The sequence below is a fragment of the Panthera onca genome, chromosome E3, assembly GCF_046562875.1.
Source record: "Panthera onca isolate mPanOnc1 chromosome E3, mPanOnc1 haplotype 2, whole genome shotgun sequence".
Lineage (NCBI taxonomy): Eukaryota > Metazoa > Chordata > Mammalia > Carnivora > Felidae > Panthera > Panthera onca.
Genome location: NC_138354.1, coordinates 19369283 through 19436986, shown reverse-complemented (window position 1 = coordinate 19436986; position 67704 = coordinate 19369283). Strand labels below are relative to the sequence as shown.

Below are 67704 nucleotides of genomic sequence, written 5' to 3'. Positions count from 1 at the left end.
CCCAACATACTTGACCCCAAGGTCCCCCCGCTGGCCTGAACAACCCGCAAGGATTCCATGAAAAAAGCAACAGCCTTCAAGATGACGCCAGGCTTTCCCACCCTCCCCACTGTCGCCTGAAGCACCACTACTTTTCTTACTTCTTAAGGAATCTTGAGGCCAGCACGGTCTGTTTTCCTTCTTCCTCTTCTGAGTCTGAATCAGAAGATGTGGAACCCGTGTCCCAATCTTCATCATCCTCTGAATCTTCCGAGTCCTCATCTTCATCCTTACAGAAACAGGAGAATTGGCAGGAAGAAGATGAGGAGGCCGACTGGCCAACCCGCTCTGCCAGCTAACACACGTTCCAGAGTCTCTCAGGAGCAGAACACGAGTGGTCATTTGTGAATCGGCATATTAGGAGCTGGACTGGACCGCCAAGGCCCAGAGCGAAGGGCTGGCTTGCTCCAGGGACACACAGCTCCCCAGGGGCAGAGCTGGGCCCCGAATCTATTCTGTTCTCTCTGTCCCAGGTTGCTCAGCGCTCTAATCCAAGGGGAAGCCTGTTCTCAAACCAGACTCTACTAACCCCACCCCTCCCAGCCCTAGGGTTCTGGGAGTCTTCTCCCCAAAAACCCAAGAACGGTCCACAGGAGGCAAATCACCCTTCGTAGTCTCACCCTGGCTCTTACCTCCATTTTTTTGAGGAACTTGCGACTGTCTCCAGAAGGGGCTTCTGGTTTCTTCTTCAGGAAAGCTGCAGCGCTGACTCCATCCTCATCCTCATCCTCATCCGAAGAGGCTGGTGGCAGAGGAGCGAGGAGAGAGCCAGATGGTCAAGAGCAAAGCTGAAGGCAGCGAAGAAGCCAGGCCGAGGGAAGCCCCAGCTCTGGGCCTCTAACCGCCTGCAGTAAGGGGGTCCCCTCTCACCTTCTGAATCCTCCTCATTCTTCTCAGCATCTTCATCTGCAGACTGTTCAGGGTTCTTGACAAAGGGAAACGAGAGAATAATTCACGAGGCCTGCCAAGCACCACCCCGGCCTACCCCCTCACCCCAGACAGTCGTGACCTGATTCCTTCTCTAGTCACATCTTCCGTTTGCAAATGCTTTTGTCTCACTCGTGGAGTCACCGTCCCCACAGGGCAGAAGGTCTGCCTCCAGCATCCCTACCTGCTTATAATTTGTAATATGGGACTCAAAATCTCGGTTGTATTTTCGGATCTTCTGACGCAGGGTGCTCAGGGCCTTGGCGTTGTTCTTGTTCATCTTCTTTTTCCCTTCCTTATCTTCCCACAGCTAAAGGAAAAAAGAGGGCAGAAAGGGGGAAGAGGAGGCTGTGACTAAGTGGTATCTTCTTAAACTCCAGGCTTCAGCACACCACTATGAGTTTTGCTATCTGTACACCGTCTGCACTACTTACCAACCATATTTGTTATTTTTTAAAAACAGATCCTTTGTGTATTACCACCAAAAGAAAAGAAACCACAGATAAACAACATAAAAACAAATATGATTAAGATGCTTGGCCGAAAAAGGTCCCTCTCTTCGCTTCATCCCCCCGTTTCTTATGTTCTAGGAAGTACCGTACACACAGCAAACAACCAAGAGGCGACAGGATCCCTGGAAGTGGGTTAGGCGCAGGACCTAGGACCACGATCCCCTCTGGATCCACCCTTACCCATAGGAATCACACCTCATTAAGATAGTCCTCCAGGTCAGCCAGGATGCGGATGTAGAACCGGGGGACACCTTCCTTGTCCACGATGCTCTTAGCCTTCCCATATGCTTTCCCCAGGAGCTCAAACTCTTCCAGGCACTTGGTAACATCCCGGATCTTCATGGCATTACGGATGGTTCGGATGAGGTTGGTCAGCTCCTCAAACCTAGATCGGGAGCCCAAAATCACACTGGACATGCCCACCGACACCAGAAAAGCCACCACTGCTGCAGAGACTCCCCGGCACCCGGCCTCACCTTTTGTCCTTGGCACTTCGGACAACTCTCTTGGTATCTTCTTCATCCTCACTGAGCAACAACGGCCTGTTTGAAACAACAGAGATCACTAACTTCCCTTCCTGGCTCCAGTCTTTTCAAGTGATCTCTAGTGCCCTTCTCAGACGGGACAGAAAAAATGGAAATATTCAAGCCATCATACCACACTCATCCTTGAGTCTTCCTCTTCAAAACTTCATCATCTATAACCCCGTTATTGAAGCCTGCTTCAAGAATGCCCTTTTGTCACTGTTGCACCTACAAAAATGACCATCCCCATCCTCTCAAAAATAAAGGTGCTTATTCACAGCGTCAGAAAACTTATTACATGAAGACACAACTAACTAAGTACACACACACACACACACACACAAAAGGTACCACAACTAGAATGAAAGGAAATGGCTTTAAGAAGCTGGTATTTGAATTAGATCACAGAAAGCAATGGTTCCCAGAGTGTGAGAGGCCAACGGCAAGGTTAAAGTCCTAATGGCTTTACATCTCCATTACTAGCGCTTTTCTTTAATAAGACCACAGACAGCATTCAGCTGGCAACACACTTCCATTCTTTTCCTTCCATTTTATTAATCTTTCCAATCATTTTCTATGTTAGAAGTCATATTGGTTTTCCGATTGTGGCAATAATATAAAATCGCATGCAGGTAGGTACACATGGGTACATATGTGTGTTTTCAAACCGCACAGGGATATAAAAATCGTGAAGGTGGGGCGCCTGGGTGGCTCAGTCGGTTGGGCGGCCAACTTCGGCTCAGGTCATGATCTCGCGGTCTGTGAGTTCGAGCCCCGCGTCGGGCTCTGGGCTGACAGCTCAGAGCCTGGAGCCTGTTTCAGATTCTGTGTCTCCCTCTCACTGACCCTCCCCTGTTCATGCTCTGTCTCTCTCTGTCTCAAAAATAAATAAAACGTTAAAAAAATAAATAAATAAAAATAAAAAAAAATAAAAATCGTGAAGGTGACACGTGTGGGAAGGAAGTTGGAGAAACAACGTTCCACTGATGCAAAGAATTTTAATTCGCAGAGATAGGGAAAGGGTATTTAAGAGAACACCCCCCCCCCCCGAAAAAAAAGGAAAATAATAGATGTTTAAATAGATGTTTGTGAACCAGCCCACAACGCCAGGTGGCTGGGCTTCAGAGCCACATCAAGCAGCTCTGAAATACCAAACGAGCATTCTGGATTTCTTTTTGCGAGCAGCGTTTTTTAGCGGTCAGAATAACCACGACTTTTGTTGGAGTCCCATGCCGAGCAGAGGAGAGGTGGCACAGAAGCTGTGGACATATAAGCCAGTTAGGAAGCTGATGCAACAGACCCAGCCAGTGGGAAACCTCTGGCTGTATCCTTTGTACCCGGCGGGTGGTACACAATTCACAGCACCCCGAAGCAGGAAGGCTGTCCCGCCAACACTACTGCTCTGGTTCCTCGAACTCTCGAGAACTCGCTCTCGCTCTCGCCCCCACCTCCCCTCCCCACCTCTCCCACATACGCGGCCGCGCGGAGCCTGCCGAACGCCGCACGCCCCGACTGGTCACCCCGCGCAGTCCCCCCACTCACTGTTTGCCGTAGTTGCCCCCGACGGGTTTGGTGACGAGCTCCTCCCCTGACAGGGAGGACTCGGACTCGCTGTCCGAACCGGTGGTGAAAAACCGCGACATGGCGACGGGCTGAGAGGCTGCGGCGGGCGCAGCGGGACCTGTGGGGAAAGCCGGAGTCACAGGCCACAAGAAAGGACTGGGGTCGTCACCTCTCGACCCCCACCTCTCACTGTCCCCGCAAGTACCCCGACCTGCGACCCCTCCTCAAAGAACAAGGCCCAAGAAAAACACACCGTCGCAACTCGGGAGTCACACTGCGTAGCCGGCACAGCGGAAACGGAAAGAGAGGGAAGGCGGGACGCTACGTCACTTCCGGGAGATGCTGCTGAACTACACCGGCGACTACAATTCCCAGTGGTCTTCGCGCCACTCAGGGGCGGAGACCGGCCTGACGTCACCTTGGCAGGCAAGGCGGTTCCTCAAGAGTCTCACAGCGTACTGCGCGATGTTGTCACGTTTTGTTACTCAGGTACATCCTCAGCCACCTCCTGCGGAATCAGAATTTCAGGGCCGGGAGTTTACTTTTTTAAAGTGCTCACGTAATACTGATGAGCTGCTAGGTTTTGGAGCTAGGCTTAGAGCAAACTTCGAATCAGACTTTGGATTCAAATCCTAGCTCCACCGTTTTGTGTGAATTTAGGCAAATTTCCTGATCTGTGTTTCATTCTCCCCAAACTGTAAAATGACAATGATAGCACCTACTTCATGGGGTTGCATGAGAGTTAAATGGCTTCGTATATGTGAAGCATTTAGGACAGTGCCTTGTACAAAATAAGCATGTAATAATTAGCTAGTATTCACTCATTATAACACAAATACGTATTTATCAAGCATTTATCATGAGCCAGCAGTGTTCTAGGCACTGGATACAGCAGTGAACAAGACAGAAATGGTCCCTAACTTCCCAAGGAACTCAGTCTAGTGGAGTGGCTTAAAGTAACAAGTAAACATAATTTCAGATAGTAATAAGCACCATAAAGATATTAAAGTAGCTGGTTAGGTGGGAAAGTTGTTTTGGATAGGAAGGTCAGGGCCTCTTTGAAGAGGTGACATTTGAGTTGAGATCCAAATGACAAAAAGAAGGAAGCCATGCAGAAGGTCTTTCAGGGAAAGAGCATTTCTAACTCTTCTTCTAGGAAAGAGAAACAACAAGTGCAAACGTCTTGAGGCCAGGTTCTGGGAGTAAAGGGAATGCCAGTGTGCTATCAGCAAAGTGATCAGGCATTAATAGTTTAGATGTAGACAATACCAGATCATTCAGGTCCTTCTAGTCCTGTGGATTTAAATCCGGGTGGGTTGAAGAAACCATCAGCAGGGGTTTTACCACCACAGGGACTGTCTTACATTTTTAAAGGTAGTTTCATTCATTCAGTATTTGCTGCACGTCTGGGCCCGTGTTTAGCATTGAAAGCACAATGCTCCTCTGAAAAAAGTAGGAATTAGCAGCAGACTGAAGGGAAAGAAGGAGGCCACTTTGGGTAGGGAAAAGAGTATGAAAATCCCAGAAACAGGAAAGCTCTGGGACATTTAGTGACTGGTATACTGGGATTAGAATGTGGCAGGGCCTCTCTGCACATCTTGGCCAGTCATCTCTGTTCTTCCCATCTCCCTCTCTCTGTCTGTCTCTCTCTCTCTTCCTCTCTCCTTCCCTCTCTCCCCACAGGTCCATTTGATTCCGACATCAACTTCATCACCTCCCAGAACAGAAAAAGAATGCATTGAAATTGCCAAGGGAGCCCAAGGTAAAGGGTGAAGGAGGTTGGGTGAGATAAAGATCAACGTCAGTGAGGATGAAGAAATGCAAATTAACACTAAAGGAAAGCTACTGATTTTAGCGTGGCTTCCTGTTACTCCCCAGACCCTGATAATTTGCAAAAAAATCATCTCATACTGAATTTTTTTAAACCAATCTTTTACTAAGTGATTATGAAAAATTTCAATTTAACAGGAAAGGGTTTTTTTAGTAAACTTTTTTTTGAAGTGTAACATAGGTTCAGATGAGTGACAGATACAGCTTGATGAATTTTCGTAGTGAGCAGACTTATAGAGCCAGCACTCACATCAAAACCAGAACATGACCAGAGCCCCCCCACCCCACCTCTAAATTCTGTTCTTCCATTCGCCTCCAGTTACTACCTAGCAGGGTAGTAGATTTTATTAAATTTTATTAATAAAATTTATTTTTTTATTTTTTATTTTTAAATAAAAAAATTTTTTTTAATGTTTTTGTTTAATTTTGAGACAGAGAAAGACAGAGCATGAGCAGGGGAGGGGCAGAGAGAGAGGGAGACACAGAATCTGAAGCAGGCTCCAGGCTCTGAGCTGTCAGTGCAGAGCCCAACGCAGGGCTCGAACCCATGGACTGCAAGATCATGACCTGAACCGAAGTCGGACGCTTAACCCACTGAGCCACCCAGGCGCCCCAATAAAATTTATTTTATTAATTTATTTTATTGAATTTATTTATTCACCATTTATTTTATTATTTATTATTAATAAATTACTAATATGATCCATTATTTATTAATCATTTATTTTATGAAATTTTATTTTTTATTATAAAATATTTCAAACATAGAAACAAGAATAAAGAGTACTCTAGTGAACATCTATGGACCCACAACCCATCCAGGGTTGTCACAACTTAATATGCCACATTGGATGAAGCTTTTGTTATTTTTTTTTTTAAATAAAAACACACTCAGGAACTCCTAGGTAAATAGAGGTCTTAATGAACAAGATTCACATCCACAAATATCTTTAAGGCGCTTAGTGTGTGTCAAACCCTTTCACATGGACGGTCTTTCTCTTAATAATATGTGTGCATGATTACAGAATGTAATCACGTTAATTAATTCACACAACGTAAATGATACAGGGGCGCCTGGGTGGCTCGGTGGGTTAAGCATCCGACTCTGATCTCAGCCCAGGTCTTGATCTCACGGTTGGTTGTGAGTTCAAGCCCCATGTTGGACTCGGTGCAGATATATGTGTGTATGGGTATGTATATGGGTTATATCAATAAGGATGTGTAGATAGCGAGGTTTCTGATAGATCTTATCGATATAATCCTTATAATATGCATACACACATATATCTGTATCTTTTTATGTACCAATATTTATACAGAGAGGTATATCAATAGAGAGGTGGAAGAGATATATCCCCTCCTTTTTTCTTACACAAATCATTAGCACATTTTTGTGCTTTTCTGTATCTTATTTCATTATTCATATATTTTGCAGCTCTTTGTAAAATTTTTTCCATGTTACTGGACAGTGTGATGCTAAGTGAAATGAGCCATGCAGAGAAAGATACCATATGTGTTCACTCTTATGTGGATCCTGAGAAACTTAACAGGAACCCATGGGGGAGGGGAAGGGAAAAAAAAAAAAAAAAGGTTAGAGTGGGAGAGAGCCAAAGCATAAGAGACTCTTAAAAACTGAGAACAAACTGAGGGTTGATGGGGGGTGGGAGGGGGGGAGGGTAGGTGATGGGCATTGAAGAGGGCATCGTTTGGGATGAGCACTGGGTGTTGTATGGAAACCAATTTGACAATAAATTTCATATATTAAAAAAAATTTTAAAAATAAATAAAAATAAATAAATAAATAAATAAATAAATTTTTTTCCATGTTTATTTATTTTTGAGAGAGAGAGAGAGAGAGAGACAGAGAGCGAGTAGGGGAGGGGCAGAGAGAGAGAGAGACACAGAATCTGAAGTAGGCTCCAGTCTCTGAGCTGTCAGCATGGAGCCCGACGCGGGGCTCGAACTCACAGACTGTGAGATCATGACCTGAGCAGAAGTCAGACGCTCAACCGACTGAACCACCCAGGTGCCCCCACAACAACCCTTTAGAGAAGAGGATGGTGTCGCCTAGGCAGGAGGTCAAGTGACCTGCCCAAGAGCACACGGCTAGCCCGTATTCCAACCCAAATATTCCTTCACAGCCTTCAGAACTGTTGAGAGCTTTTCTGTTTTAGAGCAAGATCCTAACAATTTGTGAGTTAAAAAAAAAAAACAAACAAAACTTGGTCTTCTCAATAGGATGGGTGGGAATGAGGTCAGCAGAGTAAAGAAAAGCTGAGAATTTCTTCCTTTAAGGGCAGAACGAGGCCTCGTAACTGGAGCCAAGCGTAACATGGGCGTTTTTAATAGGTGAATTTTGTCAATGCCTAGATTTTGATGGGCTCCTTGATGGTGGCAGAACAGGAAGCACACCCTGGCAGAGCTTTGATCAGTCTGGTGCATACAGTTCATGTGGGCGTCACACACCCCTCGGCAGATTGCTTCTCTCTGAAGGCCTGTAATAATGCAACCCGCAAGCCGAAAGGTGTTAGTCATCACTGGCATTTGAACAGCAATTTCAAACGCACAAAGGCATTTGAAACTCGTGACAAACTTGTAGGTAGGCAGGAAAAGCAGTCACTACTAACCTCATTCTACAGATGAGAAAACCAAGACTCTGAAAATGCAGGTGATGGCTCAGCTAGTGACAGATCCTCTAATTTGGAGGCCACAGAAGACTCTTCTGGATACATTGTTTTACTTTGTAATGTTGAGCAAAGCGGGATACATTATTTTCTTTTTAATTTTATTTTTTCAAATTTACATCCAAGTTAGTTAGCATCTAGTGCAGCAATGATTTCAGGAGTAGATTCCTTAATGCCCCTTACCCATTTAGGCCATCCCCCCCGTCCCACAACCCCTCCGGGAACCCTCAGTTTGTTCCCCATATTTGTGAGTCTCTTCTGTTTTGTCCTCCTCCCTGTTTTTATATGATTTTTGCTTCCCTTCCCTTATGTTCATCTGTTCTGTGTCTTAAAGTCCTCATATGAGTGAAGTCATATGGTATTTGTCTTTCTCTGACTAGCTAATTTCACTTAGCATAATACCCTTTAATTCCATTCCACATAGTTGCAAATGGCAAGATTTCATTCTTTTGGATTGCCGAGAAATACTCCATTGTATATATATATACCACATCTTCTTCATCCATTCATCCATCAACAGACATTTGGGCTCTTTCCATACTTGGGCTATTATTGATAGTGCTGCGATAAACATGGGGGTGCATGTGTCCCTTTGAAACAGCACACCTGTATCCCTTGGATAAATGCCTAGTAGTGCAATTGCTGAGTGGTGGGGTAGTTCTATTTAATTTTTTGAGGAGCCTCCATACTGTTTTCCAGAGTGGCTGCACCAGTTTGCATTCCCACCAGCAATGCAAAAGAGATCCTCTGTCTCCGCATCCTCGCCAACATCTGTTGTTGCCTGAGTTGTTCATGTTAGCCATTCTGACAGATGTGAGGTGGTATCTCATTGTGGTTTTGATTTGTGTTTCCCTGATGATGAGTGATGGTGAGCATTTTTTCACGTGTCGGTTGGTCATCTGGATGTCTTCTCTGGAGAAGTGTCTATTCATGTCTTTGGCCCGTTTCTTCACCAGATTATTTGTTTTTGGGTGTTGAGTTTGATAAGTTCTTTATAGATTTTGGATACTAACCCTTTTTCTGATACGTCATTTGCAAATATCGTCTCCCATTCTGTCGGTTGCCTTTTAGTTTTGCTGATTGTTCCCTTCGCTGTGCAGAAGCTTTTTATTTTGATGAGGTCCCAGTAGTTCATTTTTGCCTTTGTTTCCTTTGCCTCCGGAGACGTGTTGAGTGAGAAGTTGCTGTGGCCAACGTCAAAGAGGTTTTTGCCTGCTTTCTCCTCGAGGATTTGGATGGCTTCCTGTCTTACATTTAGGTCTTTCATCTGTTTTGAGTTTATTTTTGTGTCTGGTGTAAGAAAGGGGTCCAGGTTCATTCTTCCGCATGTCGCCGTCCAGTTTTCCCAGCACCGCTTGCTGAAGAGACTGTCTTTATTCCATTGGATGTTCTTTCCTGCTTTGTCAAAGATTAGTTGGCCATACATTTGTGGGTCCATTTCTGGGTTCTCTATACTGTTCCATTGAACTGAGTGTCCGTTCTTGTGCCTGTACCATACTGTCTTGATGATTACAGCTTTGTAATACAGCTTGAAGGCCGGGATTGTGATGCCTCCTGCTTTGGTTTTCTTTTTCAAGATTGCTTTGGCTATTCAGGGTCTTTTCTAGTTCCTTACAAATTTTAGGATTGTTTTTTCTGGATCTGTGAAGAATGCTGGTGATATTTTGATAGCAATTGCATTGAATCTGTAGATTGCTTTGGGTAGTATTGACATTTTAACAATTTTTATTCTTCCTATCCAGGAGCTTGGAACATTTTTCCATTTTTTTGTGTCTTCTTCAATTTCTTTCTATATCTTTTAGTGTATAGATTTTTCACCTCTTTTGTTAGATTTATTCCTAGGTATTTTATGGTGTTTGGTGCAATTGTAAATGGGATCGATTCCTTGATTTCTCTTTCTGTTGCTTCATTGTTGGTAAAGTGAGATACATTATAATTGTAAGAGGGGAGCAGACTGAGAGGAGACAGGACTGAGCATGGCGGTGGGGGGGGGGGAGGGTTGCCTTAAGACTGCTCTCTGGGACTGAACCCTAGGTACCACGCTCTCTCTCACTCCCTCCAGCCGTGGAGGCCTCAGTTCTGGTGGATCCGGTGCCCCATTTTTAAAACAAATATCTTAAAAAAATTTTTTTTGGTAATGTTTTATTTATTTTTGAGAGAGATAGATAGACACGGAGCACACATGGGGGAGGGTCAGAAAGAGAGGGAGGGAGACACAGAATCTGAAGCAGGCTCCAGGCTCTGAGCTGTCAGCACAGAACCCTACGTGGGCTTGAATCCACAGACAGTTAAGACCGTGACCTGGGCTGAAGTCAGACACTTAGCCGACTGACCCATCCAGGTGCCCCTTAAAACAATTATCTTGAGACACTTTATGAAATTCATAGACACTATAACCTTCTGACACATACAATTTTTTTTTTTTTTTACTTTGTGTGTGTTTTATTTTCCCAAATAGCTCCTGAACTCCTTGAAGACAGGAATAATATCTTTTTCAAAAAAAATTTTTAACATTTATTTATTACTGAGAGACAGACAGAGAGAGACACAGAGCATGAGCATGGCAGAGGCAGAGACACAGAATCCGAAGCAGGCTCCAGGCTCTGAGCTGTCAGCACAGAACCTGACACGGGGCTTGAACTCACAAACCGCGAGATCATGACCTGAGTCGAAGTTGGACGCTTAACTGACTGAGGCACCCGGGCGTCCCTTTTTTTTTTTTTTTTTTTTTTTTAATTGAGACAGAGGGCTCAAGTGAGCAAGGGTGGAGAGAGACTCCCACAAGGGGCAGGGGACAGAGAGAAAGACAGAGAGAGAGGGAAGAGTGGCGCACCCAAAGCGGGGCTCACGTTCACCAGAAGCAGGGCTCGTGCTTACCCAATGCGAGACTTGATGTGAGACTCCCTGCGAGACTCAAACTCACAAACGGCGAGATCATGACCTGAGCCAAAGTCAGATACTTAACTGACTGAGCCACCCAGGCACCCAGGGCTATAGTATCTTTAATACATTTTAGTATCTCTTTCAATGCATTTCTTTTTTCTTGTTTCTCATTTTTAAAAATATTTATTTACTTTTGAGAGAGAGAGAGCGCGTGCACAAGTCAGGGAGGGGCAGAGAGAGAGGGAGACACGGAACCCAAAGCAGGCTCTAGGCTCCAAGCTGTCAGCACAGAGCCCGATGCGGGCTCGAACCCATGAACCATGAGATCATGATCTGAGCCAAAGTCGGATGCTTAGCCCACTGAGTCACCCAGGTGCTCCTCCCTCAATGCATTTCATGTAGTATGTGTTCAATAATGTGTCCTTCTTACGATTACTATTGAAAGGCAAGGCAACATACATACAAGTTGTTAGTTTCACTTCTACCATCATGTTAGTTTTTCCTGTCCTTGAGCCTCATACACATAGAATTATAATGTATGTCCTTTTTTGTGTCTGGCCTCTTTCAGAAGTGAGTGAATCTGTGAGATTCATCCATGTTGTTACATACTGGTCGTTGCTCTCCAATTGTGTAACTAGGCCATAACGTATTAATTCTCCTGTTGGTTTGGGTTGTTCCCACTCTGGGGCTATTATGAGCAAAGCTTTTATCAACATTTTTATACAACTCTTTTTGTGGACATTAATACATACCTTCTTTGGTGAGAGAGCCCATAGCTGAACCATAGAGTAAATGTATATTCAGCTTGAGTAAATACTGCTATACTTGAACTGTATTTATAAAGGAGAAAAAGACAAATAAACTCTATTTGAAATATGTGCTTAAGGGGTACCTGGGTGGCTCAGTTGGCTCAGGTCATGATCTCTCGGTTCGTGGGTTTGAGGCCCGTGTCAGGCTCTGTGGCGACAGCTCAGAGCCTGGAGCCTGCTTCGGATTCTGTGTCTCCCTCTCTCTCATTCATGCTCTGTCTCTCTCTTTCTCAAAATAAATAAACATTTAAAAAAGTTTAAATATGTACTTAAGGGGTGCCCGGGTGGTTCGGTCAGTAAAGCGTCCAATCTCTGATTTTGGCTCAGGTCATGATCTCGTGGTTCATGGGTTCAAGCCCCAAAAGAGCTCTGTACTGACAGCTTGGAGCCTGCTTGGGATTCTCTGTCTCCCTCTTTCTCTGCCCCTCCCCCGCTCACACACCCCTTCTCTTTCTCTCTCATTCAAAAATAAATAAATAAACATTAAAAGAAAAGGAAAGAAGTACTTAAATATGCAAAGGTTAAGGTGTGATTTCCCTAGAAGATATAAGGAAAGAGTCAGAGATTTACATCTACTTGAAATGACATAGTTTGGATTTATGAGAAGACAATTATAATATGAACAAATGTTGAACTTGTTTCTTTATATTTGATAATTTGAAAGAGGTATGTGTATATATACTCAGCTTTTTGACGTATATTTAGAATCACAGTGAACGAGGCAGCTACGGTACAGCCTTATAGGTTTTACTATAAGGGATGCCTTCAGTGAGGGGTATTTTCCAAACATAGTGAGCAGCTCTTGGGAGAGATCCAAAGAAAACAAAACACAGTCTTCCTGCAATGTAAATAATAGTTGAATTCCTGGAAAATTTGGTGCAGATTAACAGCAAGCAAGATATATCTTAAAAAAATTTTTTTAATGTTTACTTATCTTTGACAGAGAGAGAGAGAGACAGAGAGAGAGAGAGAGCATGAGCGGGGGAGGGACGGTGAGAGAGGGAGACACAGAATCGGAAGCAGGCTCCAGGCTCCAAGCTGTCAGCACAGAGCCCAACGCAGGGCTTGAACTCATGGACAGTGAGATCGTGACCTGAGCCGAAGTCAGATGCTCAACTGACTGAGCCACCCAGGCGCCCCATCAAGCAAGATATATCTTGAGTTTACATGTAAAATGAAGTTAGATTTTTGGCACGTATTGTTAGATGTCTAGCAGGGACACCGACAGGCCACTTGGGTATAGGAAAATTATTCTTCATGCAGGACAATATTACACATAGCAGGATGGCTTGGCCCTCACCCTGTAAGGGCCCTGCCTTCACTCACAGTGAGATTCGAAACCCCCACATACTTCCAAAATGACGACAGGGGGCAGTATTACCCCATTGAGAACCACTGTCCAAGCAAGACCTCTTTTGTCCAATATGGTCAACAATAGCCATCTGTGGTTTGTTATATATTAAATGAAATTAGAAGTCCAGTTTTTCAGTCATACTAGCTACATTTCAAGTGCTTAAAAACACACGTAGCAAAAACTTCCCACAGAGAAAAGCCCAGATCCATATGGTTTCACTGGTTAATTCTGCAACTACTTAAAGAATTGATAGTAGTTCTTCGCAAACTCTTCCAAAAAATAGAAAAAAGAATACTTCCCAACTCATTAAATGAGGTCAGCGTCATCCTGATACCAAAAACTAGAAAAAAATGACATAAGAAAATTACAGACTAATATGTCTTATAAATAGAGACACAAAATCCTCAACAAAACACTAGAAAATCTGATATACAAACTGTGACCGAGCGAGATTTATTAGGAATACGAAGTTTTAAGGGGGTGCCTGGGTGGCTCAGTCAGTTAAACATCTGACTCTTGATTTTGGCTCAGGTCACGATCTCACAATTCTTAGGTTCAAGCCCCTCATCGGGCTCTGCGCTGAAAGTATGGAGCATGCTTGTGACTCTGTCTCTCTGCTCCTCCCCTACTCTCTCTCTCTCAAAATAAATAAATACACATTAAAGAAAAAATGAATCAATGTAATACACCATATCAATAAAAGACAAAAACCACACGATCATCTCAATAGATGTGAAAAAAAGAGCATTTGACAAGATGCAAAACATCTTCATGATAGAAACACTTTGCAAAGTAGGAACAGAAGGGAACTTCCTCAATATGATATATAGGACATCTACAAAAAATCCACAGCTAACATCATACTTAATGATGAAAGATTGAAAGCTTTCCCCCTAAAATCAGGAATAAGACAAGGAAGTCTACTCTTACCACTTCTCTTCCACGTTGTACTAGAGGTTCTAGCCAAGGCAATTAGGCAAAAAATTACATAAAGGACAGATTAGATAGGTTTGCAGACCTCGTATGTAGAAAATCCTAAGGAATTCATCAAAAACTGTTGGAAGTAATATTGAGTTCAGCAAGGTTGGAGGGTAAAAGAGCAAAAGACAAAAAGCAATTGTATTTTTATACGTTTGTAGAGGCCAATCCCCAAAGGAAACAAGGAAAACAATTTCACTCACAAATCACCGAGAAAGAAGAAAATACTTAGAAATAAATTTAACAAAAGAAGTGCAAAACGTATACTTTGAAATTAGAAAGCATTGTTGAAAGAAAATAAAGTTCTAAGTAAGAGGAAATGCATCCCATGTTCATGGATCCAAAGAGTTAATATTGTTAAGTTGGCAATACTTCCCAAACTGATCAACAGGTTCAGTGCAATCCCTATCAAAATCGCAAGTTGGTTTCTATGCGGAGATTCATAAAACGTTTTTGAAAAAGAAGAACAACGTTAGGGGATTCACACCTCCCTATTTCAAAAACTCTCTACAAAACCACAGTAATCAAGACAGTGTTGTAATAGCATAAGAATAAGCATGTAGATCGATAGGATTGAATTGAGAGTCCAGAAATAAATCCCCAAATTTACAGTCAACTGATTTATAACAACTGATTTTCCAAAACAAATCAATAGGGAATGTTTTTTTTCTTTAACAACATTTTTTTAAATGTTTACTTATTTTTGAGACAGGGAGAGATAGGGCGTGAGTGGGGGAGGAGCAAAGAGAGAAGGGAGACACAGAATCCGAAGCAGGCTCCAGGCTCTGAGCTGTCAGCACAGAGCCCGACATGGAGCTCGAACCCACAAACTGTGAGATCATGACCTGAACCTAAGTCAGACGCTTAACTGACTGAGCCACCCATGTGCCCTGGGAATCTTTTCAATAAATGGCGTTGGGACACCTGGATATCCACATGCAAAAGGATGAAGTTGGGCCCCGTGTTAGGGGTCCCCAAGACCATCCTCAAGTTCAATGATTCACTAGGAAGACTCATAGGACTCAGCATATAGTCATACTCACGGCTGAAAGGAAACAAGCCAAAAATCAGCAAAGGGAAAAGAAAGACACATGGAATGAAGTCCAGGGCAACCAGATACAAGATTCCGAGTCTTGTCCTGGTGAAAACACATATTTAAATCTCCCAGCAATGAATTGTGACAACACCTATGAAATGTTGCCATCTAGGGAAATTCCAAACTTCTAGAAGGAAATCAAGTGTTCAGCAGAACCCATAGTGTTTGTACAAGCCTTTTAAGAAGTGTGTGCCCCTGGTAGCAATTAATGATGGGAATCCTCCTGAAACCTAAGTTCTCAAACTCCAACCACAGGCCAACCTTGCAAGCAGCCTTTTTACAGGGTTAGTCGTTTGGGCCTGCTACGTTAACTCTTTTCTGGGCATACCCTTACCTCACATGACATGCAAATAAGAACTCAAAATGGACGAAAGACTTAAATGTAAGAGCCAAAACGATACAACTTTTAAAAAGAAATAGGGAGGGGTGCCTGGATGGCTCAGTCAGTTAAGCATCTGACTCTTGATTTGGCTCAGGTCATGATCTCACGGTTTGTGAGTTCAAGCCCCAAGTTGAGCTCCACGCTGACAGTGCAGAGCCTGTTTGGGATTCTCTCTCTCTCTCTCTCTCTCTCTCTCCCTCTCCCTCTGACCCTCCCCCCATCTTAAAAATAAATAAATAAACTTAAAAAAAAAAGAAACACAGGGATAATTCTTCTTGACTATAGCTTTGGCAATGCTTTCTTAACTATTTCACCAAGAGCTCAAGCAGCCAAAGGAAAAATAGATAAATTTGGCTTCATCAAAATTCAAAACTGTTGTGCACCGAAGACATCATCAAAAAGGTAAAAAAAAAGTAACACACGGAGGAGGAGAAAACATTTGAAAATCCTGCCTCTGATAAAGAATTTGTATCTAAGATACATAAAGAACTTTAAAAAAATTTTTTTTAACATTTATTTATTTTTTGAGACAGAGAGAGACAGAGCATGAACGGGGGAGGGTCAGAGAGAGGGAGACACAGAATCCGAAACAGGCTCCAGGCTCTGAGGCGTCAGCACAATGCCTGACGCGGGGCTCGAACTCACGGACCGCGAGATCATGACCCGAGCCGAAGTCGGCCGCTTAACCGACTGAGCCACCCAGGCGCCCCAATACATAAAGAACTTTTACAACTCAAACATTTTTTTAAATGGGCAAAGGACTTTTTTCTCCAAAGAACATATACAAATGACCAATAAGTACATTAAAAGACGCTCAAAATCCTTAGCCATCAGGGAAATGCACATCAAAACCTCAATGAGATACCATTTCACACCCACTAGGAGGCTATAATAAAACAAAGAACAAAAAACCAAACAAAACAGGAAAAGAGTAAATATTGGTGAGGATGTGGAGAATCAGAACCCTCACGCGTGACTGGTGGAACGTAAAATGGTATAGTCACTTTGGGTAACAGGCTGGCAGTTCCGTCATGAATTAAACAGAGTTACCAAACGACCTACAGTGTTATAGGCCCTGTTACTCAAAAGAAATGAAAACATATGTGTGCTCAAAAACTTGACCCAATGGGGCACCTGGGTGGCTCAGTCGGTTGGGCGTCTGACATCGGCTCAGGTCATGATCTCGTGGTCTGTGAGTTCGAGCCCCACGTCGGGCTCTGTGCTGACAGCTCAGAGCCTGGAGCCTGCTTCGGATTCTGTGTCTCCCACTCTCTCTCTCTCTTTCAAAAATAAACACACACACACAAACTTGACACAAATACTTAGAGCAGCATTGTTCATAGTAGCAAAAAATTAAAATTAAAAAAAGGAAACGCGCTGGATTTCCATCAATGGACACGTGGATAAACAAAGCATTGTATGTCCACACAATGAAATAATATTATTCGGCCATAAAAAGGAATAAGATACTGGTCCATGTTACAACATGGGTGACCCTTAAGAATATTATGCTAAGCGAAAGAAGCCAGTCACCGGGGCCACATGTTATATGATTCCATTCACACAAAATGCCCAGAATAGGGAAATCTATAGACAGGAAGTAGACTGGAAGTTTCTTAGGGCTGGTGGGGGTAGGGTGGGGATGGAAGGGTAGGGAGTGACAGCTACAGAGTACAGGATTCCTTTATGGGGTGATAAAGGTGTTCTAGAGTTGACTGTAATACGGGGCATACTTATCTTTGATTATACAGAAAACCGATTACTGTATACGGTTACGTGAAGCAATGTATATCTCAGTAAAGCTGTTAGAAACGTTTAGATAATCCAGATTGGATACGTTTCCACTCACTTAGCAAATGATCAAAAATGTTTATACCCAGTGCTGAGGAGGGTGCTGTGAAGCACACACACTTGACAGGTGCCCTAAACTGGTGAAACAAAACACCTTTCAGAAAATTATGTGGTGACGTATCAGCCCTCAAAGAACGCGCATCCTTCAAGTTTCACTTTTGAGAATCTACCCCAGAGAAATACTGTTATATACAGAAAAATCTAATGTAAAAGGGTTATGTTTAATAATAATAATAACAATAAATGGATACAAGACAAATGGCCAGCATTAATAGAACGATTAAATAAGCTGTAAAGGGCCACAGTGATGGAATACTGTGTACCCGTCAAAATGAAACATATTTTTCTATCTAAAAAGTTCCTGGCCTTTCGAAGGACAAACTCATAAATTTGTTGAACCGAAAAGGAGGCTGAGGGAAGTCCTATTTAAAAAAAATGTTTTGGGGGGCGCCTGGGTGGCGCAGTCGGTTAAGCGTCCGACTTCAGCCAGGTCACGATCTCACGGTCCGTGAGTTCGAGCCCCGCGTCAGGCTCTGGGCTGATGGCTCAGAGCCTGGAGCCTGTTTCCGATTCTGTGTCTCCCTCTCTCTCTGTCCCTCCCCCGTTCATGCTCTGTCTCTCTCTGTCCCAAAAATAAATAAACGTTGAAAAAAAAAAATTAAAAAAAAAAAATGTTTTGGGGCGCCTGGGTGGCTCAGTCGGTTAAGCGTCCGACTTCAGCCAGGTCACGATCTCACGGTCCGTGAGTTCGAGCCCCGCGTCAGGCTCTGGGCTGATGGCTCAGAGCCTGGAGCCTGTTTCAGATTCTGTGTCTCCCTCTCTCTCTGACCCTCCCCCGTTCATGCTCTGTCTCTCTCTGTCTCAAAAATAAATAAATGTTTAAAAAAATAAATAAATAAAAATAAAATGTTTTAAAGGGGCACCTGGATGGCTCAGTGGGTTAAGCGTCTGACTTCAACTCAGGTCATGATCTCATGGTGAGTTCGAGCCCCGCATCAGGCTGTCTGCTGTTGGCACAAAGCCTCCCTTCAGATGCCCTGTTCCCCTCCCTCTGGGCCCCTCCCCTGCTCTCTCTCTCTCTCTCTCAAATAAACTTAAAAAAAAAAAAGTGTGGTCCCAAGAACAACAGCATCAGCATCGTACCTACACGTACGATAGAAATGCATATTCTTGGTCCCCACCCCACACTTCCTCAATCAGAGCCCTGGGGGTGGGCCCAGCAATCCGTATTTCACTAGCCCTTTGGAGCACACTAAAGTGTGAGAACCACTGGCATAACGCAGTGTAACAGGAGAGGCAGGATTCCAACTGTAGCAGGATCAAAGCTAACATGTACTGAGTGCTGACTCTGCCTTCCCACGAGGTCATGTCGTTTCCACAACCATATTACGAGGGGTTGGAACTTCGGTTATTCCCACTGGACAAATCAGTGAACGGAAGTGCAGAGATGAAGGTAATTGCCCGAGATCGTGAGTTAGCGAATGGTAGAGCTGGGGCCCGCAGACCGGGCTTCTCTGCCTGCAAAGCCCACGCTATTAACCATCATGCCCACGTTTCGCTGAGCGTGGGCCCCAAACATCACAAGTAGTGATGGGATGGATGGTCTCAGAGCGTACTTGGATGTTCACTTTGAACTCCGAGAGTTATGTACCGGTAGGTCTTCCTCGACTGAGGACGGGGTTCTGTTGTGATGAACCCATTAAGTTGAAACTATTTTAATTTGAAAATGCATGTGATACACCCAACCTACTGAACATCATGGCTTAGCCGAGCCTACCTGAAATGTGTTCAGAACACTTAGCCCAGCCTGCAGTGGGGCAAAGTCATCGAACGCAACATCTATTTTACAATAGAGTGTGGAATACCTCATGTGATTGATTGAATACCGTACTGAAAGTGACAAAATGGTTGTACGGGAACACAAGGGTTGTAGGTGAGTCTGTCGTTGACCCCGGCGATTGCGTGGCTGACTGGGAGCTGCGGATCGCCGCCACTGCCCCGCGTCACGAGAGGATAGCACCACGTATCACCAGCCCGGGAAAAGATCAAAATTCCAAATTCCAAGTAGAGCTTCTACTGACTGGCTCTCACGTTCACACCATTGTAAAGTCGGAAAATTGTAAGTGAAACCCTCATGAGTCAGGGACTGTCTGCGTTTATTTTAATGAGGTGAAGAAGAAAACATGTAACTAGCATTTCACACTCATGATTCCAAGAGTAGCATTAAGCTTCCTTTTAAAAATTTGTATGGTCACTTAATTAAAAGAAATACTAAGTGAATAAAAGCACTCGATGGGGACACCTGGATGGCTCAGTCGGTTAAGCATCCGACTTCAGCTCAGGTCATGATCTCACGTGTGTGTGGGAGTTGGAGCCCACGCTGACAGTGCACAGCCTGCTTGGGATTCTCTCTCCCTCTCTTTGCCCCTCCCTTGCTTGCTATCTCTCTCTCTCAAAATAAATAAGCATTAAAAAATTTTTAATGAGGTGGGGGGAGGGGCAGAGAGAGAGAGAGAGCGAATCTGAAGCAGGCTACCTGCTGTTAACGCAGAGCCTGATGTGGGGCTTGAACCCACAAACTGTGAGATCATGACCTGAGCCGAAGTCAGGTGTTCAACCTACTGAGCCACCCAGAAGCCCCTAAAATTTTTTAAAAAATATGTGATTTATGCAGGGGCACCTGGGTGGCTCAGTCGATGAAGTGTCCAACTTCGGCTCAGGTCATGATCTCAAGTCTCGTGAGTTCAAGCCTCCGTCCGGCTCTGTGCTGACAGCTCAGCTCTGATTTGGATTCTGTGTCTCCCTCTCTCTCTCTGACCCTCCCCCATTCATGCTTTGTCTCTGTTTCAAAAATAAGTAAACATTAAAAAAAAGATACGATTTATGCATTTTAGTGTATAAAAATTATACCTAAAAAAAGGACTGTACAAAAATACTAGATTCTAGCTAATGCACATGCTGGAGCGTTTAATGTTTATTTATTTATTTTGAGTGAGAGAGAGAGAGCAGGGGAGGGGCAGAGAAAGAGGGAGAGAGAAGATCCCAAGCAGCCTCCATGCTGTCAGCATGGAGCCCGACATGGGGGCTGATCCCACAAACTGTGAGATTAGACCTGAGCCAAAATCAAGGGTTAGATGCTTAACTGACAGAGCCACCCGGGCGCACCTGCATGCTGATGTGTTTAGAGGGAAGTGTATTGGGGGCGCCTGGCTGGCTCAGTCCGCAAAGAATGCAACTCTCGATCTCAGGGTTGTGGGTTCGAACGCCGCGTTGGCTATAGAGATCACTTTAAAATAAAATCTTGGGACGCCTGGATGGCTCAGTTGGTTAAATGTTCGACTCTTGATTTTGGCTCTGGCCGTGATCTCCCGGTTCATGAGATTGAACCCTGTGTCAGGCCCTGTGCTGGTGGAGCCTGCTTGCGAGTCTCTCTCTCTGCCCTTCCCCCACTCTTCCTCTTTCTTAAAATAAATAAACTTTAAAAAATAAAATAAAATCTTAGAAACATAGGAGAAATATATGAAAGTCAGCCTCCTACTTTGAAATATGTCACAAAAATAAGATAGGCTGATTTGCATGGAGTGTTACATATGGGATAAAGTAATTCTAGCAAAAGGTTTACTGTGGAACCATGCCTACATGAATACGAATTCTCTCAACCTCCCTGTAGGCTTGAAAACTTACATGTTGGGGGGAAATGTATATATATATGGCCCCGTACAGTGAATGAATGAATGAATGAATAAGGCCTCAAAGATGAAGTAGAAATCTGCTGAAATGCTTTCTTTATGCTCTCCTGCCTACATTCCAAAGTGGGTTTGTATTACTTCTGTAATAAAAGAAACATTTTTTTTCAACCAGAAAAAAATGGCACAGGAATCAATTGACAAAATAGGCATTTATTCCAAGGACATAATGCCGTGAAGAAACCCCCCAAGGCCAGCCTGGGAGTGGGAGAAAACGGCTCCCCCCAGCTCAAGGGGGAACGGAACCTCGGTGCTTCTCTGCACCCCAGCCGTGCAGGGAAGCCTGGGGCGGAGCTCTGGGAATGAGCTCTGGGCTGTGGGCCCGCGGCCTGACTTGCCCGCCTGTCAGCGCAGGCCCAGATTAGTGTGACCAGTGCTCCAAGAAGCCAGAGTGTCAAGACAGATGACAAAGGAAGTCGTGCAGAGGCAGGGCCAGGAGCCCTGACAGGGAGATGCCCAAGGTGTCGGAGATACAGGCGGCCGCCATGGCAAATTCCCGGTGCTCATCACTCGTCTGGAGAGGGCAGAAAGCAGGGGTGAGGCTTCAGTCCTAGACACCCCTGCCCTGGCCTTCCCCAGCGAGGCTACCCACAACCCTCAGCCAGCTGGTGCTGACCTCCAGCGCAATGTTGTGGAAGGTGTTCACATAGGCAGCACCGCCCAGGAGTCCCTCATACAGAATGATCAGGAAGACGAGGTAGATGCTGGGCAGGAAGCTCAACCACACGTCCACCAGCAGGAAGGCCAGGTTGAAGCACTATGGATGCAGGAGGAGGGGAGGGCTGAGCCTGGGACCGGCGGCGGCCAGGGAGGCCGCGATCCCATCCAGTGGCCCCCGGTTCCGAGAGATGCTGAGAGGGCTGACGGGCCTGGATCACATCCCAGCACCCAGCTGGCCTACCAGACCCTGAGATCCGGGGTAAGCCTGCTCCCTGTCCCGTCCCAGCACCCGAGACCTCGTAGGTCTCGCCCCACCTCACCTTTGGTCCTGTTACGCCTGCTGCCTGGAGCGCTATTCTGCCTTCCCCTCACTTGGGATCTCCTAGCCACCACTGTTCATGGCTCAGCTTGGATCAGGACCCCTCCCACCCCAGTGCCCTCCTCCCAAGGGCACGCTCCCCCCCCCCCCCCCATTTTGGGCTACACATGCACCAGCAGTTCTCAACCGGGTGTGATTTTGCCACCCAGGGGACACTGGGCAACATGTAAAGATGTTCTTGGCTGTCACGAGTGGGGACGGAGTAGGCAGAGGCCCAGCCCCCTGCCGGGCACGAACGGCCCCACGACAAAGGATGGTCCAGCCCCAAAAGTCAACAGTGCCGAGGTTGAGAAACTCTGGCTACAGTGTTCTCAGTTCTCTTACGAAGCTTCTCCGACCCCACCCAAGGGGGTAGGTCCCTCCTGTGTGCTCCAGTCCTTCAGAGGATCCCCAGTGCCCCAGGTCTGAGCACACAAGGTTGCCTCCCCAGTGGGTAGGCCACCGTGGCAGCTCACGAGGTTGATGTACATACACCTGGGGGTGTGGTGACCCACATAGACCTTGCCCTCAGAGGTTCTCATTCATGAAGTCTGAGGTAAGCTCAGAGACCTGCATGGAAAAGAACACGCCCAGTAGGGGCGCCTGGGTGGCTCTGTTGGTTGAGCGTCCGACTTCAGCTCAGGTCATGATCTCACAGTTCATGGGTTCGAACCCTATATCGGGCTCTGTGCTGACCGCTCAGAGCCCGGAGCCTGCTTCCGATTCTGTGTCTCCCTCTCTCTCTGCCCCTCCCCTGCTCACTGGCGCGTGCACACTCGCTCTCTCTCAAAATAAGTAAATAAATAAACTTTAAAAAAAAAAAAAAAAGGACAGCTAAAATCGCAAGCCACCCATTTCAGTGGCATCTACTGAGTTCAGAATTGTTGACGCAGTGCTTTGGCACTTTGGGGGTACATAGCCCTGGGTTCGCAGTACTGCTCAGACCAACAGAGAAGCTGGAGGCCATTCACATGGCGTCGTCATAACCCGGAAGTGCAAAATCTTCACTTGCCCTATATCTCGTTATCCGAGGCGTGAGCTCAGCTTATTAAAAAGGACTTTCCTGTACTAACCAAAGATGTAGTTTGAGAGTTACCTTCAGGGGCTGTAGACACATGACCTTGAAAATGAGTTACCTCCAGAAGCTGTAGACACATGACCTTGAAACAGCGAAGGCTGGTTATGTGAAGCTACTTGGGTTAGACCGTTGGGAGTGGATGGTGTTTGTGCACTTAACGCTGTAATACTTTTGCTGTGGGAAGTCACAATTTGCTCGCCAGCCTTGAGGTCAATAGCCTGTTGACTACGACATCACCGATTCTATCACAATGAACCATCCAGAATAAAAGAATGGTACATTTTTTTTTTATCCTTAGAAACGTTATTTGAAACCCTGTGTCTCTGCGCGAGGCTTGTGGAAATAACCATTAAGTGAGTGCTTCTAATGGGTTAAAACAGAATACAAAATCTCATTTTCTTCTTCTTCCTCTCACCTCTATTTCCTACGACTGCCCTGACAAGTAGGTGTTGGCCACACCCGATTTATAGAGGAGACGCTCTAGGCTCAGGCTGGTGTAGAGACCGGCCCTAAGTCACCCAGGTACAGAGTACACAAGCTGGGATTTGCACCCAGGTTTGCCAGGCTGCTGATGTCACGCGTTTTACGCAGAGCCGGAGCCCTGCTGGCCTTCTGTCCCCCGGGCCCAGAACCTGATGGTGAGCAATAAATAATTCCTGCTGAGGGAGGGAAGCCTGGGGTCTGGGAAGCCGGGAGCTACGGTGGGAACAGAGGGAGGGCTGGGCTCAGTACCTGCAGCAGGGCCAAGACCCACGTGAAGCGGATTCGACAGCAGCGGAGAGAAGAGCGGGACACAAAGACGCCGGCCTGGTAGAGCATCTGGTACCTTCGGTGGAGGCAGGGAGTAGGAGGAAGCCCTTCCGGGTGCCGCCCCCAGCCCCCTGCCCGTCCTGCTGCCACACCCTCGCCCTTCTTACCAGCGGTACTGCTGAGCGTGAGTCAGGGACGTGTTCCGGAAGAACAGGAGCTCAAACTGCAGCAGAGAGCAGGCAGGGCAGACGGTCAGAGACACGTGGGGCCCCGCCTCCGTTGCTACTCCCCCCCCCACCCAGCAGCCCTCACTCACAAGCCCCTGATTGATGAAATACTCCGCAAAGTAGACCAGGACCAAGGGGACGATGTACCACAGCAGGCCCTGGAAGGGTCAGAAGCTGTAAGTGGCAGGCTGGCAGGCGGGCACTGGCCACGGGGGACCCGCCACCATCCATACCTTGAACACGGTCCACCTTTCCTGAAGGGAGAGGTTCGAGCTGGAGTCTGCAGGGGAACAGGGAGAGAAGGGCAGGTGAGGCTGGCACGTTGACTCGGCAGAGGGTGCTGGTGTGCAAGAAACCAAGCACGCTCACGCTCACTGAGCGTGCTTAAATGCCACCGGACTGGGACTGTACAATTCAAAATGGTCAAATTGAGGGGCGCCTGGGGGGGGCTCAGTTGGTGAAGCGTCTGACTTCCGGCTCAGGTCATGATCTAATGGTTTGCAAGTTCAAGCCCCGCGTCGGGCTCTGCGCGGACAGCTCGGAGCCTGGGGCCTGCTTCCGATTCTGTGTCTCTTCCTCTCTCTGCCCCTCCCCTGCTCGTGCTCTGTCTCCCTCTCCCCCTCTCAAAAATAAACATAAAAAAATGGTGAAATCGGTAAACTTCACGTTAGCTCTGTTTTACCACTGCTTAGAAAGAAAGAAAGAAAGAAAGAAAGAAAGAAAGAAAGAAAGAAAGAAAAAGAAGGAAAGAAGCCGGTGAGACGTCTTCACGGCTCATGTATACAGCTCAAAAAGGCTACACACTCCATCCCAGCCAAGCTGGCCCCTCCTTTCCGTTTCTTGAACATCCAAGCTCATTCCCACCACAGGGTTTTAGAATTTGCTGCTCCCTCTGCCTGCAACCTGTTCACCCCGACATCCATAAGGCTGACACCTGGTCATTGAAATTTCAGCCCAAGGACACTGCCTCAAAAAGGCCTTCCGAACCACCTTCTCTACGCAGGACCCTTCTCTGTTTCCCCCCGGTTCCCAGCAGCAAAACCGCTTTATGTCCGGCCAGCACTTACCAATGCTTGAAAACAACACGTTTCCGATTCAGCTGCTTCTTCACGAATCTCCCCCCTTTCCTATGTCAGTCACATGGTACCCCCAGCAAGTGCTCAATGAGAGCACTTCTTGAATAGATGAACGCAAATGATTCTTACTGTAACCAGCACATCCACTCCCCCCCCTTCCCGACCGGGTCCACCGTAGACAGCAAAGGCTAAAACCCAGCGAGAGAGACAGTGACGGCTCTGCGTCTCTTACCTGACTTCGCCTCGGGGGCCTCGCTGTTTATCAGGGGCTGCCGGGCTGATGTCTCTGCCTCTTCCTCCCCTCCAGGGTCCTGGGGCTCGGGAGATGTGAGCAAAAAGAAATAGCTAGGAGCGGGTGGGATGAAGGTAAGACCAGAGAGGCCGCTCCCTCCCAGGGCACCACCCCCTCCACCCATCATTGCCACAGCCCCCCATCCCGTGCCAGAGATGATCGCTCTAGCTACCGTGTGTTACGCATTCATTCAACTTTTCAAATTTCCGTCACTTCTAATTTGCCGTATCTACGCTCCTCCTATATATAATTTTTTTTTTTTTGCTTGTTATTTTCCTTTAAATTGATTCCCTTTTTCTACGTGGCCTGGTTCTAAGCATTAATATGTGGATAACAGATTGGATTGGCTAGTTTAAATTTTTTTCCTAACGCACTCAAAATTAATCAAGTAAGGGTCCCCCCCACCCCGCCCCCCGCAAATCATCTTGGGATCCACACTGTATCAGAGGCTTCACACACATCACCTCATGAGGACACAAGGAGAACTACCGCCATTTAAGATATGGGGAAACTGGGGCGCCTGGATGACTCAGTTGGTTAAGCATCTGACTTGGGCTCACATCACGATCTCAAGGCTCGTGAGTTCGAGCCCCGCCTCGGGCTCTGTGCTGACAGCTCGGAGCCTGGAGCCTGCTTCTGATTCTGTGTCTCCCTCTTTCTCTGCCCCTCCCCTCCTTGCGCTCTGTCTCTCTCTCTCTTTGTCTCTCTCTCAAAAAACAAGTAAACATTTAAAAAATTTTAAAAAAATGATACAGGGAAACTGAGGGCCAGAGAGGTAAAACACCTTGCCCCACACTACATCGCTAGCAAGTGGCGGCTCCAGAACTCAAACCAGGCCCATCAGAGTCCAGAATCCACATCCCCTCTTTACAAGGAGGCCAGGATCGGAAGACTGGGAGCAGGGTCTAGTTCTCTCCCCTGACCCATCACCCTCCCAGCCCAGGCAGCCTACCTGGCCAGCAGCAGGGCGGGGATACCCAGCATGGACAGCAGGGTGTGCTGGGGGGAGAGGCCAGCCTGGGTGAGGCCCAGGTAGGACAACGCTCCCAGCAGCCCTGCTCCCCCGGTTCCTGAGGACCACCAGGAGATCACGGCCCTGAGAGGAACACAAGGGTTGAGGAAGGACCAAAGCCAGCACCGGGAGGTCCTCTCCCCGACTCCCTGCTCTGCCTGCTTACCTGGGGTAGAAGGCGGTGAGCGAGAGGAAGGTGACCTCCCCCAGACCTGACGAGATGCTAGCCAAGACCACACCTGGGGGGGAGGAGGGGGGACAAGCATGGCAGTGACCACACCCAGCCTCCCTGATATCTCTGGTCCCCTGAGGTGTCTGGCCAGGGCCTCCTCTGCATCAGCTCAGCGGAGCTAAAAACAGATCCCTTGGGCAGGCGGGCTTCAGACCTGGAGTAGAACCAACCCGCTCCCCCCGCACATCCGCTCACAGGGAATGGTACCTCCATCCGCCCAGTTATCAACTCCGGAGCAAGAACTCATCTCTGATGCCTCGGCCGTCATGGAGTCTTGGTGACTGCTCGTCTTGAGCTCCCGGTGTTCCATCCATTCCCTCCTATCTCCCCACCCCCCAACCCCTCCAAAATGACCCCATCCCCCCTCTCCTGCCTGTGACAGTCCTGGCAGGCTTCTGAGGGTTACACAAACAATCCCTTTCCTCGGGGAAGCTGGGGAGACTACCCCACAATGCTCAGTTTCGGTTCCTCTGGGTTCCCCACCTGACACGAAACCTCACACTCACCACACAGGCTGGTCCCCACTGAATGAGAAAAGGCAACCAGGATGAAGCTTCCCGCAGAACAAATCCCGCTGACGAGCACCCGGGGGCTGAGGGGGAGAGGTATAGCGAGAGAAGAAGAGGGTCAGCTTCCGCCCGCAACTCCCCAGCCCTCCGGCCGCCTCAGCCCTCCTGGCCTCCCCACTCTCAGATCCCACCTGCCCTTCCTCCCACCACCCCCACCCGGACCTGTAGGGCAACAGATGAAGACCAAGAGGGGCCAGCAATTTGATGACGAGGGTGGGGAGGATGTCGGCCAGGAGCACCGCCTGGAACGGGAGAACACGTTGAGACCCCAGATGGTCCCAGGCACAAACCTCCCAACCAAGTGGCCAAGGAAAGACACACACCAGCCGGGTCGACCCGCTACAAACACAGGCCCTGAAGTCAGACAGCTCTGGGTTCGAGTCCCAGCTCTGCTGCTCCTTAGCTAGGAGTCAACAAGACATTCACACGCTCCGAGTTTCAGTTTCCTCGTCTGGAAAATGGGGGATGGTTATAGCGCCTAGCTCGTAGCACTGCTGTGTGCATTAAATGAGCCAATGTAGGCCACACACAGAAAAGGCTCAGTAAATGGTCTTGATTATTATAATCACGACAGTCGCAGCTGGGTGCTGGGGGTGGGGGTGCGGGGCAGGGGGAGACCAGATGGGTACTCACAGCCGTGGAGACAGAGTTGCAGTCAAATCGAGATGAACTATTGCGGGTGGTGGGCGCTGGGTCTGGGTCTACCTGATAAAAGAGAAGAGTCTTTTACCCAGGGAGGCAAGAGGAGAGACCAAAAGGGCCCGACTCCAGTCCCAGCTCAGCCCTAACTTGAAGGACGGCTTTGGCTCCGCGCTGTACTCTTGGGACCTGGCTTTTTCTATGTGCACAACAGGCAGGGTGAGGTGGCCGTGGAAACCTTAAACTAAGGACCCGAAGGCCAAAGATGGCCCTGTAAATGGGCTCTACTTGGGTAGCACATTCAGGAGCTTTCATTTTTAAAGATTTCGGTTTCCAGAAAAGCTGATCTTGGACCAAATTCCCTGTGGGGCCTGTAAGGAGGTGGCTGCTGGCCTTTGGCGTGCATCCCCTCGCTCATCATAGACAAGAGGGTCTCAACGGGAGGTGATTATAGCCCCCAGGGAACATTTGGCAATATCTGGGGACATTCTTGTCTCAACTGGAGAACTGGGGGGGCGGGGGGGGGTATGCTACTGGTATCTAATGGGTAGAGGCCAGGGATGTTGCTAAACACCCTACAATGCACAGAAAGCCCAACAACAAAGAATTCTCCAGCCTAAAATGTTCAGTGCTGGGGTTAAAAAAACCCTACCAGGGCCCCACCCAGCCAAAATTTGAGTTTGGACACCTGGCACCAGTTGATTCTTAAAAACCCTTCTCACTCTGAGGTCTGGGAGATTGGGAACTTTAGTCCTCTTGCCCCAACCCTTGGCTACCCCATTCCCTGAGTTTTTCAAAGGGGCCCCTGCCCTAGGTTGAGTTCTTCATCTTCCCATAATGACTAAATATGGTGGCGTGATAGAGAGGGTCACTTACACGGCTTTGGTTCCCGGATGCCCTCTGGTGGCTAAGGATGTCATGGGCGGCGCTGAGCATCACCACATAGGAAAAGTTGTTGCAAAGGCCCAGGAGCCTGGAGTGAGCATTATAGACCTTTTGTTTCTTCAGTTTTATTGAGATATAACCGACACAGAAGAACACATCCCAGCCTCCTTCCAGGCTTACAATCTACCCACAGTCCTAGCACCAAATCTCCCCTTCTTGTGGCCTTCAGTCAGCTCCCTTGTTTTTCTCTGTCACTAGCCGCCCCCCCCCCCCCCCCATCTCCATTCAATGTTAGGGCTAGAAATAACAGGCTTTGGGAGGCAGACTTGGGTCCACATCTTATCTCTCCCAGGAAGAGAAGGAAGTCGTCCTTGATGCCTGTCTCCTCCAAGCTTCCACCATGATTCAGTTCCTGGGACTATTCTCATCCACTGATCCACAGTCTCTGACGTGCTGGGACAGTAGAAAGATCCCGGAGCTTGAAGCTCGGAAGGATCACGTTCAGATCCCAAGCCTGCTGCTTCCTACTTGAGTGGCCTTGGTCTCCTCATGGGTAAATGAGGATACAAGTTTCTCTTCTCACTGCCTCACAGGGGGCTGCAGGGATGAAAATAAGATAATACCAAAGTCCTTTATGACCCATGAAGAATCTTTTTTGCTTAGTCTCACTTCCCAGAGCCACACTCAGTGATGGGAAAGGAACTGGGCCAAGAGCCAGAGAGTTCACGTGCTCCTTCCACAAGCCTACAAAGTGGTACTACCGTTCTCATCTTGCTGCTGTGAAACCGAGGTTCAGAGAGGTTACGAGACTCTTCCAGAGTCACGTGGGAAGTCACTTCCAACCCAGTGTGCCACCCAAGCCCTCCATGGTCAGGTTAGTGCTAGAAGCATTTCCCAGAGCTCAATATTTGAATGATTCCAGGAGGTAGGTGGATGATCTTTTAAAAAGCAGGCATGTGCTTTTTAAAACATGCATTGGGAGCAATACTGGCTTTCCGTCTAGAATAGTGATTTAAAGTTTTCTTTAAAGAAACACATGCATTTACAAATCTAAAGCCTGACTTGCTTGAAGTAAAACACGAAGTAGTCCTACAGGTGAAATGAGGCTCTGGCCAAAATAAGAAGGTGGTAAGTAAATGAATAAAGTCTGGGAACTTTACCCGCAGCCTTGGGCAAACCAACTGGCTCAGTAAATATTTGTGAATTCAGCTCCTTTTTCAGAGCTCAGTTTTTTCCTCCTCAGCTCTTTCTTCCTGTTGCTTCCCCTCTTCCCACCGCATTTTTACTTCTGCTGAACTCTTCGGGCCACTCACCAGAAACCCATCGCGTTCTTCCAAAGGGCTCCCTGACGGTCTAACAGACGGGGCCGAGGTTCGGGGGCGGTCTCCTCCCCTGGGAAGGCGAGAAGAAGCGAGCATGACCTCCACCCCACTCGCAGGTGCACGAAGGCCCCACGGGGCTCCTCCCGGGGCCGAGCCAGCGCCCGAGGCCCGAGTCTGGTGGGGACAGAGGCTGTCACTCTCAGGAGGGCGCGTAGAAATACGCACCCTCGGAATCCAAAAGGCGCCGCCGCGAGCCCGCACAGCCTCCCATGGCATCAAGTTCAGATCCCGCGAAGCGTTCAAAGTCAGCGAGAGTCCAGGCTTGGCTCTGACCCGGCGGATGAGGGTCTGCGACAGATGAGAAGGATCAACGCCCCACTGCCGGTCCCGGCTCCGGCTTCTCCGCCGCACTCGCGCCCGGCGACCCACCACGTTACCCCGGGCTCCATCTCGCGCCCTCGCACACCCCACCACGTCCCACCCGTGGGACTCCGCCCCCGCCCCCTTTAAAGCAGGGGGCTCTGCGGTCTGTACCTTTAAGAGCAGCTGCAAGTTCGGCCCCGAGGTACCGCAGGTGGGCGGCTCACGTGACAACACCAGCGGGTCCCTCATCACGTGCTTTTGGAGGTCACCACAACTTCCGGGTCCTCTCTCTGTCTTCGCTTTAGGCCTTCCCAGCCTCGGGGCGGGGGACAGAGAGAGGCCGGGAGAACCCTGGAACCGCTGGTTTAAAACTAGAGCGGGTAGGATCAGCAAAGAAGAGCCACGACATTAGACTAGCGGGGCGCAAGGTCTTGACCGTATCCTGCCAGCACTAGGCATGGCAGCAAGCGGCTTCAGCTCCTCTAGCGACCTTCAATTGCCAGAAATAAATATGGCCACCGGGTTACTCCTTTCTCTGTTTCTGGTTGGGAACAAAGACAGCCAGTTTCGGGGCATCCTTATTCTTATCTGTTGCCCTTAGATTGCTTCGGAACTGAAAATAAAGATAACACTCATCAAAGAGGATTTCTACCTATTGGCAATATCCAAAGCATTAAGGAGATCCCTTTCCTCAAATTATCCTAGAACTGAAGATTATCACAGAAATAGTCCCGCCTCCCCCCTCGCTTTACAGATGAGAAAACAAAAAAGGAAAATTGCTGGTGAAGACGCAAAGTGAGACCTAAACGTGACCTTAGAGACCTTTTTAGCAATAGGAAATAGAGCACCAGAGGCAGGTGTGTTTGGCTGAGCAGGCTGCTGGCAGAATTCCTGCCTGCATCGAGGATACTTAGACCTGACGAGTAATAAGGTCCAAAATTCTGATTCTGTGATCTCATCTAGTCCCTTTAATTGGAAATTTAGAAGGTGGGGATTAGGGGAAGAGGTGTAGATCAAAGTCACTTCACACAGTCCCAAATAAGGAGTGATTATTCTCTTACCTTTCTCTAGGTAGTTAAGCAGCATCCTGAATTTTCTTCATGGAGTCCTTCCCCTGCTAATCCCTTCTATGGGCTTCCACCAGCTGGTGCCCACCTCTACCAGCTCTTTCTCACCACCAAGTCCTCAGACTGCTGTTTGAAATGTGGCCCCCTTGGGCTGCTTCCCAGGTCACTCAACCAATGAAATATGGTGTCCTACTACGCTTGCGGTGCCCTAGAAACTCAGCAACATGTCATACATGGCCTCTGCCTTCAAGGAACTCACAAGAGGTTGAGAGGTAGACACAAATAACCACAACACAAAGCTTAGCCAAGTTTTGTTTTGCAAGAATGACTACAGATGAGGGAATGGACATTGGAGCCACCAGCCCGGCCCCTTCTTCCCCTTAGGGAAGCATTAATGACCCTGAAATGAGAAGCCAGAGCTCTTACCAACCCCTCTTCACTCCTACTCCTTGTCCCTAGGCAAAACAGGAACCACAAACCCCAGCTTCCTCTCACAGAGTGGCTGTGGCTTGTGGGGGAGACGGAAATGGCTGAGGTGTGAATACAAGACCTGAGTCATTTAAGCTGCAGTTGCCACGGCCCCCTCCCCCCTCCCCAATTCTGAGGTCTCCTGCTCCTACGTTTTTCTTTATGGCCTCCCTTCCCTTGCCCTTCAATTCCAACTATGCACCTGAGTCCCCCCAGGTGATGCACATCCATTTCCCAGCCAGGACTGGAAGCTGCTGTGGGCACCGCAGAGGGTGGGCAGGGCCTGGGGAGGGGATGCGTCAGGCAGACTTAGGGGAAGAGGAAGTGTCCTGGGCCCCGGGGAAGACTGGCTTGTCTCAGTGGGTGGGGACGGTCATTTGTCGGCTTTCTGGACACACAGAGACAGACAGGATGGATTTCCTCCGGCTCCATCTCCCTGGGCTGCATCAGGCCTTGAGGGGGGCATTGGTGAGAGGGGCAAGGAGATGCCAGAGACTTTCGCCCTGCTCCCTGGGGCCCCCCCCTTCCCTCCACCCTTTGAGACTCTCCTCAAGACTTGAGATTCCTTTCCCAGGATCAGGTAGCCTCCTAGCCTGATTGTTTCTGGATTTCAATACCCCACCTCCACAGATACATCCCTACCCCTAATCTAGCCCTTTCCTTTTCCTTCTGCAGATACAGTTCTCTTTCTCCTTCCAGATCCCAGAACCCCTCTTCTGTATCTGAGTTCCTCTGGGGCAGGGTCCCATCCTAAACAGTCCTAAGAAGGCTGGATCTCCCCTTAATGCCTTTGTCCCCCTGCCCCTTCTCTTCCAGGATTCCCTCAGCACCTTTGTCTCCTACCTTATGGGCGATGAGGTCCCCACTGTAGAGAGGAGGGAGGCAAGGGCAGCTGAGGAACTGGGGGAGGTGGCTGCAGGAAGGCCAGAGGAGACTGAAGAGAAGGGAGCCCAGGAGGCCCTTGAGGGCCTTGGAGGCAGCCAAAACAAGGAGGGTGGAGGGCTGAGAGAGCCTAGAGAGGCTGGAAGGTACCAGGAGGGAGGTTCAGCTACAAAACAGACCTGGGATTGGGAAGAAGGCAGCTCCCATGGGTCTCAAGCAAACAGGCAGCTCACTGGGGCCTGGGAAGCAGCTAAGGCTGCCAGGTGCCAGGAGCCAAGTGCCCACTTAGAGGCCAAAAAGACGTCTGGGGCAGGGTCTAAGGCTGGTCGAGACAACGGCAGCCAAACCCAGGAGAGTCGAGGGCCCAATGAGCAGGAAGTGAACAGAGAGGAGACACGGAGAACCTGGGAACAGGAGGAGGAGGCGGAAGAGATCAGGGAAGGGAAGCCAGGGGTGGCCGGAAAGGCGGAGTCAGAATGGACCTGGCAGAGGGAGCCTGAGGGGAAGGTAGCAGGGGACAGCAGGGAGTCATTAGAGCAGGTGTTCAAGGAGGCAGTTGCAGAGGAGATCCAGGCGCCTAGGGCCAAAGAGGCTGGGAAGGAAGGAGAGGTGATGGTGGTCCTAAGGGGTAGCCAAAGCACAAGGGTAGAGAAAACACGGGAGTCAGGGACAGAATCTGAAGCTGGGACAACCTCAGGCAGGGAGGAAGAGGCCAGGACAGCCTCAGGCAGGGAGGAGACAGAGACAACCTCAGGTGGAGAGGAGGAGGCCAGGACAACCTCAGGCAGGGAGGAGGAGGCCGAGACAACCTCAGGCAGGGAGGAGGAGGCCGAGACAACCTCAGGCAGGGAGGAGGAGGCCAGGACAACCTCAGGAAGGGAGGAGGAGGCCGGGACAACCTCAGGCAGGGAGGAGGAGGCCGGGACAACCTCAGACAGGGAGGAGGAGGAGGCAGAGACAACCTCAGGCAGGGAGGAGGAGGCTGGGACAACCTCAGGTAGGGAGGAGGAGGCCGGGACAACCTCAGGGGGAGAGGAGGAGGCTGGGACAGCCTTAGATAGGGAGGAAGAGGCTGGGACAATCTCAGGGGGAGAGGAGGAGGCCGGGATAACCTCAGACAGGGAGGAGGAGGAGGCAGAGACAGCCTCAGGCAGGGAGGAGGAGGCCGGGACAACCTCAGGCAGGGAGGAAGAGGAGGCAGAGACAACCTCAGGCAGGGAGGAGGAGGCCGGGACAACCTCAGGTAGGGAGGAGGAGGCTGGGACAACCTCAGGGGGAGAGGAGGAGGCTGGGACAGCCTCAGGCAGGGAGGAAGAGGCTGGGACAACCTCAGGGGGAGAGGAGGAGGCCGGGACAACCTCAGACAGGGAGGAGGAGGAGGCAGAGACAACCTCAGGCAGGGAGAAGAAGGAGGCTGGGACAACCTCAGGCAGGGAGGAGGAGGCCGGGACAACATCAGGGGGAGAGGAGGAGGCCGGGACAACCTCAGACAGGGAGGAGGAGGAGGCAGAGACAACCTCAGGCAGGGAGGAGGAGGCCAGGACAACCTCAGGTAGGGAGGAGGAGGCCGGGACAACATCAGGGGGAGAGGAGGAGGCCGGGACAACCTCAGACAGGGAGGAGGAGGAGGCAGAGACAACCTCAGGCAGGGAGAAGGAGGCTGGGACAACCTCAGGCAGGGAGGAGGAGGCCGGGACAACCTCAGACAGGGAGGAAGAGGAGGCAGAGACAACCTCAGGCAGGGAGGAGGAGGCTGGGACAACCTCAGGTAGGGAGGAGGAGGCCGGGACAACCTCAGGGGGAGAGGAGGAGGCTGGGACAGCCTCAGGCAGGGAGGAAGAGGCTGGGACAACCTCAGGGGGAGAGGTGGAGGCTGGGACAACCTCAGACAGGGAGGAGGAGGAGGCAGAGACAACCTCAGGCAGGGAGGAGGAGGCTGGGACAACCTCAGGCAGGGAGGAGGAGGCCGGGACAACCTCAGGGGGAGAGGAGGAGGCTGGGACACCCTCAGGCAGGGAGGAAGAGGCTGGGACAACCTCAGGGGGAGAGGAGGAGGCCGGGACAACCTCAGACAGGGAGGAGGAGGAGGCAGAGACAACCTCAGGCAGGGAGGAGGAGGCTGGGACAATCTCAGGCAGGGAGGAGGAGGCCGGGACAACCTCAGGGGGAAAGGAGGAGGCTGGGACAGCCTCAGGCAGGGAGGAAGAGGCTGGGACAACCTCAGGGGGAGAGGAGGAAGCCGGGACAACCTCAGGCAGGGAGGAGGAGGCCGGGACAACCTCAGGTAAAGAGGAGGAGGCCGGGATAACTTTAGGCAGGGCAGAGGCCGGGACAACCTCAGTTGGGAAGGAAGGTAACCTCTCGGGAGCCAGGGAGCCAGAATATGGGGAAGTAGTCTCCAGAGAAAGGATCTCAGAGGGCACTGGGAGGACCTGGGCAATAGAGAAGGCTGCCAGGGAAGACCAGGAGGAGGAGGTGGATGAGAAGAGAAAGGCTGAGATGAGCATTTCCCCCAAACAGAGCCAGGCTCTAGGAACTGAGGGCGTGGAGGAAGCAGTGAAGGACCAGCTGGCAGGGAGGGAGTCTGCAGGAGGCCAGGGGTCAGAGGGGGAGGGAGAGGGGTTTGAGGTCCAGGCAGATCGGGACGGGGAAGAGGCTGAGGGGAGGCAAGCCTTGGTGAACAGGACTGTTGCCCTTGGTCTGGAGGAGGTGGTGCAGGCAGAGAAGTCCAAAGAGGAGGGAGAGAGTTGCTGGATCGCTGAGGCTGAGTTGCCCAAGAACAAAGTGGCAAACGAGGCTGAAGGCGATGCTGGCTTGGAGGCAACCCCGGAAGCCAGGCTTGAGAAGGAGTGCAGGGGGGAGAAGAGCGAGGGGGAGGCTCAGACAGGTGGAGAAGGGCTGGCGTTGGAGGGCAGTGGCCTTGAGCATGAGGTCACCGAAGGCCAGGACCCTGAGCTGATGGCCGCCCCCCAGACCCCAACAGAGCAGCCTGAGGAAGGACTGGGGGAAGAGGAAGAGCCCCGGGGCATTCCAGCCCTGAACAAAGAGGAGACAGAAAGGAGCCCGGAGGAATACCCCAGAAACCTGGGGTATGGAAAGCCTGGTGCCTCTGGGACTGAAGCCCAGAGGAGGGACTTGGAGGGAGGGGATTCCCACAAAGAAAAAGCAGATGCTGAAGAGGGGGAGGAGGAGGCTGTAGGAAGCCAGGCATCAGAGGAGGCCGAGGAGGCCGAGGGAGGCCAAGAGTCTGCGCTCCCAGATGTCCTGGAGGCAGGTGGGGAGTGGAAGAAAGCTGAGGAAGCAGGGTGTGGAGCAGAGGAGGGAGAGGCCCGCGGAGCACAGAGCCAGGAGCCGGGTGGAAGGTTCAGCGCAGGGGCAGGGGCAGGTCGGGCACTGGGGGAGTCAGATGCCCGAGACACCGAGGATGAGGAGGCAGAGGCCACGGTGCCCTGCAGGGCAGACACGACATCCAGCGGAGTCTGGGGGCTGGAGGAGGCGGCTCTGAGCCTCCAGGACAGCGAGGACACAGGGGTCAGTTCTTCGGCCGCTGAGATAGCGGGGGACAAGGCCGATGGGAGGGCTGCTGCACCTGGGAGAGGGCCCAAAAGAGAGGCTGGGGAAGCTTGGGAATCAGAAGGGAGGCAGGAGGCTGGGGGAGTAAAGGAGCTGGTGGAGGCTGCGTGGGAAAAAACCCGAGGGGGGCCAGAGTTTGGCCTGGAGGGCTCAGCAGACATGGAGGTAAATAGCAGAGGGGGCCCAGAAGAGGCTTTTGAGGCCGGAGACGGTGAGCCCAGGGGAGAGTGCGCAGAGGTCAGGGAATCTGCAGCGGCAGAGGGAGGCTGTGGGATGGACGGCTTTACCTGGGGTTCCCAGGTGGCGAGGGCAGAGGGCGCCACCGCCACGGTAGAGGCCGAGGGGCTCCCAGGAGGGCAGACGCCGCCACGGGAACAGGAGGCTGCGGGATGGCAGTTAAAGGAGCAGGGGCAAGGCGGTGAGGGGCAGCGTGGGGACCTCCACCCTGAGAAAGAGGCACAGAGGCCCCTTGACGTGGAGGGTGTTGAGGTGACTGAAGACCAGAGGGCAGAGGCCGAGGAGATTGTTCCAGAAGGCCCGGAGGACATCCAGGGCCAGGAGGACCAGTCAACACACCAGGAGCCTGGGCCACGTGGGGAGACGGCAGCAAGTACCGGAGGGGATGCTCACGGCAGCTGGAGTGAGGTGAGGGCTCCAGCCAGGGTCTGGGGCTGGACAGAGCAGAATATCGAAGCCAGCCCCTTGGTACTCGGTGCCCCTGTCCCTGCAGGCCCTGCTTCCTGGGTCTCGCCTGGACGTCTCTGTCTCGAGGAGCCGTGTACTCCTGTCTCGAAGCTCCTCCCAGCGTCGCTCCCGGCCCTCTTTCCGACGGACCCCGGCCCCTGAGCGGCAGGAGGAGCCTCCCAGCCCCCCACCTGAGGAAGAGCCGTCAGCCCCCGAGCAGAGACTTCTCCGGCCAGAGGAACCCCCGGAGGCAAGCCCCCCAAGGCCTGAAGGGACCCCACCGCCAGCCAGGAGAAGGCCCCTGGGACACGGGTAAGCAGAGGGCGACGTGGCTGGGCCGGGGTGGGGAGGAGGCCGTGGACACGTGGAGACCAGCTCCCACAGCCCGTCTCCACCTGCAGGTTTGGCCTTGCCCACCCCGGCATGATGCAGGAACTGCAGGCCCGACTGGGCCGGCCCAAACCCCAGTGAGCGCCCCGAGCCCCTGGGAGCCGGGCCCTGAATGAGCGTCAGAAGGATCCACCAAATCCTGCTCGCCCTATCTCCCTCCGCCACTTTGGACACACCCTTTTCCACCCTCTGGGCCTTGGTTTCTTGGTGTGTCAAGCTCGGAGCAGACAGAGGCAGACATCCTCGAGAAGCGTGAACTGGAGGAGTCTGACTGCAGTGTGGCTGATGGACCCCCCCCCCCCCCCAACCCCTGACCCGCTGGGAGCGCGCCCCTCATGGCCCGTCCTGATCACGCCTCCGGCGCATCTCTGCTGTCTGCAGGACCGAGGGGACGAGGGGACGGGACCGTTCTCACGGCCTTCCCTCCCCGACCTCTCCGGTCCCCACCCAGGCCTCCAGAGGGCAGTGCAGCGGGAACCCAAAGCTCGGCGGGGTGGGCGCCAGCCCGGAGGAGAGGGGTCAGGAGGCCCTCTGGACCTCCATCTGCAATCAGAGGTTGATGGGACGGATCAGTGGCCTTGAGCTTTGAAAAACTCACGGCTCTGCAGGTTACTGTGGCAACCACCAGCCCAGCAAGCCAGTCTGGGGGAAGGTGGGCCAGGAGCCCCCGAAATTTAGGAGCAGAGAGGGGTCCAGGGCGGCCAGAGACTACAGACCCCCCCCCCCCCAGACCCTTTTGTCCTTTGGCATCAGGCACCCCTTCTGGGAAAAGAAGCCGAGGCTGAGAGAGGATGACAGTGCTTTATTCGGCACCCCGCACGGTGGCCTAGCTCGGGGACAACTAGCCGGCTCTGAAACAATAAATAAACCATCATTTTCCTAAACAATAAATAAATATCCAAGAAATAAATATCCGGCAGGGCCTGGAGGGGCCTTAAGTTATTGGGTGGGGGTTGGGGTGGGAGGCCGGTGGAGTCCTGCCCTGTTTGAGGCAGACGAGCTGGAGGCTGTCCCGTTGGCCCGAACTGAATGAAGGGTGAAGGGAAGGGGCTGAGAGATCACCCCATCAGGGCCGGGAGCCGAATGAGGACCCCGAGGCCGGGGCTGGGTTTCCAGCTTGGGAGAGTAAGAGCAAGTCCCTTACGGCCCGAGCTAAGACGAGCTCTAAGGAGTGCAGCAGCTGGTAGGTATAGAGGAGCTGGGGCCAGGACGGCTGCCCTGACACCCGTGAGAGGCCACTCGGAGCCCCTGGGAGCAGCTCCTTCCTCTCCTCGTCATCTTCCTCCTCGGGGAGGTTGAGTCCCGCAGCCAGCACCTGTGAGGAGAGGCCCACGGGTCAGACAGTGGCCAAGCGGAGACCCCGAGCAAACCCTTGTTCCTTTAGGTGCCCAGTGGTAACAGAATGACATCAGATACCACGAGGTCATGATTTCCCTGGACAGCCCCTACTCTAGACCTTCCATTATGTCATCATCTCACGTGTCCTGCCTGATTTTTTGATTCGAGAAAATGGAAGTCACCGAGCCAGATGCCGCGCCCGGGGCGGGCACACGATCCCAGGATCGCCCTGGGCGTGTGGGATGCCCGAAGTTCTCCTCTCGAGGGTCATTTGGGGGTCCGGAGTGGGCAGCAAGGTGGGACAGCCAGTTTTCATGCTGCTTACATTTTATTAAGGATAAAACGCCTGTTTCCCTTGGAGATATTCGGGAGGATCTGGTGACGTTAGGGGCTAAGGGAGAAGGGACCGAGCTTTGCTGTAGGGCCTGCTAATGCCAGCAGCTGTTCCGGGTGCTTCAGAGCTGTTTGGATCAAGACATCAAGAGGAGGCAGAGATTCGGGGGGGCAGAGCCAGGGCCTACACACACACACACACACACACACACACACACACTCAGAGGACCTACAGCATCTCCTTCCAAACTTACCCAACCTGCGGGCAGGGAGTGTTTGAAAAAGGGGGCCCGTGACGCTCAATGTTACGTGTTGGTCTCTGGGAGTTTGGGAGGGGGGTGAACACTCTACCTGGAAGTGGAGATGCTGCTGCAAATCCCGGAGGTCCAACCTCATGGTCCATAGCTCTATCTTCTCTGAGCTCGTCCAGCCCCCCTGGCTTCCCAGGCTTCCCAACAGGGCATGGAAGGGGCGAAGTGTCATGAAGAGGAAGCAGAGTCGTTCTGGGTCCTGCAGGAGGGAAGGGAGGGGGTCAGGAAAGGCTTGCAGGCTGAGGATCAAACCTAAGCCCATCTCCACTGTCCTATCACTCTCTCTCCACAACCCCACTCTATCCTCTTCCCTACTATCCCCTTTCGTGTTCCTTTCCTTTTTTTTTTTTTTAATTTTAACGTTTATTTATTTTTGAGACAGAGAGAGACAGAGCATGAACAGGGGAGGGGCAGAGAGGGAGACACAGAATCTGAAACAGGCTCCAGGCTCTGAGCGGTCAGCACAGAGCCCGACGCGGGGCTCGAACTCACGGACCGTGAGATCATGACCTGAGCCGAAGTCGGATGCTTAACCGACCGAGCCACCCAGGCACCCCTCCTTTTTTTTTAAGTTTATTTTGAGGGGGGGGGAGGGAGGGACAGAGAGAGAGAGGGAGAGAGAACCCTAAGCAGACTCTGTGCTAACAGCAGACTGGGGGCTCAATCTCAGGAACCGTGAGGTCGTGACCTGAGCCGAGATCAGGAGTTGGACGCTTAACCGGCTGAGCCACCCAGGCACCCCCCTCCGTTTCACGTCCATGGCTTCACTTGTGTTTTTATCCTGTCTCCAACCTCCTTCCCACACTAATCCCACGCCATCCCTCCTCCGTCTGTGCAGCCTCGTTCTGACATGACTTCTTTATTCCAGCTGGATCTTTATATCCGGTGACGTGCCAAGCCTCATCCGGATCCAATTCCTCCATTCATCCCCAAATCCATTTTCCATTCAATCCCCTGACTTCATCACCATCCACCCGGCCCAGCCTTGCTGCCAGCTCTCCTGCCCCACCCCACCGGCCCCCAACTCACAGAGAGGCTGTGCCAGGCCTGGAAGGTCAGGGAGACATTGGGGAGCTGATCTCCCAGGGGCAGGAGGTCCAGGCTCACTCCTGGCAGGTGAGATTCAGCCTGTGGGGCAAGATCTGTTAGTGGGGGGGCCAGAGGGATTGGGGATTCGCCCGTCCCCAAAGCCAGCTGCATCAGAGAGAGACTCACAAAGCGGTGGGCCTGGGTCCGAACCTCGGAGAACAGCTTCCTGGCGAGGTGCAGGCTGACCTTGAACTCCCTCCGCAGCTCCTGCAGGCTCAGGGGGGGCCTCCCTGGCGGCCTCGGGAATCCCCAAACACCAGCACGAGCCAGGAGCAAGGAGAGCAACAAGAGGCTGAGCCCTGGAGAGAGGGGGGAGATGGTGGGCCAGGTTGGGGGAAAGCTCGAGAAGAACTCAACATGCCCCTTCTGAGCCTGTGCTGTAGGCAAAGCCTGTGTGCCATTTTGCTGACCCCGCAAGGCCACTAATAACATGGAAGCTATCGAGGACACCATATGGCATCTCTGTCTGAACGAAAGGAAGGTACCCCTTCTCCGAGGCGGACACGGCCTTGCACAGAAGGCCCACATTCGCAAGCAGATCTCAGGCTCCATCTCGGCCCCTCACTAACTCCCTTGGCTAAGTGTCTTTTTCGGTGAACCAACCGCTCAACGGTATGTGGCAGCCTGGGGGCTATTATCCGTGCATTTTGCAGATGAGGAAAATGTGAGGCTGACTAGCCCAGGGTGGCGTGGCGAGAGGGGGAGGGGACCAGGACTGGATTCCAGATCTGCCCAAATGCAGATCCTGCGTGCTTCCCCCGCAGGGAACTCCGACGAGGCAGCCACCTCCCCTGGAGTGGGCACTCTGTTCTGCCGAAGATTCCTGGGGCTTAGCCAGGCGGCTCTGATGGCCTGAACTGGAGCCCCAGGGGTGGGCGGGCAGTGCTGGAGACTCTACCTCGGAGAGTCAGAAGGACAGATTGGTCCAGCCACCACCGAGGCCGATGGGTCACTCTGCAGTGTCAGAAGAAGAGGGGGTGCCAGGGGGAGGAAGGGGGCCTGGGATGGGAGGCATAACCTCTGTTTCTCGTCCAGGTCCTTCCCTGGATGAGATGAGTCGCCTCTTATCTCTGTGCCTCAGGTTCCCATCCGTAAAATGGGGTAGTCAGGCCAGCTGGTTTCTGAAAGTATTTCCGGCCTATGTTTCCTGGACAGAAGAGAGAGGGGCCCTAGGGTGGGGGGTCTGGGAAGAGGCCAGGGTTCGGTGGTTTCTCCATCAGGGAGAGGAAATCTAGCAATCACTGGAGTTACACAATTCTCCTCGAAACACAAACCAAAACTAAGCTGTAAGTCTGTCTGTTCCCGCTCACCCTCCTCTCCATGCTTCTCCCTTGTCCATTCTTGATGGGCTCTGCTTCCCGAAATGTCCTGTACGTAAAGGTGAAGGAGAGCTTCTGGGTCCTTCACCGGCCAATGTACTTCTAGAGGTGGTGGGTGGTCCCTGGGACCCCTAGCATCCAGGCTCCCCGGTTTAGGGACCACATCCCAGGGACTTCAGGCAGAGTGGGGTTCTTCTCAGCTCTGTGTTGAGGGAAAGTGAGTACCCCAGGCTCTGGTGGATATTGCCACCCCAAATCGAGCTGGGCCACTTCCTAGGGCTTCCTGTCTGAGCTCTGGGACCCCAGACCCTTCCCTTGGCTTCTCCCTACGCTCTGCACTCAATCCCAGCTCCTTGGCTCTGGCTCTCTACCCGTTCTCCAGCCCTTGGTCCCTACTATGGCCCTACCATCTGCTCTTCCTTCTGTGTCTCTGTGTCCTTGAGTCGCCCACTGTGGATTGGACCTCCTTCCAAGCTACAGACCCTTGACCCAGTTAGGCCGCCGCCGCCTTGCCCCCGCCCCACACTCCAGCCCACTCCTCCTGCCCTTCTTCCTCTCCCAGCCCCGGTTCTCAGCCAAACTGTCCCGTCCCCGCTCAGTCGCTCTAGCCAAACTCCTGATCCTGGCCCTGGTCAAACTGGCTGCCCGCCTCTCCCCATCTGGGCCGGTCAAGGCTTCCCATCCGCTGCCCAGCCCTGATCAAACCATCACCCTCATTCACTCCAGCCTCATTCCTATCCTCCGGTCGACTGTATCCTGTATCCTTAGTCTTGACCCAGTAGCTGTCCCTCGGCCCCCGGCCCCCATCCACACCAGTCAAGCCCTCCCACCCCCTGCCCAGTCTCAGCCAAGCTTGCCACCCCCTCCGCCCCCGGCCCTGGCCTCAAACTCACGCCAGCCAAGGTCGCCTGCCATCTGGCCCATGACGGGGCCCAGCCTGTGTGGCCAGCCATCTCCCGGGCAGGGGTCTTATACTGGGGGCTGCGCCGGTTTCACTTTCCGTCCTGCTTGTACTTTCGGCTTTGCGCTCAGTCTTCCCTCCTCACCACCCCTTGCTGAAATGGGGAAATGTCATTTCCCTTCCCAGAGGGGGCGGGAGGTGCAGCAGGGGGGGTGGAGGGGGTGGCGGGAAGCTAGGGTTTCGGTCAATCCAAGCTCCGGACCCCCCGCTGAGCTCCTAGGACATTTCCTCCCCTCGCATCCCCACTCCCGGGTAAGTCACTGCTCTAGGGGCTGGTGATGGGTCCTGGACCCTCAACCCCTCCTGTTCCTTTGCTCTGTCATCATCATCCTATGCCATCACCAGCTCACTGTCTGGCAAAAGATGGACGGCCAGGTAAGGGGATTGCCCATCGGAGAGGACTTGGGGTTTTGAGTCATCCTACTCTTTTCTGGTTTACCAGATGGCTGAGTGAGGGAGTGCGAAGGAAGCGGGGAAGTCGCTGGGGGGGCTGGGAGGGGGGTTTTGTGTGGAGCACTGGGGCCCCAGCCCGGGCAGGGGCAGGGCAGGTGAGAATGGGCCGAGGGCTCTGTCTTTGGCCAGAGTAAGACCTGGGATTAGATCTCAGTCTGTAACCATGATCAGGACTTGGTCTACTAGGGCCGGACTTGGTCTAGAACTTTGTCTAGGGCCAACATCCTAGCTCTGTCTGTGTTTGGGGTCAGAGCCGTCAATGACCCAGAGGCTCTGCTTGGGACCCATCGGGGTTGAGCTTAGACCTCAGTCCGGATTGGGCCCAGAGCTCAGGCTGTGGCCGAGCTTCTGACAGAGCCTGTGACTCAGGTCAGGGCTCAGGCCTGGGCTGGGATAAGAGCTCCCTCGATGACCAGGGTCAGGGCTCACCAGGTTGGGGTTGTGTGAGGTCAGGATGGGGCTCAGCCAGGTCCCAGAATAACCCTGCCCTGTGTGTTTCTGCTCTGTGGACGGCTGTCAGGGCTGGGCTGCCTCAACGACAGGTCTCCCTTCCAGCACGGTTCCACCCTTCACCCCACCCTGGATTTTCCATCTTCAGGGACACGATGGGGGTTTCTTGGTCTTCCCCGAGGCCCACTTTCCTTTTGGGATCCGTGGGGTTTCCCTGTTGGGTCCCTGCAGTGAGACAGAAACCATGGGGGCTTTCCCTTCCTGTAGTCTGCCTCCTCGGCCCTACACAGGCCCTGCCCCTCGGGGCCGCCTGGAACCAACTGCCAGGGAAGTACCAGTACATTTCGGGGAGCAATCCCAGAGGGCTGCTTGGAGGAGAAGGAAAAGGAAGAGCGGCTGGCACCTGCCTAGCCCAGACGGGTTTCGCTTGCCGCGTCCCCCAGTGGTGACAGCTCATTCTCCCACATCCCACACAGCTGAGGCTCCCCACTGTGGGGGGTCCCAAACATCCTGAGACTGATCGTGAGGACAGGCGCAGGCCCTGGTCGGTCTTCCTCCCATCCCCAAGTCCTGCGGCCACTCTGGAGACATGCCACCCCACTCACCCTCTGATGCAACCACTCCCCACCCTTTGCCGGTACCCAGAACTGCCATACCTCCTGAACCTCGAACCCCATCACCCGCTCTCTCACCACAACCTCCTGATCCTCCCGACCTTCTCTGATGGTTCGTCAAGACCTCCTGTCTCTTGTCGTGTCTCTGCCCTTCTCGATCTGGCTGCAGCTGACTCCCACAGCCTCATTCCTGGCCCCTGCCCTATTTCTGCTCCGGCAGCTGGAGCTTCACGCTTGGACATGATGAACCACCTCAGACTTGCTTGCCTTTGCACACGCTCCTCTCTTTGCCTAGAATGTCCCACTGCCTTCTCTGGAGTTCCCTCTCCTCAACCTTTTCTGAACCTACCCCTTGTCACGGGCTTCCTCCCCTGAATAGCTCATTCCTTCCTGCCATAAATCCTGTCTCCAACAGACGTTTCATTTTTATTTCTCTTGCTTATTCTATCCTCGCTCATACCACTCCAGCCATCCCGGCTCCCTCATTGCCAGGCATGCATGCTCCTGCCTCAGGGCCTTTGCGCTTGCTGTCCCTTCTGCCGGGAAGGCTCTTCTTCCAGATATCTGCAAAGCCCACTCTCTTCTTTCGATCCCCGCTCAAACGTCACCTTCTCAGATGGAGTCCTCACTGACTACCCTATTAAAATATGCAGCCCGGTCCCTGGCACTTTCTCTTTTCTTTGTTCTAGAAAGAAATGGTGCAATTTCCAACTATAACTGTGGATCTCTCCATTTTCCCTTTTAGATGCATCGATTTCTCTCAACTGCTTTGAAACGCTGTTATTTAGGCAGATACACCCCTAGGACTGTGATGCCTTTTTGAAGAGCTGACCCTTTTACCAGAATGTAATGTCTCTCTTTCTCCCTGATAATATTCCCTCTTTTTCCCTGAAGCTTACTTTTTTTTTTTTTTTAATTAATTCAACCGGTCCTGCTCTTTTTGATTGGCGTTTACATAGCTTATCTTTTTTTTTTTTTGAACATACTCATTTTTAATCTATTTTTATTTGCAGTGGGTTTCGTTAAAACAAAATCTTAGATTAATATTTTCGTCAGTTTGTGTGGTATTTATCAGTGTCCGCCCGAAGCAAATAAACGTTCTATTTCTGACCGAAGGGATCTGTCCTATTCTGAATTGAGGTCCGTTCTTAGCCCTGTGACCTCAGCGCCTTCATGAGTTCAAGATCATTAGTTTATAGTTTGTCCTACTTTGTTCCTGGTTATAAAGGGCAAGTGGTGCTTTTTCCAGATTTTATACCTTTAAAAAATACACATTATTTGTGTGGCCTTGTTTTTTCTAGCTGGGTATTTTAGTACCATGTTAATTAGATGTGACAGTGAACATCTTTATTTTTGTCTTCATTTCAGAGAGTAAACTTTATTTGTTTATACTCTTTAAAAACTGTTTAATGTTTTTATTTATTTTTGAGAGAGAGAGAGAGAGAGTGACAGAGTATGAGCGGGGGAGGGGTAGAGAGAAAAGGAGACACAAGAATCCGAAGCAGGCTCCAGGATCTGAGCTGTCAGCACAGAGCACGATGTGGGGCTCAAATTCACAAGCTGCGAGATCATGACCCGAGCTGAAGTCGGATACTTAACCGACTTAGTCACCCAGGCATCCCTATTTATAGCTTTTTAATTTTTATTTTTGAGAGAGAGAGAGAGAGAGACAGAAGAGTGCGAATAGGGGAGGGGCAGAGAGAGAGGGAGACACAGAATCTGAAGCAGGCTCCAGGCTCCGAGTTGTCAGCAAGGAGTCCAACGTGGGGCTCGAACCCACGAACCGGGAGATCGTGACCCAAGCCGATGTTGGACGCTCAACTGACTGAGCCACCCAGGCGCCCCTCAGAGAGTAAACTTTAATTATTCATTATTATTTTTTTCTTCTTTTTTTATAGATTCCCTTCATTAGATTCCAGAAATCCCATATAATCATAGTTTGAAGACGTTATCTTTAATAACTGTTCACTTTAATTTTTTGCCTGTGTCTCTTACATACACTTTCTATCCCTTTCCCTGCATTATATTTCTCCATAACATTTAAAAATATCTAACATTTTTGACCTCCTGGGTGACTCATTCGGTTAAGTGTCCGACACTTGCTTTCGGCTCAGGTCACAATCTCACGGCTTCATGGGTTCGAGCCCCACAGCAGGCTCTGCGCTGGCAGTATGGGGCCTGCTTGGGATATTCTCTCTCTCTCTCTCTGCCCCTCCCCACTTGTGCTGTCTCTGTCTCTGTCTCTCTCTCAAAAAAGAGAAAACACCGTTAAAAAATATTTAACATTTTCTCTCTCTCTTTTTTGTCTCTCTCTATGCACTAGAGCGCGAGCTCCCCAAGGGTGGGAATGTTGGCCAGTTATGTGCACTGATATATCCCCCGTAGCTAACAATAGCAGCTTCTTAGCAAATCAGCAAACAAATCTGTCTTTTATCACAGTGCCTAATGCAGGTTCTACTCACGGCTGGCGCTCTGTAAGTTGTCCTCCTGGCGCTCTGTAAGTTGCCCTCCTAGAGCGGGAGGTCTGGGACCCACTGCCGAGCCCTGAGCTCTTGCTGTCAGCCTTCCCCGACTCTGCCAAGGCTCCAGACAGGTACTGAAGGATGGAAATGGGTTTTTCTGGGCTGCTGGCCACGGCCCTGGGCTGATGATCTTGGCAGAGCCTTGCCAAGAAACCAGAGGGCCGATGAGGAGAGGTGCGGGGTGGTGGTGGGGCATGGGGTGGGGGGGCAGCCTCTGTCTATATCCTTGGAGGATGGGCCTGAGCCTGTCTCTGTCTACCTGGGCCTCAGTTGCCATGAATGGATCTTGGCTGGTGAGCTGAGGCTTGGGCTGGGAGCAGCAGGAAATCGAAGGGATGTGGTGAAGGCTGAGAACTGCTGGAAAGGAAACCAAGATCCCGGAGATCTATGGACTCCAGTGTGTAGCTGACACTTCTGGTGACCTCAGGTGAGTCACTGGCCAGCTCCGGAAATCAGGTTCCTCATTGAGAAGCAGTAGCAGTTTTCAAATGCTGCCCCTATTATTACGTAGGGAAATTAAAACCTAGATGATTTAAAAGAGAGAGAAAAGAGCCATCTGCCACATTTCTGATCATTTCCCAAGTACCCCGTTAGAGCTCTGACCCCACGGGACACTCCATGGGGTTGCATGGGAATCCTGCGCCCAGGAAGTAGAAGTTAGAAGCTTCAGATGTGACATCAGGATGGAATCAGGGAGGGGAAGTCTCGATTCAGAGTCGACACAGCAGATCAGTGACAGGGCGAAGCCTGGAACTCAAGTCCCTTGTTTTCAGCTCGGGCTGGTGAGGGGAATCCCTGGGCCCTCTGATGTCAACTCCGAGACTTGGAACTAACCCCTCGGTTAAATCAAGCTGGGCTTCGCTGAAGGCAGGAAGGCTGGGGGGAGGTGGGGCCAGTCTGGAGCTGGGGCCACACCTCGGAGTCTCCCGAACACAGGCGGTGAGACCCTGAGCCCAGGCACAGCGCCCACCCCTTCCCCCCTGAGCGTGGAGGTGGAACATCCTAGAGCCCCAGCCCCCATCACCTGACTTCTCTCCTGTTGTACACATGCACCCCACACCACACCCAGGGTCAGTCATTCTTTCTGCAGCGTGCCCTCGCCACGCCCCTTCCCACCGACCCTGGGGGCTGCCTCTAGATGGGGTGTCTCCCATGCGACTCCCGACCTGGGGCAGGGGAGTCTGGCAAGGGGAGAGGGCTTCTCTCCCTCGATCCCATCTCTTTTTTCCCTGTAAGAGAGAAAAAAGTCATCAAGGCCATGGCAGACACCTAGGGAGGGCTGAGACAAAGGGGTGGGGGTGGGGGACGCACTAGTGATGAGATATTTATCGCGGGGTGTTCTGTGTAGGTGAAGCAGGAATGCAGGGGCGGGAAGACTGAGCCACGCAGGGTGTGGGGAGAAGGTGGGACACCAGCTCTGTGGAGTGCCAGGAAGGAAGAGTTTGAAACCCAGGAGGCAGGGCTGTTGAGGAAAAATCACCGGCCTGGGGGTAAAAAGTCCCGGTTCAAGTCCCGGCCCTGCTTGCCCTTCCCCCCTCAAGTGTACCCTCTTGAAAGAGAGAGGCCCAAACACTCTTGGCTTCAGTTTCTCCATTTGTAAGATGAGGCTTGCGATCCCAGGCCTGCCCACCTCCCAGCTCAGACATGGAGGTGAACTTGGGAGACATAGGGGGTCACGGGTCAGGGCCCCACTTGGGAGTCAGTCCTACGCTGCTTTCACAGCCCCTATACTTCCTTTGGTCAAGTACGACCTTTGGCGAGGCCTGAAATCCCCCTGTTCTTGGCTCATCTACTAGGTGGGGAGGCTACTTATTCGCCGGATGGGACTGCGGTGACGATTACGCACATAAATGGCTGCCACTGAGTAGCTGTGTGATCTTAGGCAAGTTACTTAACCTCTCTGCGCCTGCTTTGCCAGCTATAACATGAGGCAAATAATACAAACTCCTAAGACTGTTTAGATGATTCAATGAGCTATTATTTACCAAGAGGTTGGAACAGGGCCTGGCATGTGGTAAGACAACAGGTATAAGGAAAGAAATGTTAGTTGTCATTAATAAATACAAGGCATGGTTGCCCTCCACGGACGAAAAAAGGTGGAAGGAGAGTGGGAAGAAGAGGGTAAGGAACAGAAAAGGCTGCAGTCACATCTTACAAATTAGGGACGGTTGGGGCTGTGAGTGGTGAGGGCACAGGCAGAGGGGACCTAGGGACCCAGAAACATGCGTCAGGGCAGAATTCGGGCCAGAAACAGAAATCGCCGGGAGCCAGCCAATTGGGCCCTGGGCCAGGGTGTGGACAGCCTCAAATATGAGAGCCAGTGGGTGGGACTCACCTCTGGCGGTGAGTCCCAGTGGTGGGACTGACCTGGGATGGAGACAGACCCTGGGCTGAGCCCCCGGATGGGTCACGCCAGGTGTCTGAGGGAGGGGCGCAGGCCCGAGCACACACCAGGCCTCCGGCGGCCCTAAGCTCAGAGGCTGACACCGGGCCCTACGCCACAGCCAGAGCTCTCACCCCGCAGCCTCTGCGGGGTCTCAGCCACCCGTGGCTGCCGTGTCCCTCACTCGTCTGGCCCACTGCATGTGAAACGCCCAGGTGGCTCCCCCGGAATGGTACACACCCACTGCTTATAGTTTCATGTCTTATCTGATTCATACAAAAGAATATATACAACATATATGCTTCTGCCCACACGCTTTTCTTGCTCCTGCCTCAGTTTCGCTCCTGGCCTTACGGGTCCCCGTGGCTTCTCATTCCACTCAGTGAAAGCAAAACCCTCTGAATGGCTTACAAAGCCCTGGTGATCCTTCCCACTGACCTCCTTTATTCCCTCCCACACCTTCTGGCTGCCCCACAAACACTCCAGGCGCACTCCTACCTCAGGGCCTTTGTACCTGCTATTCCCTCTGTGTAGAACACCTTCCTCAGCTCTTCAAATAACCGGCTCCTTGTACCTCCATCTGGTGTTTCATCTTTTCATGAATGCCTTTTTCCCCTCTATGGCTTGAGGACTGTCGCCTCCGGTTCCCACCTACACTAAGACCCCTAAGATCTAGATGTTAGTCTCTTAGCTTTTCAATTTTTCTGCACATTCTGGGCCCTTCCCAAGGCCCCTAGGGTCTTCCCCAGACCTCCTCCAGACCCACCTCCTCAGACATGAGTCCCGCTGCCAATATTGATGTGAACAACGTCCACTCTTTCCATGATTCTGCCCTTGGGTAGGAGAGGGGAAGACAGAATTAGGGATTGAGTACTGAGGTGTGGCAACCATGGTCCCTGCCCCCAGAGGCGGCCACCTAGCTGAGAAGACTGGATACACGTGGGAGACCAGAGGCAAAGCAGGGCAGTTTGTAACTTACCGGTCTGCAGCTGTGACTAAACAGGCAGGATGTGAACTTGAACCTGTTCTTGGCTGCCGTGAGGGAAGACCCTGCCTCAGTCTGGAACTGACTTTGGAAAGTAGAGCTGAGAGCCAGAGAGGGAGACAAGGATCTCACAAGTTACTTCGAGCTCCTGGATCCAGCTCTTCCTGAAGTGATTACTTTGAAAAGTTTAGTTTCGTGAGTGAATCTCTAAAAAAAAAAAAAATTTTTTTAATGTTTATTTATTTTTGAGAGAGAGTGTGAGTGGGGGAGGAGGAGGGGCAGAAAGAGAGGAGACACGGAATCCGAAGCAGGCTCCAGGCTCTGAGCTGTCACACAGAGCCTGGTGTGGGGCTTGAACCCACGAACCGCGAGATCATGAGCTGAGCCGAAGTTGGACATTTAACCGACTGAGGCACCCAGGCGCCCCTTTTCTTTTCTGCTTAAGCTATTTGGAGCTGTGTTTCCCCTCCCCTGCTTTGAGCCACCTTCACAATGGATTTCCAATGTCAAAAATCACAGACCAGATTTTTGTTAAATGATAAAGGCAAATACATCGTGTAGTAGAAAGAGCCCTCTGTTAGAAGCCAGTGGAGAGAGCGTTTCAGATAGAAAGGACAACGTGAAAACAGAGTAGATGCTTGGTCAATATTTACCGAGCGCCAACTCGGTATGTCCAGGCATTATTCTAGATATTTGAGTTCAGCAGTGAATGGGGCCAATGGAACGTTCTGCCTTCACGGAACTTATACTGAATGGAATAAAGTTAAAATTATATTGTAATTATAAAATTATACAAATTAAAGTGATATAAAATGTAATCAAATGCTTCTATGTGCCCAGGTACTTTTCAACTACTGGCTCATGGAATCCCTATGCTGGAGGTATTATTATTTATATTCATTATATGAAGAGGAAACTGAGGCCCAGAGGGGTTAAGGCTTTGTGCCCAAGGTTACCCAGCTAGTAAGCGGCAGCTCTGGGACTTGAACCCTGGACCTCTGGTCTTCTTAGCCATTTATACTATACTGCCTAGCAGAGCGGTTAGCATTTTGAACCTTCTCTATACATCAGACATCGCTCTAATGGCTTTACACGCCCAAACTCATATATTTCTCAAAACAATCCAGTTTACGGATGAGGAAACCAAGGTTGATAACACAACAGTAGCAGGACTGAAATGTGAATCAAAACAGAACAGTTTGAGAGGCCACATCCTTCCCCCCCCCTTTATGGAAGTCTAATTGACAAATAAAATTACAAGCTAAAGTGTACGAGGTGCTGATCTGATATGTGTAAACACCGTGAATGTGTTTCTCCCTTGGCGTTAATGAACAATCCGTCACCTCGTATCCCAACCCCCCATTTTTTTGGTGAGAACATTTAAGTTATAGTCTCTTAGCACATTTCAATTCCACTACAGCCGTGGCAGTTCATGCTCCTGATCACTGGCACCAACGGCCTCTAATTGCGGAGGGCACAGAAAGGAAGAGGGGCCAGAAAACAGAAACCCTGCTCAGGAGCAAAAGATAGCAAGAGGCCTACCCCTGAGGCCTCCTCTCCAAATGGTGCCATGGTTCAAACTTTTTTTTTTTTTTAAGTTTATTTATTTATTTTTGAGAGAGAGAGCGCGAGCACAGGTGCAAGTGGGGAAGGGGCAGAGAGAGAGCATGGGGGGGGGGCGGGGAGAGAGAGAGAGAGAGAGAGAGAGAGAGAGAGAGAATTCCAAGCAGGCTTTGCACGGCCAGTGTGGAACCCGACGCGGGGCTCGAACTCACAAACCATGAGATCGTGGCCTGAGCCAAAGCCGGACGCTTAACCCACTGAGCCACCTAGGCGCCCCAGGGTTCAATCTTGACAAAGAGATGATCCCTCTCCTGCATTCACTGAAAGTGCCAGGAGCCCTACTGGCCCGGCCCCCCCACCCTAGGGTCCTCTCCGTGTTCCCTTGCACCGAGGATCTTGCCAGGGTGACTGTGATGAGCAGCCAGAAGAATGCGGGAAACAGTGACACTGAAAGAGGGCAGAGGAGAGGGGCAAATAAGAGAGGGTGGGACCCAGGGAGTCTCCCAGCCAACCCCCCCCCCCCCCCCGGGCTCCACACATCCCACCAGGAATCTCATGGCCATTCCCCCAAAGTCCAGAACCTCTCACCTGTCCGGGAGTAGGAATATGCACTTTCCAAGCTTTCTGTAAATACCAGGAAACCCTCAGGAGCAGAGGGGTGGGGGGTGTCTCCCAAGGGAGACAGGGCTCTTGCTGCCAGAGGGGAAGCTGGAGTAGAGGTCAGAGGTCACAGCTATGTCAGGCCCCGCCCCTTCCACCTCCCGGACCCCCATCCTGGCTCACACTCTCCTCTGCAGGTGATAGACCAGCCCTGCTCCCAGGACCCTCTCGCAGAGATTGCTGGTCAGGACCTCGTGCCCTCACCGCTGTCCTTGCTGGTCTGAGCCCCAGAATCCAACTGACCGCCCGGTCCCAGAGGAGGAGAGCAGAGCAGGCCCAGACAACTCCTATAGAAGCAGCAGATATACTGACTCCAACACCGTTCTCATTCAAGGGGGAGCAGACGTCAACACAGCCCTAAAATAGGCCAGACTGCAGCAGGAGGTACAGAGGAGCATGGGGTTCGGGGTGAGGAGAGGGTGGTTCTCGTGACAAACAGAGGAAGCTTCCTGCAGGTGAGAATCTCTGACCCAGACCTAGCGAATCGCGTTCCTTTTCAGCCTCGGTTTCTGCATCTGCAAAATGGGGGTGAGGACTATATTTGCCCGGTGAGGTTGTGGGGTGGGTCAACTCTGTCGGGCGATCAGACGGGGGAAAACTCTGGAAGGCAACACTGATTGTTGGGAATTAGTAGGATTCTGACAGGACGGGGCGGGAGGAGAAACGTCCCCAGTAACAAGAGCGCTGTGAAGCAAGACTAGTCCTGACATGCTCGTCCGCGAATGTTTATTGCGCGCCTTCTTGACCAGCCCTGAAGAAGAACTTAGCCCGAGGGGCGGGTGGTTGGGGTCTGAACACCACACGCAAGAATATGGACTGTGTCAAATGGGCAGTGGGGAAGCATGTTAAGGAGGATGGTGACGGAGAGGGCGTCCCCAGAACACCTTTAGGAGACTCCCCAGGGCAGTGCACCTGCTCCATGGAGGGCCCAAAGCACCAGGCTTAGGGGAGGAGGGGTCAGCGAAAGCAGAAGAGAGGACACTTAGGTCACCCAGCCCAGGCCCTGCCTTCTGCCTCTGGTCACTGAGCCCCTGCCCTTAGTGCCTCGGGCTTCTTGGCTGCCAGCGGTCACCTCCCCTAACCCCAGACAATAAATTAATAAGCAAAATGCATAGTATGTTAGATGGGTACTATGTGCTCTTTTAATAAAGAGGAATTTCAGCACAAATGACTCCCTAACTTCCTTCTGGTCTTCACTTAAAGGCCCTCACGTCTCAGTGAGGCTTTCCGTAACCAAGGCGTGTTTTATTTTTTTTAATGTTTATTTATTTTTGACGGAGAGCGAGAGAGAGACAGAGAGACAGAGCATGAGTGGGGAGGGGCAGAAAGAGAGGAAGACACAGAATCCGAAAGCAGGCTCCGGGCTCTGAGCTGTCAACACAGAGCCTGACCCAGGGCTCAAACTCACGGACCACGAGATCATGGCCTGAGCCGAAGTGGGACGCGCAACTTTCTGAGCCACCCAGGTGCCCCCCCGCAACTGAGGCGTTTTAAATTGCACACACCCTGCTGAAATTCTTTTGTTTGTTCACTTTTATTATTTGTCCCCACTGGAATGTGAGCTCCATGAGAAGAGAACTGGTTTACTGTTGTACTCATAGCTTCTAGAATATTCCCTGGCTCCATAAATATGTGTCGAAGGAATAAATGATTATTTCCTCAAACAGTAAAACACACACACACACACACACACACACACACACACTCCAACAAAACTTCTCCAAACCAGTTCTCCAGAAAAGAGAGAACAGGATAAGCCTGCACAGAGCTGGTGTAAGCATTCCGTGAAATGATTACAAATGTACTTCAATTTTATAACTCAAATGTAAGGCAAAAGTTAGAGGGAGGATGTGTTCAGTCAGGAGGACTGAACCCAAGGGGATGGTGCTCATCTTCTGATTCCACAGCATTCACTGCTTTTGTAATCAGAAAAGCAAAGTATAGGGACGCCCGGGTGGCTCAGTCGGTCGAGTGTTGGATTTCGGCTCAGGTCACGGTCTCGCGGTTCGTGGGTTCGAGCCCCGCGTCGGGCTCTGTGCTGACAGCTCAGAGCCTGGAGCCTGCTTCAGATCCTGTGTCTCCCTCTCTCTCTCTGCCCCTCCCCCACTCATGCTCTGTCTCACTCTGTCAAAAATAAATAAACATTAAAAAAATTATAAAAAAGAGAAAAAAAAAGTGTACCTTCTTTTACACAGAAAAGGAAGTGCTTCTAGTTGTCAGAGACCTGGGCGTTGTGTCTGGCCCCTGGGGAAAGGTACCCCTGTGTGGGGCAGACTGCTTGCACAGGGATTCTGGGGATGGGTTGTTCTTCCTTCTTTGCTTTCTCCAGCCTGGCACTCCCTGAAGGCCACAGAGCTCTCTGGAAAGCTTGGACGTGGGAATCAGCACACCGAGTCTACTCCCAGCTCAGCCTGTGACCGCCAGTGAACCCATAACCCAGGCCTTTGCCCTCCCACAGGACTTTGGCATTTGCCAAAGTGTGATAATAATAATTACCATGCGGGGCACCTGGGTGGCTCCGTTGGTTGGGCGTCCGACTCTTGGTTTCAGCTCAGGTCATGATCTCATGTTTGTGAGTTTGAGCCCCGCATCCGGCTCTGTGCAGACAGTGTGGAGCCTGCTTGGGATTCTGTCTCCTTCTCTCTCTGCCCCTCCCCCCCTCACGCTCCCTCTCTCAAAAATAAATAAATAAACCTTAAAATATATATATATTTAAAAAAATAATAATTGCTGTGGTCGAATAATATTTTTATGCTTTATTATTGAAGTCAAGTTGGTGTAGAACATGTAAGTTTCAGGTGTAACGTGATAATTCGACGTTGGTATGCACTACAGAGTGATCGCCCACCAGTGATCACTGGTTACCATCCATCGCCGTGCAATTTTTGTACACAAACCAAGGTGGAGTTTCCCCACGTCTCCTTTGATGCTCATCCCATTCCTGGTAAGTCAGTGAGGGCCATGTGGCTTTCATTGCTACGGCGAAGGGATGTCAGTACGGTTTCATTTTTAGTTCAACAGCCGTGGGGGACTGAAGGCACAGAGGATCGCAGCCACCCGAATAGCAAGGTGGATGGGGTGGGGGTGGGGCCAACTTTAAGGTACTCCCCAAGTCAGGGAAGAAGGGAAGCAATTGGAAAAGGAAAGGAGGAGAAGTTAGAACTGGCGTGTCCCCACGGAGTCCAGGCCACGCTCGTTTTGAACAGTACGGAGAGATCTGAGGACGGAAGGGACTGTGCCCCCTTTTCCAGTGGAGGACAGGCCCCAGATGTATCCCTGCCCCCAGGTGTTGGGAGGTGGCCCGGAGCGCACAAAGAGCAGGGCTGTGAGGGTTGATCGTAAACAACAAACGGAAAGGACAAGGGGGCGCCTGGTGGCTCAGTCAGTTAAGCATCTGACTCTTGATTTTAGCTAAGGTCATGATCTCATGGTTCATGAGTTTGAGCCCCTCATGGGGCTCTGTGCTGACAGCGTGGAGCCTGCTTGGGATTATCTCTCTCTGCCTCTCCCCTGCTTGTGCTCGCTCTCTCACAAAATAAATAAATAAACATTAAGATAAAAAAAGAAAAGAAAGGACAGGAAGGTCAGTGGCAGGGACACTGTGGCAGATGGCAATGTATCAAGGGGATGTTGAGGCCTCGAGCATTCCACGCCCCTTCCCAGCTCTGCTCCTGATCAACCCTGGAGAAAGGAGAGAAAGGAGGGCAAAGTGACCCCATCAGACACCTGCTGCCAGCAGAAAAGGAGCAGTGTGTATCAACTTAAACAATAGATTGCATTTCTTGCATGCCGGAACTCTGTTTCCAGGTCACTGTTTTAATCAAGCACTTACATGCTGCTTACTATGCACTTTGCAACACTTCCTTGCTTAATCGCAGCAAGGACCCCGTGTTTAATGTTACTGGAATTCCTATTTTACACGTGGGGAAACTGAGACTAGAAAGGTCAGGTAAGCGGCCCAAGGTCACACAGAGGATGAGGGAGCAGGGACTTGAACCCGCAGAGTCTGGATGCAGAGCCCATTGTGTCTGCTTCTCTGCCGTTTCCTTAAGGTCTTGTTCTGGGTCAGGTGCCCTGCTAAGTGCTTGAGAGACTCCATTTCCTCCTCAAAACCATTTCGGGGGGTGGGTGTACTTTTCATCTCCTGTCTACAGATGTGGAAATTAAGGTGCAGGATAAACTGGGGCGCTGGGGAGGCTCAGTCGGATGAGCGTCTGACTTCGGCTCAGGTCATGATCTCACGATTTGTGAGTTCGAGCCCCACTTGCAGACGGGATCTGGACTTGGGCCCGGGGGGACCCTGAGGCTGTTCCAGTCACTATTGCCGTGTAACAAACCATCCCCAAACGTCAGGCTGTGAAATGACCGTTTGGTCACGCGCTGCGTCCGTGGGTGGGGAATTAGAGATGGCTTGTCTCTGGCGCCCCAATATGTTGTTGGGCCTCATCCGGGAAGACTCAGATGCCAGAGGTGACACGGCGGCTGGGGCTGGAAATCGTCAGCGGGTTCCCTTCGCTCACACGTCTGGAGCCGGAGGATGGCTTTCAGCTGGGACTTCCGCGGGGCTGAAGACCAGAATGACATCAGCACGTGGCCTTTCCATGTCGTGTCTCCACGTGTGTCGCTTCGGACTTTCTTGCAGCAGGGTGACTGCGCTCCAAGAACCCCAGAGAGCAAAGTTCCCCCCACGTTCAAAAGGAGCACAGTCCCCTGTCTCCCCTTCGATAGGAGGGTGGCAAGGCCCCACGGTAAGGAGGGCGTGTGGCTTGGGCGCGTGCAGTGACGACCCTATTTGTTAAGTGCAGTGTGAGACAAAAGCCCCGTGCACCTGACGCCTTCACGCTTCACTGCACGTTAGACTCACTCTCCCAACTCCCAATGCCCGGCCTCCACCTCGGACCAACGAAATCAGACTCTCTGGGAGGGGAAGCCAGGCAGCCGTGTCTTTAATGCACCTGCGACCGGGTGATTACAAGGCGGCCTTCTCCCACGTATGCAGAGCACCTGGAGGAGTGTCTGGCTCCGAAACAACCCGTGTTTCTCCGAGTGTGAACGCCCGTGACCCTTAGCACACAAGGTCACCCGAGGTGTCCGCAGGTGGACTGAAAGAAGTGATATTGGGTGTCTTTCTACGATCTTCGAGTTATGACAAGTGATTGTGGTTTTCCAGTTTGGGTGGTGATGTAGTCTCCTTTGAAAGTGCGTTTGAGTGGAAAAGGTAAGGAGGTAATTTGAAAAATTCTAGGCAAACAATGGTACAGCCTAAATGCACGTAGGGCAGAAATCAAGAAAGTGCTGTGTGAAAGATGAGGCGGGGAAAAGCCTCAGGCAGACCATCAATGATGGTGGCCATGACTCTTCCTAGTACTGGCATTACCTTTAAGGAGTGCCAGTTAAAATCAACTTTGGGTGCTTTTGAAACTGGAAAAAATACACAGCCCTGAGAGCTGAGTGGGCAGAAGAGGACTAGGTGTTGGTGAAGCAAACCCCGCAGTGAGTTTCCAGATTCTCGGCAAGGAGCTGGGAATCCTTAGAATTGTGGCAACTTGGTGGGGAAACTTCCGCAAGCTCCCAAGGGGAAATAGAAGTCAGTCATCCCTCTGTCCTCAGGAGGACCCCTAGAAACTAAGGAGACAGACATTACATGCAACTAGGGGACCAAAAAAAGGGGGGGGGGGTAAAAAGTAGGTGGAACAGTAGAGGGGTGTTCTGGACGGGTAGAGTCAAGAACAGGTTCTTGTCCTGACTGCGTCCCCAGTCTTCGTATGAGTTTTAGCCCCTGCCCCATCAGGCCTTGATTTTCCCTTCCGCGAAGGGCAGAGTGGGGCTCTAACATCCAGGATCCTTTCGGATCCAAACATTCAGTAATTCCAAGAATTATCTGGTTCCCGGAACAGCCACGTAAAGGCCTCCCAGGCAGAGTTTGTGCCAAGGTAGGGCGAGGCCAGGGAGGGCCAATCACAGGCCAGGAGTGAGGGTAACATATGGGGCCTCCTGGCAAAGTGTCAAAGGACCCAGAAGACAGGGAGTGGCCACGTTCGGCCACAGACACAGGGCTTTGCAGCCTTTGTTTTCTCCTTTGAAGTAGACCTTTTGACAGGAAAAGAAACAGGCTCAAAAGGAGTAGTAATTAACCAGAAATGAACTAGCATCTAGGATTCCACATTGTCGTACATTTTATCCTCAGGCATATAGTAAAAAGGGAAAGACCCGGGCTTCAAAAATTAGACGGACCTAAGTTCAAAATCCCAGCTCCTCCAAGTTGTGGCTGTGTGACTTTGGGCAAATTACTTAACTTCTCTTAACCTCGGTTTTCTGGTCTGTAAAATAGGATCAAATAACATTATGCCTATTGGATTAGTGTAAGGGTTAAATGGAACAGCGCCTGTAAAACACCTGTCACAGAGAAGTAGCCCAATTACATGGGGGCTGTTGCCATGATTTTCGAAAGCTGACACACCAGATCTGTGCTGGGCTGAGGCCTTCCTCTGTTCATATTCTTAGGTCCCTAACTAAGAACAATTGCCTCCAAGTTGTGCAGCCTAGGGCTTATATGTAAGGGCAGGAGAAAAAGAAAAATGCTTTGCCCAGGACCAGACCTAGGGCTTTTCTCTGCCGCCCCTTGTGCTGAGTCTGCCGGTGGAAAATGTTTCTTGCCAGTTTTTTCCCCAGTATTCACACCCCCGCCTTCCCCAAGTTTTGGTGAACACGTGGCTAAGCACCTGAATACTCTGTCTCCCGACCTCTCCGGTAGTTGGACGTGGCCATGCGATTAAATTCTGGCCAGATGTAACGTATTCTACTTTTAGGTCATGGTCTTCAAAATGAATTGGTGTGGCTTCCCCCACTCCCTTTCCACGGGTTGAGATGCAGATCTGATTGGTGGCAGACACCGAAGCAGCGAGTGTGGACCCCAAGGTGGAAGCCATGTTTGGAGCGTGGCGGAACAATGAGTTCAAAGTAGCTGGAATCCCTGACGTGGTCAAGTTGTCATTTTAGCCCAAGAGTACTGACTGTTGGAGCTGCTACGTGACAGAGAGAGAACTTTCTATCCCGTTTGGAGACTTCAGTACAGCAGCCCCCGAGTAACCTGGGGCAAGTCCCTTCATGTTCTAAATCTCGGTGTTCTCCGTTTTGCAGATGGCACCATAAAGAACAGTCACTTCAAAAGGTGGTTTTATGTGAAAATGACATGATCAGTAAGATTGTTTATTCTGAAAAGGGAGAGGAGCTGGGGAGGGTCTGGGGAGGGGGCTTCTTTCACAGGCAGCATGACAAGGAAACAGGACATTTCTGTGCATTTCCTAAGAGACCACAGAGGCACATTTGCCAAAACCTCTGCGCACCAAAATAAAACAAAAGCAGCCAGGCTGGCCTCTACCCGTCCCTACCAAACCGGGGACGCCCTCTCCCAGACACATATAACCAAAGACAAAAAACGTTCTTGTTGGTTCATGCAGAGGCAGACATATGCAGGCAGGGACAAGAAACAAACAAAACCACACAGAGGGAGGGGGGACAAAATTCCACACACAAGCTGCAACTGCTGAATTTTGTTTATTGTCCTTGCCACCCTTAAGGGATTCCAGTTTCTTTGGTGTCTTTCCTTCGGGGTGGGGGGTACCTTTCGTGACGCTGCCTCTCCATTCCCTTCGTCTTGCTCCCCACCCCTAGCTTGTCCTTTTTCTGGGGCTTGGTGGCCCCTCAGAGCCTAGTCAGGTAGGGTAAGTCCTGGGGTGGAGTGGGAGGGCAGGTAGGCCTGGATCCCTCCCCCAGGTGCCAATTCTCCGCAGTCCTGTCTCCATCGCTGTGTGGTATCCGTGCTGTAGCCTTATCTGGGGCAAGGAAAGAGAGTGACAGTTCTAATTCTGGGTTCTAACTCTTCCTCTCCCGGTCACTTGCTCTGGGTCTCCAGAGAAGGACCCTACCCTCTCTGGGCCTCTGTTACCCTCTCCGTAAACCAAATTTCCCTCCAATTGCAAAGGTTCTGTGTTTCCCCTTTTGCTCTGGCCACCAGGAAACTCAGAGTCCGACGTGTGTCTCATTTTATTCTATGTTGAGACAATCGTTCTTTTTTTTTCTTTTTTAATTTTTTAATGTTTATTTTTGAGAAAGGGAGAGAGACAGAGTGTGAGCAGGGGAGGGGCAGAGAGAGAAGGAGACACAGAACCCGAAGCAGGCTCCAGGTTCTGAGCTGTCAGCATGGAGCCCGACGAGGGGCTTGAACTCATGAACTGCAAGACTGTGACCTGAGCTGAAGTCAGGCACCCAACTGACTGAGCCACCCAGGCACCCCGAGACGACAGTTCTTGGAACCTTGCTCCCCACCTGACCCCACACATTCGAGCATGTCCTTTGGAGGCAGAGGGACTTCTACCCCTGACTCTTTACCTCCAGCTCTGCCTCAAGACCGTGCCCCTCGCTTTTTCCGCTCCGTGTTCTGAAGCTTGGTCACCAGCTTCCTCTCGTGGCCACCGGGGCTGGGGCGGTTGGTGTTGGCGGCAGCTTCTCTCTTGCTGCGACCTTTCCGACCTCCTGCTCCTGGGAACCAGGCAAGAGGCCGAGGTGAGGTGGACAGAGGCCTGATACATCCAAGGAGAGGCAGGGGGTTGGGAGTGCGGGCTGGAAAGAGCCTGGGTTGGAGGAAGCGGACTGGAGAGTGGTCACCACATAGCTTTGGGGCACTTGTAACCCCTGTCTCCCCATCTGTGGAATGAGGGGCCCCCATGATCTGTTGTTGCTCCCAAATTCTAGGGGCGTGTGAGGTCCCAGGGCTGAGCAGGACAGCACTAAGGGGAAGAAGGGTTGGAAGGGGTGACTGGAGGGGTCAAGGGAACAGGTTAGAGAAGGGTGGGGGGTGGGGAGGAGTCCAAGGAGGAATCCTAGTCGGGGGGTGGGGGTAGAAGGTAAGGGACCAGGAAGGTGACCGGGCCAGACCTTACCCAGGTAAGAAGGAGCCAGGTTATAGAGGTCATACTCATCCAGGCTGAGGTCTTCGTCCTCCGGACCTGGGGGCTGCTGGGCCGGGCTGGCTGCTTGCGGGAAGGTGGCCATCACACCTGACTTTCCCTTGCTGTCTCCCTGCCGTCTCCCAACGCTTTGTTTGTGTCTGGTTTCCTGACACATCCCTGTTCACGGGCCCCAACTTATAAGGCCACGTGTCCTCCCCAGGCCCTGTCTGATGCAATCTGGCCCTTTCCCAGAACCCGACCCAGTAAACAGCAATCACGAGAGGGGAAAAGAGTCGGTCCTGTGAGTCCCAGCCCCTTCCCCTCGCCTCCTCCCTCTCACTGGGGCTCGCCCAGCTGGGTATTTTTCCACAGAGGAGATCCCCGCCCCTCAGGGAGGAGGAGGAAAGAGGCAGAGTCTGAGCATAAACAATCCTTGGGATCGTGGCCCAGTGGGGATCGGAGGGCCTCACCTGGCCGACTCCTTCCTGTCCGTCTCCTGCCCCCTGCCACGCAGCTGACCCCATCCCAATTCTGCCTTAGACGCAGGACCCTGGTGGCGGGTTATGAAGAACACTCCATGAAATAGGTCAGCTGTTCTCACCCCGAACACACCCAACACCCCTTTTTGATAAGAAACATCTGGAAAGCCCCCTTCATATGCCGAGCTGGGAAGGGGGGGGGGTGTGTGTGGTGATGGAGTGGGTCCCTAGGTAGTTTCCCTCACCCAACAGGGAGGGTTAAAAGTGCAGATTTTGGAGCCAGCTGCCCTGGGTTCAAACCTCTGGTCCACTACTTCCTGGGTGACTCCAGACAAGTCACTTAACCTCTCTGTGCCTCGGTTTTCTCCTCTGTACAAATGAAGATGATAATAATTGCATTGACTTCACGGGGTTGGTGAGAGAATCGAATGAGACACCTCAGGGAAGGACACTTGCGACAGTGCCTGGCACGCTCCTACGGTCTTAGCTTCCCTATGAGTTATTCGCACAATTTCCAAACAACTCCATGATGCCGTCACGTAATGGGAAGGCGACGTGAAAGGAAACCCACTTATGCTGCAATAATGTCTTTCAAACCATGGAAATGCTGAGGGAGAAGACATTACGGAGTAAACAGGCATTTGGGCCTACTTAATATGAATGAAAGGAAGGGATTCAGATAAGAAATGCGTGAAGATGGAAAGTTCCACCCTTGCCTGAAGGGATCTGCCCGTGTGGGTTGAGCTGACCCAGAGAGGGCCACACCCGGGGTGGCCCACTCACACTTTCCCTGGGGTTTATGTGCCAAATCCCAGGGCCGGGGCTGAGGACCTTCTCGGGCTTAGCCAGGTGTTTAAATTCTCTGCTCACTTTCCCACCTTGCTGTGAGCCCATTCAAACACCGTTCCCTCTCAGTGCTGCCTAAATTTTACCTCCCCCAAAACCCTGTAATAACCCAGTCTCGTTCTGCGTTTAACACGAAGAGGCACTTCTGCTCCCGTTTCTCCCTAGCCTGAGCCAGAATTAACTTTAGTTTTTGTTTTTCAGGTTTGGTTGATATGTGAATTCCTGAACATCCAGGAAATGAAAGTGAGGTCACCTGAATCAAACAGAGCTTGGGACAATCACAGACGGACCGAGGGCAGGCCGCCCCACAATGTGCCGCTTCAGCATATTGGCTATTTTATTTTATTTTATTTTATTTTTTCAGTGTTTATTGTTGAGAGAGAGAGGGGCAGAGAGGCAGAGAGAAAGGGAGAGAGAGAATCCCAAGCAGGCCCACACGGTCAGTGCAGAGCCCAATGCGGGGCTCGAACCCACGAACGGTGAGCTCGTGACCTGAGCTGAAACCAAGAGTCAAATGCGTAACCAACGGAGCCACCCAGGCACCCCTAGCATATTGGTTATTTTATTTTATTTTTTTTTATTTTTTTATTTTTTTAAATACTTATTTATTTTTGAGACAGAGAGAGACAGAGCATGAACAGGGGAGGGCCAGAGAGAGAGGGAGACACAGAATCTGAAACAGGCTCCAGGCTCTGAGCTGTCAGCAGAGAGCCCAACGCGGGGCTCGAACTCACGGACCGTGAGATCGTGACCTGAGCCGAAGTCGGACGCTTAACCGACTGAGCCACCCAAGCGCCCCATATTGGTTATTTTAAATAAAAGTTACTTCAGAGACAACTTGTGGTGAGAAGGGCAGACCCTCCTCAGTCGCCGAGAGCAGGAAATAAATCTCCCAGGTGAAAGTTAAGGAGGTAAAGAGACACCCTGATCACCAGACATAGGAAATTTAGAGCGAAGACGTCCGTGATTTATTTTTTTATTTTTTTTCGTCCGTGATTTTTTTACTCATTTCCTATCCCAGCCCAAAATCTGTTTAGAATTGCTTACAAATTAAAGCTCCCCAAATTAAGTTCTCTTTCTCCTTTCAATTCCTCATGGATTTATTGTCTCTTCGTCGAAAAGGATAAAAACTGCCTGCTTTGGTCATTTTTGTTAGGTCTCAATTTCATGACGGGGGGCCCCCACGTGCGCATAATAAAACTTCGCTTTTTCCTGTTGTTTATCTGTCTCGTGTCCATTCAATTCTTAGTCCAGCTGGAAGCTTCTGAAGGACAGGGGAAGAATTTTTCCTTATCACGAATACTAACAGACCAGATGATCAGGAGCGGAGGAAAATAACCTTAAACCAAGATGCCACACCCAGGCAAATTAAGGTGGAGACAATGAGGAAATACATGGTTCCTACAAGGCAGTGGACTTCATCACTGCATGTGATAGAGTACGTTCTAGCCTCATGTCCTCGTAAAGGAGCGTTTTAGCTTCATGACTGTCTAGCAGGACAAACGTCTGCACCCTGTCGTGGTCACTACCAAGAACACCCCCCCACCCTCCAAATTCCCGAGCTGCCCAGGCCCCTGTACGAGCTGCGAGATCCTGGGCTCCCTTCTGACTTTCCATCGGCTCAGCTGCACGGGGAAGATGGTGACAGAACCACTAGGTGCGACAGGCCTTTGTCCTGAGCCGGCACAGTGTAGACCGCTATTTCCTCCGATCTTTGGAGAAGGGAAATTGAAGCTCCGAGAGCAACTTGCTCAAGGTCACACGGCTGGTGAGTGGTGAAGTATTCCTCCCGAGGTCTACCTGACCCCAGTTCCAGCCTGGTTCTAGATCAGCACGGCTGGCCAAACACTGGCAAGCTTTTGGCGGCCGTGCCTAGGGAAGCACCTGTCAGGGATTCCTTCCTTCCGCCCTCCCTGTCCCTCCTCCCTTCCCCTTGAATGATTAGGACTTGCTTTGGACCAGGCTGGGTGCTAAGGATTCCCCATTTTTACCCCATGACCCTCATTTTATTATACTTTTCCCATAGAGATCACTGATGGAAATATCCTTTTTTCTTTGTTTCCTTCTACGTGATATGTCCCCACTCGAATGCAATCCTGGTTTGGTTCAGTTAGTGGCTAAAGGAGTAGGCTCTGCTTGGGTCCAAAGCTTGGTTCTTGCACCTGTTAGTTTTGTGCCCTGAGATAAGTTATTTAGCCTCCCTGTGTCTCAGTTTCCTCATCTGTAAGATGCGATTAACGATGATACCTACCTGGTGGGATTGTTAGAAGGATTAAAAGGCCAATTCATGTCAAGGTGCAGAACAATGCCCAGAACAGAGTACGTGGTCAATACATGTGAGCTGTTATTATTATCATCATTCACGAAGGCAGGAATCTCATCTATCTTGTTGTATCCCTGGTCCCTGGAACACAGTCAGTGCTCAATAAATGATCAGTTGAATCCGCAAAGCTCTTTTAAGACCGGTGGGTTTTTCAGCTTCTTGGTGCTGTGCTCTGGGGGAACTGAGAGCCCCAACCCTAGTCCCACAGAAGACTGTGAAGACAGTGTGACCGTTCTCCGTGGAGCCAGGGAGGAACTTTTCCTGGCCTTGATCCTGCAGGTGCTATTAGAAGAAAGCCCAGATCCCAGCGGAGCGGGGCAGACAGAGGGAGGGTGGCCAAGAGAGAAGGGACTTCTGGGAACCCATGGCATGGACCTGTAGGGCCCAGAAGGTGACTCAGTGGGAAAAGTTGAAGTGTGTTTTCCCATTTTCTAGTCTCCAGGTAAATACGTGTAATCGGCCAAGAGGAAGTTTATTTTCTTTCTATGTATGACTGTACCTTCGTGACATTCCAGGAGATGGCCAGGCATACCTATTACAACCCAGTGTGATCGGCACGTAACCCGGAGTAAACCCCGGGGGCGCTGGGGAGCTCTCAGGAAGGTACCCAACCCAACGGGGGTGAGGAGGGTGGGGGACAGTTGGGAGAGGATCACAGCAGGTTTCCTAGAGGCAGTGAACCCTGAACAAAAATGACCGAGAAAGAGGGGTGCCTGGGTGGTTCGGTCAGTTAAGCATCCAACTCTTGATTTCGGCTCAGGTCATGCTCTCACGGTTCGTAGGATCGAGCCCAGCATCGGGCTCTGCCCTGACACTGTGGAGCATGCTTGGGATGTCCTCTCTCCCTCTCTCTCTCTGCCCCTCCTCCATTCATACTCTCTCTCTCTCTCAAAATTAAAAAAAAAAAATGAGAAATACACCAAAACACATCCAACTCCACGAGTTAAACTGGCCAAGTCAGGAAAGCATGGACAGCCCAAAGGATGTGCAGGTGTTTTTGGCTCAAAGGATCTGGAGATTCCCAGGCTGAAGGCAGGTTACGTAATCAAGCTGGGCTGGTGGCATCCCTGGGTACCAAAGAGATGAAGAAACCTAAATGTGGTGAAATAAAATGGGTCTGCCTGACTTTATAGCAGCAGGTCCAGAGACACCCCCCCCAAACCCGGCAGCTGACTTGCAATTATTCTTGGCTGCGTACTACCATCACCTTGAAGACCAGTGGGTGCGTTCTCTCCATGGGCAGTTTGGCAACGCTGTTCGGAATGTTAAATATGCCGTGATAGTGTAGTTCTGCTTACAGAGTCTCCTGAGGAAATGCTCCTGCGGAAATGGCCTTGTTTATAATAGTGAAAAGCTGGAAACAAGCTAAGCATCCAACAGAAGGTGACCGAGCAGCATTCTTTGGTGAAATACTCCATAGCCTTTAAAAACAATAAGCTACGGGGGCGCCTGGGTGGCTCAGGCGGTTGGGCATCCGACTTCAGGTCAGGTCACGACCTCACGGTTTGTGAGTTCGAGCCCCGCGTCGGGCTCTGTGCTGACCGCTCAGAGCCTGGAGCCTGCTTCCGATTCTGTGTCTCCCCCCTCTCTCTGCCCCTCCCCTGCTCATGCTCTGTCTCTCTCTCTCTCTCTCTCTCTCTCTCAATAATGAATAAACGTAGGGCGCCTGGGTGGCGCAGTCGGTTAAGCGTCCGACTTCAGCCAGGTCACGATCTCGCGGTCTGTGAGTTCGAGCCCCGCGTCAGGCTCTGGGCTGATGGCTCGGAGCCTGGAGCCTGTTTTCGATTCTGTGTCTCCCTCTCTCTCTGCCCCTCCCCCGTTCATGCTCTGTCTCTCTCTGTCCCAAAAATAAATAAAAAACGTTGAAAAAAAAAAATTTAAAAAAAAATAATGAATAAACGTTAAAAAAACAACAACAATAAGTTATGTCTCTGGCTCTGATGAGAAAGTCGTCATGAATGAGAAAAACAAGTTGCAGAACATTATGTGTACTATAATCCTAACTTTTACATTACGTTGTTTAATTTTTTTATGGATTTACTTATTTATTTTTCCAAATATTTCTCTTTTTTTATTTAATTTATTTTTTTAAAATTTACGTCCAAGTTAGCATATAGTGTAACAATGATTTCAGGAGTAGATTCCTTAGTGCCCCTTCCCCATTTAGCCCATCCTCCCTCCCACAACCCCTCCAGTAACGCTCTGTTCTCCGTATTTAAGAGTCTTTTATGTTTTGTCCCCCTCCTTGTTTTTATATGATTTTTGCTTCCCTTCCCTTGTGTTCATCTGTTCTGTGTCTTTAAGTCTTCATATGAGGGAAGTCATACAATATTTGTCTTTCTCTGACTGACTAATTTCACTTAGCATCATACTCTCCAGTTCCATCCACGTAGTTGCAAATGGCAAGATTTCATTCTTT

At 51.0% G+C, this 67704-nt stretch overlaps 5 protein-coding genes and 1 long non-coding RNA gene across 14 annotated transcripts in view; 2 read left to right on the top strand and 4 right to left on the bottom strand.

The window, feature by feature from the left end:
- Positions 1–3911, bottom strand: part of LOC132689276 (eukaryotic translation initiation factor 3 subunit C) — a 20893-nt gene extending 16982 nt beyond the window's left edge. The window contains exons 1-8 of the mRNA XM_060648876.3: positions 3819–3911; positions 3545–3683; positions 1955–2020; positions 1674–1863; positions 1151–1276; positions 910–964; positions 672–781; positions 141–268 (exon numbers count right to left, since the gene is read on the bottom strand). Of these exons, the coding sequence (XP_060504859.1) occupies positions 141–268; positions 672–781; positions 910–964; positions 1151–1276; positions 1674–1863; positions 1955–2020; positions 3545–3645 (776 nt within the window). The 5' untranslated portion in view covers positions 3646–3683; positions 3819–3911. The remainder of the gene's footprint in view (positions 1–140; positions 269–671; positions 782–909; positions 965–1150; positions 1277–1673; positions 1864–1954; positions 2021–3544; positions 3684–3818) is intronic.
- Positions 3912–21311: 17400 nt separating this feature from the next.
- Positions 21312–32533, bottom strand: CLN3 (CLN3 lysosomal/endosomal transmembrane protein, battenin). 2 transcript variants are annotated; one of them, XM_060648877.3, is made up of 17 exons: positions 31703–32533; positions 30813–31012; positions 30504–30626; positions 30270–30348; positions 28948–29044; positions 28066–28137; positions 27595–27674; positions 27370–27455; positions 26798–26870; positions 26572–26715; positions 25560–25672; positions 24485–24531; positions 24341–24409; positions 24192–24247; positions 24007–24100; positions 21795–21935; positions 21312–21692 (listed from the first exon to the last, which is right to left on the bottom strand). In XM_060648877.3, the coding sequence occupies exons 3-17, from the start codon at positions 30547–30549 to the stop codon at positions 21573–21575; spliced, it is 1317 nt and encodes a 438-aa protein (XP_060504860.2). In that variant the 5' UTR covers positions 30550–30626; positions 30813–31012; positions 31703–32533; the 3' UTR covers positions 21312–21572. The 2 variants fall into 2 exon arrangements, with proteins under 2 accessions (XP_060504860.2, XP_081647843.1); XM_081791717.1 differs by lacking the exon at positions 31703–32533 and having other exon boundaries at positions 30813–31385.
- On the top strand, positions 32522–38631 carry APOBR (apolipoprotein B receptor). Of its 7 annotated transcripts, none has more exons than XM_078440038.2 (5): positions 32522–32644; positions 32993–34826; positions 34857–37276; positions 37362–37627; positions 37717–38631. In XM_078440038.2, the coding sequence occupies exons 1-5, from the start codon at positions 32588–32590 to the stop codon at positions 37784–37786; spliced, it is 4647 nt and encodes a 1548-aa protein (XP_078296164.1). In that variant the 5' UTR covers positions 32522–32587; the 3' UTR covers positions 37787–38631. The 7 variants fall into 7 exon arrangements, with proteins under 7 accessions (XP_078296164.1, XP_078296163.1, XP_078296167.1 ...); XM_078440037.2 differs by having other exon boundaries at positions 32993–35176; positions 35207–37276; XM_078440041.2 differs by having other exon boundaries at positions 32538–32644; positions 32993–34055; positions 34332–37276.
- Positions 38632–38633: 2 nt separating this feature from the next.
- Positions 38634–43133, bottom strand: IL27 (interleukin 27). Its single transcript, XM_078440042.2, has 5 exons — positions 42989–43133; positions 40903–41075; positions 40717–40815; positions 39728–39886; positions 38634–39020 (listed from the first exon to the last, which is right to left on the bottom strand). The coding sequence occupies exons 1-5, from the start codon at positions 43017–43019 to the stop codon at positions 38772–38774; spliced, it is 711 nt and encodes a 236-aa protein (XP_078296168.1). The 5' UTR covers positions 43020–43133; the 3' UTR covers positions 38634–38771.
- A 94-nt stretch (positions 43134–43227) lies between these two features.
- On the top strand, positions 43228–63551 carry LOC132689281 (uncharacterized). Of its 2 annotated transcripts, none has more exons than XR_014136350.1 (3): positions 43228–43431; positions 47013–47522; positions 63164–63551. It is a non-coding gene; the product is annotated as an uncharacterized LOC132689281 (long non-coding RNA). The 2 variants fall into 2 exon arrangements; XR_009614950.3 differs by lacking the exon at positions 63164–63551 and having other exon boundaries at positions 47013–47166; positions 47366–52072.
- Positions 60225–61925, bottom strand: NUPR1 (nuclear protein 1, transcriptional regulator). Its single transcript, XM_060648879.2, has 3 exons — positions 61629–61925; positions 61078–61227; positions 60225–60521 (listed from the first exon to the last, which is right to left on the bottom strand). The coding sequence occupies exons 1-2, from the start codon at positions 61810–61812 to the stop codon at positions 61091–61093; spliced, it is 321 nt and encodes a 106-aa protein (XP_060504862.2). The 5' UTR covers positions 61813–61925; the 3' UTR covers positions 60225–60521; positions 61078–61090.
- Positions 63552–67704: the final 4153 nt, after the last annotated feature.

What these genes read in the sequence shown, in the direction of transcription:
- NUPR1 (XM_060648879.2), bottom strand. Translation starts at nt 61,812, where the DNA reads ATGTGTCAGGAAACCAGACACAAACAAAGCGTTGGGAGACGGCAGGGA. An exon ending in CCTGGCTCCTTCTTACCTGG is followed by an intron (nt 61,228 to 61,628) that starts GTAAGGTCTGGC and finishes CCTGGTTCCCAG; the next exon opens with GAGCAGGAGGTCGGAAAGGT.
- IL27 (XM_078440042.2), bottom strand. Translation starts at nt 43,019, where the DNA reads ATGGGCCAGATGGCAGGCGACCTTGGCTGGC. An exon ending in AGGCCTGGCACAGCCTCTCT is followed by an intron (nt 39,887 to 40,716) that starts GTGAGTTGGGGG and finishes TCCCTCCTGCAG; the next exon opens with GACCCAGAACGACTCTGCTT. An exon ending in AGCAGCATCTCCACTTCCAG is followed by an intron (nt 39,021 to 39,727) that starts GTAGAGTGTTCA and finishes CTCTCCTCACAG; the next exon opens with GTGCTGGCTGCGGGACTCAA.
- APOBR (XM_078440035.2), top strand. Translation starts at nt 32,588, where the DNA reads ATGGATTTCCTCCGGCTCCATCTCCCTGGGCTGCATCAGGCCTTGAGG. An exon ending in CTCACGGCAGCTGGAGTGAG is followed by an intron (nt 37,277 to 37,361) that starts GTGAGGGCTCCA and finishes CTGTCCCTGCAG; the next exon opens with GCCCTGCTTCCTGGGTCTCG. An exon ending in AGAAGGCCCCTGGGACACGG is followed by an intron (nt 37,628 to 37,716) that starts GTAAGCAGAGGG and finishes CTCCACCTGCAG; the next exon opens with GTTTGGCCTTGCCCACCCCG.
- CLN3 (XM_060648877.3), bottom strand. Translation starts at nt 30,549, where the DNA reads ATGGGAGGCTGTGCGGGCTCGCGGCGGCGCCTTTTGGATTCCGAGG. An exon ending in AAGAACGCGATGGGTTTCTG is followed by an intron (nt 29,045 to 30,269) that starts GTGAGTGGCCCG and finishes TGCTCACTCCAG; the next exon opens with GCTCCTGGGCCTTTGCAACA. An exon ending in AAAGGTGGACCGTGTTCAAG is followed by an intron (nt 24,410 to 24,484) that starts GTATGGATGGTG and finishes TGACCCTTCCAG; the next exon opens with GGCCTGCTGTGGTACATCGT.